The sequence below is a fragment of the Phocoena phocoena genome, chromosome 8, assembly GCF_963924675.1.
Source record: "Phocoena phocoena chromosome 8, mPhoPho1.1, whole genome shotgun sequence".
NCBI lineage: Eukaryota > Metazoa > Chordata > Mammalia > Artiodactyla > Phocoenidae > Phocoena > Phocoena phocoena.
In genome coordinates this window covers 83,650,812-83,722,199 of record NC_089226.1, presented here as the reverse complement: position 1 = coordinate 83,722,199, position 71,388 = coordinate 83,650,812, and the positions used below count along the sequence as shown (strand labels likewise).

General features: G+C 47.0%; 1 protein-coding gene across 9 annotated transcripts; it reads left to right on the top strand.

Annotated features, from left to right (window-relative positions):
- The first annotated feature begins 42,844 nt into the window (after nt 1-42,844).
- On the top strand, nt 42,845-70,949 carry PAX6 (paired box 6). Of its 9 annotated transcripts, none has more exons than XM_065881569.1 (13): nt 42,845-42,984; nt 49,738-49,930; nt 53,825-53,901; nt 54,263-54,323; nt 57,914-58,044; nt 58,977-59,192; nt 59,939-60,104; nt 65,980-66,138; nt 66,612-66,694; nt 66,994-67,144; nt 67,241-67,356; nt 69,993-70,143; nt 70,840-70,949. In XM_065881569.1, exons 4-13 carry the CDS (start codon nt 54,314-54,316, stop codon nt 70,923-70,925), a joined length of 1,269 nt encoding a protein of 422 aa, XP_065737641.1. In that variant the 5' UTR covers nt 42,845-42,984; nt 49,738-49,930; nt 53,825-53,901; nt 54,263-54,313; the 3' UTR covers nt 70,926-70,949. The 9 variants fall into 9 exon arrangements, with proteins under 9 accessions (XP_065737641.1, XP_065737642.1, XP_065737646.1 ...); XM_065881570.1 differs by lacking the exon at nt 42,845-42,984 and adding an exon at nt 49,431-49,540; XM_065881574.1 differs by lacking the exon at nt 42,845-42,984 and adding an exon at nt 49,484-49,638 and having other exon boundaries at nt 58,977-58,991.
- Nucleotides 70,950-71,388: the final 439 nt, after the last annotated feature.

Here is a 71,388-nt window from a genome sequence, read left to right as displayed (position 1 = left end):
AAAAGTCTACAAACAATAAATACTAGAGAGAGTGTGGAGAAAAGGGAACCTGACTACACTGTTGGTGGGAATGTAAATTGGTGCAGCCACTATGGAAAACAGTATGGAAGTTCCTTAAAAAACTAAAAATAGAGTTACCATATAATCCAGCAACCCCACTCCTGGGCATATATCCGGAAAAGATGAAAACTCTAATTCAAAAAGATACATACCCCCAAATGTTCACAGAAGCACTATTTATAATAACCAAGACATGGAAACCACCTAAGTGTCCATCAGACATGGTGTGTGTGTGTGTGTGTGTGTGTGTGTGTGTGTGTGTGTGTGTGTGTGTGTGTAATGGAATATTAGTCAGCCATGAAAAAGAATGAAATAATGCCATTTGCAGCAACATGGATGGACCTAGAGATTATCATTCTAAGTGAAGTAATTCAGACAGAAAAAGACAAATATTATATGATATGATTTATACATAGAATCTAAAAAATAGTACAAATGAACTTATTTACAAAACAGAAACAGATTCACAGACATGGAAAACAAACTTATGGTTACCAAAGTGGAAGCTGGGGAGAGATAAATTAGCAGTATGGGATTAACAGATGTACAATACCATATGTAAAATAGATAAACAACAAGGATTTACCATATAGCACAGGGAACTATATTCAATATCTTGTAATAAACTATAATGGGAAAGAATCAAAAGAAGAGAATATAGATATATACATATATATGCATAACCGAATCATTTTGCTGTTCACCTGAAACTAATACAGTATTGTAAATCAACTATACTTTAATTTTTTTAAAAGTGTAAGTTTTGCAAGACAAACCTGAGTTTAAATAACCCGTCCTCTGGTGATCTTGGGAAATTTCAAATCTATAAAAAAGAGATGGTAACTATTTCACAGTATTATCATGAGAATTAAACGTGTGTAAAGACCCTAGTGCATAGTGCTCAGTAAGTGGTAAACAAATATCACTATTTATTATTGGGATCTTGATTTGTGAGCCACAAGCATATATATATAAATATGGATAGGTTTACATAATATTCAGATATATATAATATACATAATACACAGATATACATAATACACAGATATTTTGTGTAGGCCAGTTGCACTCCCTCTTACCTAAGGGGAACCTGGCGTAGTAGTTTAGCCCAAGAGATGATTCAGGCCCCTGTGTATCACTAATTACAGGACTCAACAATAAACTGTCACCTAATCCAGTGGTGTAGTCACAGGTGTGAATTTCTGCCAATTTAAGATCCACTGTCACCCTTAACAAACTCTCCTCATCTTGAATGTGCCCCAAAGCTCTAAAGGCTTTGCTGGAAATGGAAGGGGTGGGGAGGGAAGTGGGTAGTGATTGCATTTCTCCAGTGCCCAAATGCTGGGTCGTTTCAAAGCAGAGACGCAGAAGCTTTCTATATCCCAACGTCTTCAAAAATCGCTATTTGGAAAGACAGTGATAATCCTGTGCATTGTCCTAGCAGGGGTCACACACTGGACCGGTATCCACCACAGCTATTATGGACTGTCATGGGTCACTGGTTAAATGTGCTGACTCTGGAGTCTGACTCCCAGGCTTCAAATCCTGACTCTGCTACTTGTGTCTTTGGTCTAGTTTCTTGGCTATCCTCAAACTTGGTTTCCCCATCTGTACATGGGTTTGATGATAATATTAATATTTGCCATATTAGTATTATATATATATACACACACATATCTTTGCAAACTTGGTGGTTTAAAACAACAAAATTTTTTTTTTTTTTTGTGGTATGCGGGTCTCTCACTGCTGTGGCCCCTCCCACCGTGGAGCACAGGCTCCAGACGCACAAGCTCAGCGGCCATGGCTCACAGGCCCAGCCGCTCCACGGCATGTGGGATCTTCCCGGACCGGGGCACGAACCCGTGTCCCCTGCATCGGCAGGTGGACTCTCAACCACTGTGCCACCAGGGAAGCCCAACAACAAAAATTTATTCTCACAATTCTGGAGGTAGAAGACCCAAACCATCTCATCAGTCCAAAACTAAGATGTTAACAGGACATCTCCCTCCAGAGACTCTAAGATAAAATCCATTCCTTGCCCCTTTCGGCTTCTGGTGGCTGCTGGCATTCTTTGGCTTTTGGCCTCATCACTCCAATTTCTGCCTCCATGGTCACATCGCCTTCTCCTCTTCTGTATTTCAAAAGTTCCCCTACCTCCCTTTTATAAGAATGCATGTGACTACATTCAGGGCCAGTGATAATTAATTTTATGTGTCAATTGGCCGTTGGGTATCCAGATTAAACATCATTCCTGGGTATTTCTGGATGAGTTTAGCATTTGAATTGGTGGACTCAGGAAAGCAAATTGCCCTCCCAATATAGGTAGGCATCATCAAAGTCACTGAGGGCCTTAATAGAACAAAAGATGAAGGAAGGAAGAAATTTTCCCTTTTTTCCTGCTTCAGTGCTTGAGCTAGGATATCTCTCACACCTTCTCTGGTCCTCAGACTGGGATTTACACAGTTGGTTCCCCTGGTTCTCAGGCTTTCAGACTTGGGCTGTACCATACCACCTACTTTCCTGGGACCCCAGCTGCAGACTGCAGATCATGGAATTTCTCAGCCTCCATAACCTCTGACTAATACAAGGCCGAGCTAGATAATCTTCCTGTCTGCCAAGATCTTTTTATGCCACATAGGGGCATATTCACAGGTTCATTTTTCAGCCTACCGTATTTGCCTTATGGTCTTATTATGGGGATTGAATGACATAAACTGACAAAGTGCAGTCGCTAGAACATGGGAAGTATTCAATAAGCATTACCTACTATCACCAGGTAGATCTTGCCTACTGTAAATTGACCTTGAAGGATCCTAGCCCAAAGAAGCATAGAAGAAGACAGGAAGGGGACTGGTGGTAGTTGACCTTTGCCAATAGCATTTGAACATTCAAAAATGCTTTTTGTTGGTACTCTTAGCATGTGCCTTTCACAAACACCTCTATAGGTCATAACTCCTTATGTGATAGAAAAGTTGGAGCATATGGTAAAGAATCTAGAAACTAATGCAAAAGAGTTTATTCTCTTGTTCTTATTAACCCAATTTTGAAAATGAGTATATTCATAGGAATTTTATTTTTACTCCAATTCTGAAATAATCATCAAATTCTGAATGAAAAAAATTTCCATATTCTGGAAATTTTTTAAATGTTCACATTGGTTTATAATTTCTGTAACATTTAAAATAAGCTGGATATATTGGTCTTTTCAATACTGGCATAAAATTGTTCTTTGTTGCGTCACCTGAAGTCTCTGTTAGTTTCAAAGGCACAGAATAAAGGTCAAGATTTAGTATTTTAACAGCTTCCCATCCTTCCCATAAGCTTGGCAGGTAAGCAGTCCAGACTGGGAATAGATTTCTACTTACAAAGTCCTTATACAGACATTCATTTAATCTTCCTAATAATCTTCTGATATGGACAGGTAGCATGAGTTCCGCCTTATAGACTTGGAAAACGAAATGAGAAATTTAAGGCTCAGAGAGTGAAACAACACTGGTCGAAGGCAGAGCTGGACTGACACTTAATGTCACCACTAATGAGGGAGTAGAAATAAGGATGGAAAAAGGTAACCCTGAAAAAAAGGCAAAATATCACCTTGAAATTCAAACCTGGAAAAGCCTGAAGGAGAAAACGTGGGAGATGCGAAATGAGGAAAGTCAAAAACCCAAATCAACCTCCTCTTACCTCCTGGTTAAAAAAAGGAAAGATCAGATTCCAACAAGCCAGTGATTTGTTGCATGTGCACACATTCCTATGATTCTTCCCTTGGGTTGCTTTCACACGCTATGTAAAAGGAGTAACTTATCCACTAGTTATTTTTCTAAACCACATCCACTCACCTGGGCAGGTATCTGAACAGGTGGGAGGTTTCTCTGCATGACTAAGACAATCAACTGCCCTTTGTTTCCCCCAGAAGTATTTCCTCAAGGAAGTTGAAAGCCAGAGTGCACAGGTGGATCAGGAAGTCTACCTTGACTACATTGAATTAAATACTTATAACACTGTAAGTGGTAGTTTATAGAATAAACGTACCCACGTACATTTATTCTCCTTTTTCATACTATAGTTCCCTCTTCTTCCAGGAGGGTGTCAATTTCCAAAGGGACTGCATTTCCTGCTTTGCAACCTTTGCAACACTATGTGAAGGTTTCATGTAGTGCAGTTGCCAGTCTTTGTAATGACAGGGCCATCAGCACCGCATGCGGACATGGACGGGCCCATTGAAACAACCTGACGCAGAAAGAGAAACGGGGTGTGAAACTACACATTTAGAATTTCAAAATATACTCTAAAGCAGTGGTTCTCAAACATGGCTGCACACCACAACTACCTTAGGGACTTGTTAATTAACAAGTTAATTAATTAATTAACAAACAAGCAAACTGGGTGCCAACCCAGACGATTAAATTGTTATTTCTGTGGGTGGGATTTTGGCATCAGATGATCTATGTATAGTCAGGACTGAGAAGCAGTACTTTAAATAAAGGACTCAATGAAAAGAAAATAATACCAAAACCTCACTCCAAATCCTTTGTAGATAGTTCAAATATATGAATATGTGTGTGTGTGTGTATGTGTGTGTGTGTGTGTGTGTGGTTGTTGAAAATACCATGGGTAGTAAAGACATGAAAACAACCATTCCATCCACCACACTAGTATCAGTAAACAAAGACTAGAAAGGGACTTCACTGGTGGCACATTGGTTAAGAATCCGCCTGTCAATGCAGGGGACACGAGTTCGAGCCCTGGTCCGGAAAGATCCCACATGCTGCGGAGCAGCTAAGCCCGTGCGCCACAACTACTGAGCCTACACTCTAAAGCCTGCAAGCCACAACTACTGAGCCCACATGCCACAACAACTGAAACCCTAACGCCTAGAGCCGATGCTGTGCAACAAGAGAAGCCACTGCCATGAGAAGCCTGTGCACCACGACGAAGAGTAGCCCCCACTCACCGCAACTAGAGAAAGCCCACGTGCAGCAACGAAGACCCAAAGCAACCAAAAATAAAATTAATTAATTTTAAAAAATACTAAAAAAAAAGGGGACATGGACAAAAGAAAAGATCTAGATCTATTAGAATGAAAATTTTGTTATACCTAAACACATTTGAAAAAATATTTTCAGTGTGTTAACATTAGGAGACGTGGGACTTCCCTGGTGGCGCAGTGGTTAAGAATCCACCTACCAATGCAGGGGACATGGGTTCAAGCCCTGGTCCGGGAAGATCCCACATGCCACAGAGTAACTAAGCCCATGTGCCACAACTACTGAGCCTGTGCTATAGAGCCCACGAGCCACAACTACTGAAGCCCGCGAGCCACAACTACTGAAGCCCATGCTCCTAGATCCTGTGCTCTGCAACAAGAGAAGCCACCGCAATGAGAAGCCCGTGCACCGCAACGAAGAGTAACTCCTGCTCGCCACAACTAGAGAAAGCCCGTGCGCAACACTGAAGACCCAATACAGCCAAAAATAAATTAATTAATTAATTAAAACAAAAACAAAAAACATTAGGAGACACTCTTAAAAGGTATATGGGAACTCTCTATACTACCTTGGCAAATTTCCTGTAAATTTAAACTTATTCCAAAATTAAAACTTTATTTTAAAAATATTTTAGTGACTTAACAAAAAGACAAATACCAGGGCTTCCCTGGTGGCGCAATGGTTGAGAATCTGCCTGCTAATGCAGGGGACATGGGTTCGAGCCCTGGTCTGGGAGGATCCCACATGCCGTGGAGGCAACTAGGCCTGTGAGCCACAACTACTGAGCCTGCACGTCTGGAGCCTGTGCTCCACAACAAGAGAGGCCGCGATAGTGAGAGGCCTGTGCACCACGATGAAGAGTGGCCCCCGCTTGCCACAACTAGAGAAAACCCTCGCACAGAAACGAAGACCCAACACAGCAAAAATAAATAAATTAATTAAAAAGACGAATACCATATGATATCACTTACATGTGGAATCTAAAATATGATACAAATCAACATATCTATGAAACAAAAACAGACTCACAGATACATAGAACACACTTGTGGTTGCCAAGGGGGTGGGGGGTAGGGGAGGGAAGGATTGGGAGTTTGGGGTTAGCAGAGGCAAACTATTAAATATAGGACGGATAAACAACAAGGTCCTACTGTATAGCCCAGGGAACTCTATTCAATATCCGGTGACAAACCATAATGGAAAAGAATATGAAAAAAGAATATATATATATAATATATATAACTGAATCACTTTGCTGTACAGAAGAAATTAACACAACATTATAAATCAAATATACTTAAATAAAATCTTAAAATATATTTTAGTGACAAGATTTCTAGCAAAATGTTCCACATCTAATACCACCATTATAGGCTGACCACTGTAGTTTTTAATCCTGTGACTGTAATGAGATTCATAATACCACAATGAGGTAATTTTTTCCATTAGCCTGACTCTGGGTGATACGTAACATTAACAACAATAGTTAATGGCATTTACTGCATGCTAGATTCTGTGCTAAACACATACATGCATTATCTCTTTAAATCCTTACTGAAATTTTATATGTAGGTAACATCATCATCCCCATTTCACAGATGAGGAAACTGAGGAGCAAAGAGGTTAAATTATTTGCCTAACCTCACACAGCTAGTTAATGATAGAGCTGAATCACAAACCTAGATCTAGCTAATTACAGAGTCTGATTTAAACCTCTCTATCACATTGTGTCCCAAATCTGTGGATTGTTTTCTACTACAATGAGTAGATCTGCAAAATAAGAGAATATTTTTTGCCTGTATCCAATGAGCAGCACCGGCTCTGATCAGAATGAGAAAACTAAGGCTGTTCTACACCCGCTCCTTCTCACTCTCCTCCCCTAACTTTCAGCACATTCTTTCTCCCCATGTCTTACCTGCTGTCTGCTCATTTCCTGTTTCTAAATTATCTGAGAGATTATATTAATTGACTCTAAGGTATGAATGATAAATAGTGTCTTCACATGCTGGTCCTTAGAGGAATAAATCCGTCTTTAAAAGAATATCTAAAAGGAATAGTATTTATCCAAAAACATGAAAATGGTGGAATTTACTCAGTGTGGCACCATAATGGGGAAGATATTTGAGAAAGGAGCCCTTTCTCAAAAAAGCACACTATTAATAAAAATCACTCACTGCATGTGAATTGATGTGCACAAGGCATTATAACTGACATCAGGAGAGCTAAGAACCTGACAAAGATTTACTGTACAGCACAGGGAATTATACCCAATATCTTGTAATTACCTATAATCGAATATAATCTGCAAAAACAAAAACAAATCACTATGCTATACACCTGGAACTAACACAATATTTTAAATCAATAATAATTCAATTTTAAAAAATGAAAGCTAAGAGCCAAGAAATAAGATTTGTCATTTCCTTCCTTCAGAAATGTATCATCTGGTCAGAAGTATGAAGCACTCACAAAATCATACAATGACAAAGCACCCCATCACATGGTATTTAGCATTGTCAAAGGAGACATACAGGATTTAAAAGAATAGGCAGGTTCACTGGTCCAAAAAACTGCTTGAAAATAAAGATTTGTACTGAAAACAAGTGGTAGCGGTAGTATACCTCTTATTTACAATTAACTCGAATTTTAATAGCACTGTTTCTTAGCCTTTCTGCCACTCCTGGTGTTGTCTTTGTTGTCATCGTTATGGGAGACCTTATCGTGTGCAAACTGCTTTCCTCACACTATTTCACTTTTTTGGCCAACGTTCCTTTGAAGTAGATATCAGTCACATCTTTTAAGGCTACCAGAAAACTACTAGAGCTAAGCCATGAATTTGGTAAAGTAGCAGGACACAAAATTAATGCACAGAAATCTCTTGCATTCCTATACATTAAGGATGAAAAATCTGAAAGAAATTAAGGAAACACTCCCATTTACCATTGCAACAAAAAGAATAAAATACCTACGAATAAGCCTACCTAAGGAGACAAAAGACCTGTATGCAAAAAACTATAAGACATTGATGAAAGAAAGTAAAAATGATACAAACAGATGGAGAGATATACCATGTTCTTGGATTGGAAGAATCAACATTATGAAAATGACTATACTACCCAAAGCAATCTACAGATTCAATGCAATCCCTATCAAACTACCACTGGCATTTTCCACAGAACTAGAACAAAAAAGTTCACAATTTGTATGGAAACACAAAAGACCCTGAATAGCCAAAGCAATCTTGAGAAAGAAAAATGGAGCTGGAGGAATCAGGCACCCTGACTTCAGATTGTACTACAAAGCTACAGTAATCAAGACAGCATGGTACTGACACAAAAACAGAAATATAGATCAATGGAACAGGATAGAAAGCCCAGGGATAAACTCATGCACATATGGTCACCTTATCTTTGATAAAGTAAGCAAGAATATACAATGGAGAAAATACAGCCTCTTCAATAAGTGGTTAGGAAGTGTTCTAATTTCATAAGAATGAAATTAGAACACTCCCTAACACCATACTCAAAAATAAACTCAAAATGGATTAAAGACCTAAATGCAAGGCTAGACACTATAAAAGTCTTAGAGGAAAACATAGGCAGAACACTCTATGACATAAATCACATCAAAATCCTTTTTGACTCCCTCCTAGAGAAATGGAAATAAAAACAAAAATAAACAAATAGGACCTAATGAAACTTAAAAGCTTTTGCACAGCAAGGGAAACAATAAACAAGACTAAAAGACGACCCTCAGAATGGGAGAAAATATTTGCAAACGAAGCAACTGACAAAGGATTAATCTCCAAAACATGCAAGCAGCTCAATACCAAAAAAACAAACAAACCAATCCAAAAATGGGCAGAAGACCTAAACAGACATTTCTCCAAAGAAGATATACATATTGCCAGCAAACACATGAAAAGCTGCTCAACATCACTAATCATTAGAGAAATGCAAATAAAAACTGCAATGAGGTATCACCTCACACCGGTTAGAATGAGCATCATCCGAAAATCTATAAACAACAATTGCTGGAGAGGGTGTGGAGAAAAGGGAACCCTCTTGCACTATTGGTGGGAATGTAAATTGATAACAGCCACTATGGAGAACAGTATGGAGGTTCCTTAAAAAACTAAAAACAGAATTACCATAGACCCAGCAATCCCACTACTGGGCATATACCCTGAGAAAACCATAATTCAAAAAGAGTCTTGGGCTTCCCTGGTGGCGCAGTGGTTGAGCGTCCGCCTGCCGATGCAGGGGACCCTGGTTCGTGCCCCGGTCCGGGAAGATCCCACATGCCGCGGAGCGGTTGGGCCTGTGAGCCATGGCCGCTGAGCCTGTGCATCCGGAGTGTGCTCCGCAACGGGAGAGGCCACAACAGTGAGAGGCCCGCGTACCGCAAAAAAAAAAAACAAAAAAAAAAAAAACGAGGACTTCCATGGTGGTGCAGTGGTTGGGAGTCCGCCTGCCAATGCAGGCGACGCGGGTTCGTGCCCCGGTCTGGGAGGATCCTGCATGCCACGGAGTGGCTGGGCCCATGAGCCGTGGCCGCTGGGCCTGCGCGTCTGGAGCCTGTGCTCCGCGGCAGGAAAGGCCACGGCAGTGGGAGTCCCGCGTACCGCAAAATAAATAAATAAATAAATAAAAGAAACAAAATTGAGTTTTTTGTAGTAAAGTAGATGGACCTAGAGACTATCATACAGAGTAACGTAAATCAGAAAGAGAAAAACAAATACCATATGCTAACACATATATATGGAATCTAAAAAAAAAAGGTTCTGAAGAACCTAGGGGCGGGACAGGAATAAAGACGGAGACGTAGAGAATGGACTTGAGGACACAGGGAGGGGGAAGGGTAAGCTGGGACGAAGTGAGAGAGTGGCATGGACATATATATACTGCCAAATGTAAAATAGATAGCTAGTGGGAAGCAGCCACATAGCACAGGGAGATCAGCTCAGTGCTTTTTGTCCACCTAGAGGGGTGGGATAGGGAGGGTGGGAGGGAGACATAAGAGGGAGGGGATATGGGGATATATGTATATATATAGCTGCTTCACTTTGTTATAAAGCAGAAACTAACACACCATTGTAAAGCAGTTATACTCCAATAAAGATGTTAAAAAATAAATAAAGATTTTTTAAAGTGCTAAAAAAAGAAAAAGATATATTAGTCACATCTTTCAGATGAAGAAACAGACTGAGAGAGTAAGTGACTTGCCAGAGGTTTTACAGCTAAAAAGCAGTGGCTCCAGCCTTCATACTTTGCCCCCTTAATGCCTCTCATCATCTCTGAGTGCCTATGGGTTGTGTGTCTCTTGGCGTTGATCCAATTGGAGACAGAAACCACACTAGTAATTTGAACAGGGACTATCTAATATAAAAAAAACTATTGACTAGGAACAGGGGATTAAGTACTGAGGCATTTAATTGTAGATGATTGGTCATTGCTCTTTAAGAATTTCTGGTGTATTATCTATCCCAGCCAGACTGTTAACTCAAGGGCAAGAAAAGTGTCTGTGCTTCTCTCATATTCCCCACCAATGCCAAGCACAGGGCTGGGCATAAAATAACTCAAGCATGCAGAGTCAAGTTCAGCTCTTCACTCTGCTACTTACTAGCTGGGTGACCTTGAGAAAATCACATAGCCTTCTGTGAAAGGGTTGTGGAAAGAATAAAGTGAGTTAATAAACGCAAATGACTCAGCTAAATAAGCAGTGGCTACTACTACTGTTACTATTATCATCATCTTTATTAAGATTCCCTAGTTCTTTGTCTTCTGAAATGCCGCCTACTGTATTAATTGGGACAATATTTGAAAATCAGCAAGACATTCTTTGACCTCATCTGCAGGCAGATTTGTCCTTTGCTCTGCCGTAAGGAACTACCATATGATACTCAGCCCTATTTTGAGCATTGACTTGTTTTTTTTAACAGAATGTCAGTGTCAGGTTAACATCCATCCTTCCCCATCAAAAACCTCTCAAGCACAAGCCTACTGAAAGTTGGCCTTCTTTAACCCGAGTGATATTTCTGTGCCTGGTTAACTTTTCCTCAGCTTTCAACATGAGCCAATTGGCTGTAATCACAGGATGTTATCAAAAACGACTGGGCAGATTATGGGTAGCAATAGAGATAATTGCCAAGAAGAAACAAGGAAAAAATAAATGAATCTTCCACCTCAGGGAGAAATAAATGGCTTCATTATGGGGTCAGGAGGGATGATGCTAAAATTCCCTGTCCGAGAGAAAATGCATAATGGTAGTTTGGGAGTTGGAGAATTTGGCTGCAGCAACATCCATGGATGAAAACAGCTTTTAAGGGCCAACCTCAGGGGATTGCTTTTCTATAAAAGGAACGAGATGTTTTCCTTTATGCTGTCCAAAATGCAGAATCAGAGCCGATTGGAAACACGGCTAGCTCTCTGTCATTATCTGCAAAAGACAAGGAAAATGATGCTCTACTATATTAGGGTGACAGGCAAAAATCTCTCCAAGTTTTCTGAAATTCATTTGGGCAAATCTTGGGAAGCAGGAAATAAAAAAGGATTTTAACATAAAACCTTGTTGAAAATGAGTTTTTCTGGAGTTTTCTCCATAATATTGTATTTCATGAGAGCTTTAACATTTGAGCCCCATTTTCCCTCCTTCCAAATGCACCCAGGCCAGCAGTGTGGAATTGTGTTTGCCCTGAATGGCATTTTAAGCTGGTGATGTGAGTGGTCTCACGCCACAGGGCACTGTGCAATTCTGCACAGAACATTCCTGGGGCTACCAGTCAGCAAGCAGACCACAGCCCTCAGTTTTGAGTAGAGGTCCCAAGGCCTAACCTGCACCTCACTTAGGGCTGACCATGAACACTCAATAAACCCTGGTGATGAGGACTCAAAGAGAGGCTCAGAGAGAAACATCACGAATACTATATAGGATGCATTCTCCCTTTACAGGGAAATTATCTTCTCATCCACTGACTTGTTTTAGAACTACTATAATTTCTCAGAAATATTCAATGTTACATTTTCCTCCAATAACTTCTTAAATATTTAAATGCCTGCTTTGTGCAAGAGGAGAAAGCAAGGACTCAGAAGTGAGTTGATTGGTCCCAAGCTCCTTTAGTCTTGGAGCGAGGGGAATCTGAGTACCCCATGAATCCTAACAGAGGGGTTGGCTCCCCTCTGCTGCTCTGCTTCCCAAGGAAGCCCAGTCAGGGAGTTATCCAGCCTGGGATTGGCACTCAGGGATTTTCCTGGCAACCTCCTAGAGAATGGTAACTCCATAATGGGAAGGAATCTAAAACCAGGGGCCATAAGCAAAGGCTATCTAGACACATGGCACAGGGTGAGATACTGACTTTCAGGCCCCAGAATTATTGCCCAGGCCCCTGGGACTCACTTAGCTGACCCCTGAGCCGTAGTTTATTCATTAATGTGGAATATTAAATATTCACATTTTAGTAAGGCACGTACCTTATCTGTATCTTGGATTCATCTTCAATAAAGGTCTTCAAGAAATACAAGTTCTTTTGTACTTTTGGAAATACTTGGAAGACCAGTATTTCAGACACTGAACATGTGAGCATAAAAAAATTACTAGAGTTTGATTCCATCATTCAGTCTATCCACCAAATATTATTTTTCATAAGGGTTGTATCTGATTGGAATTGCTTAAATCTTGTCATTATTTCTCCAACAAGCAACTTCAGACATCAGGATTAATTCGAATGCAGTTGGCGCCTTGATCAAGTATTCTGTCCAACATTAACTTATTGAATATAAGACCTTTAATATACGTGTGTGTGTGTACCCCTAATAGTAGGATTGAAAAATATTGTAGTCCAAGTCACAACATTTAGGTTTTAAAATCCACTACAAGGATGAGAAAATCCATTTATTGTACTGAACTCTGTTTATTGTACTGAAAGCCAATGCCTTTTTAGTAATCAAAGACTGTGCACCCTTGGAGAAGGTAAATTGCAGCCCACTTCCTACTCAGGTAATTACATTCTCTGCTGATTGAAATCTCCTCCCAAGGTTTTGTGCCCCACACAAGGCTCTCCCTGCTCTGGTTTTGAACCTCTGGACTCCACTGGAGCCTCATCCCTACTTTCTCCAAGGAACCCCGTCCCCAGTCCTGGGCAGAATGACTTTTTGATGGGGCTTGACTATTCATGTGTCTAACACCCAGAGCTGAGAGCATCTTCCTGGGGGGCTCTACCTAAGAGCAATCACAGCTTATTACCGGTCTATCTGAGATTCAAGCCTGGATGACTTTTAATTTTTTGATGCTTAATGTAGAGAAAATAGAGTTGCTTTTGATTGATCCTGCTGAACTCTGCAATGCAGGCACTTCTTCTATTGTTCAGTGGGTCATTGGAGGCTAGCTGCGCAAGACTCTATCCAGAGGAGTCAGTGCAGTGGGAAGACTGGGCCAGGGACCACATTCCAGTCTTTGGCTACTAGCTCTGTTATTATCTGGTTAACTTTACCCAAGTTACCTACAGTCTCTGAGTCTCAGTTTCCTCATCTTTCAAAATGTGCTTAAGCATGCGATTGTTATATGTATGTGTGTCACATCACGTATGTATACATATGGAGGTATTATGATTACTTACAAAATGCAGAACTATTCCTTTAAAGCTATATGATAAGTACACCGTGCATCCCACCCACCAACAGAGCACTAATTTACTGACATTTTGGAGAAGATTATAAACTATAAAGGAGAAGTTTGCACCATATTATCTTATAAAAAGTATATCAATAGAACTGCGGTGAAACTTTTAACAACAAGTACAAGGTCTTTAGAAAATGCAAAGCAATGCTCCTTTTTCCAGATTTTGGTCTATGTTAAATTGTCAGTACAGGCTGATCTGGTTTTCTATAGATGTATGTGCCTGAAAGAAGCAAAATTATATTTTCATTGACAAAGAATTCCACTCCCTCTACAAATCAACAGAATTTCCTCTTGGATTCAGCAGCTGTCATAAGGTTGCCAGGTAGAATAATGATTCAGGACCCACAGACCACACTGTCTTATTGAACTGCTCCCAAGTTCACTGGCTCCGGGACCAAGAAATCATTGCTTTACAAGTCATCTGGAATGCAAGTTGCAGCCCAGAGTCAAGAGTCAAGGTTCCACAGTACTGTTACGAGGTATTTGTTATGAAAAGATTTTCTTTAAAAAAATTTTTTTTTACTCACAGAATAAGCTTTCTCCTGATCCTTTGAATCACTTCCTATCTGCATGTTTTTCATCCTCTGAATATTTAATAATTCCAGTTCGGTGTTCGGATACCACTGTGGTTTTCTTCTCTTGATTTTGAAGCTCTTCCAAAGCTCCTGTTGTTTTTTAAAACATAGAACTCAGGATTATTTCTGGTGGGCTTCCACCTCATTCTATCCCACTTCCCACCGAGATTACACACTCAGTAAAGAGTCGGCCTGTTTTCAGTGTCCCTAGCAGATGGAGACAAAGTTATTCCCCACTTTTCTTCCAAGAAACAGGCAATATTGTGTTGCCAAGTTTTTGCTTTTTTGTATTGAGCAGTTAGAATAATAATAATAATACCAATCTCTACTCCCTGAAGGAGCTTTACCATTTATACAGTTTCTGCCCCTCCGTTCTCTCGCCATCCTCGTCTATCTTGGGGGAATTGACTGTGAAATGTGCTTCCTGCTGCCAGAGAGGAAATAGGTGAGGGATAAGGACTTTGTCTTTTAAGCAACATCTAAGATTCCAGAAGTTATAAGATTCGCCGATGAAACTGAAGACTCAAAAATTTCTCTGTGTCTTTCTAATTTTTGCCTGTTTAATCACCCCATTTTGCGGATAGCACCTTTCCTCGTTCTTTTAACTCTCCTGTCTTAATTTTCATAAGAGATATCTGAGCTGAAAATTTGAGACCTATTCTTGTGAATTAAGGACTATGGTTTGACTTCAAAGTTAAGGCTAGAAAAAGGGGGAAAAAACCACAACACCCTCCAAAAAACCCTCATTCTCACTCTGCCCAAACGAATACTCTTTGCCACAGGGACAATGCCTTCGGTTGGTTAGAAAATTAAACATCAAATTTCAAATGAGTTTATGAGCAAGGATTTGCATTCTTTGTGCAAAAAGGAATCCAGGAATACCACAATAATGATTGCTGCAGGGCAGGCAAGAACCTTGATGAATGCTAAAATTAGTGCGTGAAGTTTTTAAAAGAAACTGAATAGTAGCATAGACTCAAATGATCTCCCCCCCCAAATAAATTACTATGGTGGTTTTAATATGTGTCCACAAATTGTTTGATTCTCCTCTCTCCAGGAAGTAGACCTTCCCTCCTCGCCCTTTGAATGTGAGCACAACTTAATGACTTGCCTCTACTGAGTGGAAAGGAAAAAACTGTAAGTTTACATATGCTAACTTTCCAGAGATACCACCTTACCTAAGTGATCAAGGTTAACATTTCTGTAATAAGAAATATCAACATTTTGTGTCCCCCGTGGTATACTTCCCCCAAATCCGTAACTTTAGAAATCATGAAAAAATCTCAGATAAACTCAAACTGAGGGACATTCACAAAATAGCTGACCACTACTTCTCAAAAGTGTCAAAGTCACAAAAGACAAGAAAAAAGAGAAGAGGAAAAAATCTTAGATAGGGGGAGACCAAGAAGACTTGATAATTAAATGTAATATGGTATTCCAGATTGGAGTCCGAAACAGAAAAAGGACATTAATGGAAAAACTGGTGAAACCTGAATGAAGCCTGTAGTTTACTTACGAGTATTGTATCAATGTTAATTTCTGTTTCGATAAATGTGCTATGGCTATGTAAGATGTTAACATTCTACATATGTTTATTGTCAACTTTCTGCACTGTTTTAGGCACTGGAGAAACAGTGCTAAATGAATGAGGTTCGCACACTCACAGAACTTACAGCTTGTGGTATATGTGATACAACAGACAGGCTGCTCTGGGTGCATATAACAGGGTCCCATCCTGTTCTGAGAGCTAGGAAATCTTCCCTAAAGCAGAGAATGTTTTAGCTGAGACTAGAAACATAGTGTTAGATAGGGTGGGAGCTGTTTGGATAGAAAGGAGACCCTTCCAGGCAAAAGGAGCAGCATGACAAGCAAGAAATGAGCGTTCAAAAAGAAAGCCAAGGGCTTCCCTGGTGGCTCAGTGGTTGAGAGTCCGCCTGCCGATGCAGGGGACACGGGTTCGTGCTCCAGTCCGGGAAGATCCCACAGGCCGCGGAGCGGCTGGGCCCGTGAGCCATGGCCGCTGAGCCTGCGCGTCCGGAGCCTGTGCTCCGCAACGGGAGAGGCCACAACAGTGAGAGGCCCGCGTACCTCAAAAAAAAAAAGAAAAAAAAAAAAAAAAAAGAAAGCCAAGAAGTGGAGTTAAAGGGTAGAGTGAGGGATCTGGCTACAAAGGCAGGGGCTAGATTATTCAAAGTCTTATAGGTCAGGGAAAGGATTTTGAACTTCATCTTAAAGTAATAGGTAATCACTGGAGTGTTTTAAGTAAATTATATAATTATATTGCAATCTATTTCTCTTAATTTGTACATTTCCTGCTTCCTTGGTCATGTTTGAGAATGATTTAAACTTCCTAATTATTAGTGACTTTTCATAAGAAACATATCATTTTTCACCCTGAAGATATTTGCCAGTTGGCTCCCCAGCATTCAAATGGCTTTCTGTTTGGGGTACTTTCTCCATTGTGAGAGGCTTGGTAGAAGTCAGGGCCCTACCTCCCGCTACAGATGCCCATGACTTAGGCTCAGCTATCTGGGTCTCCCCATCCAGATCTTTGACTCTTAAGTAGATGAAGCAAAAACACAAGGGCTATCTAGAATTCTTCCCGGTCATGAAGTACTGACAACCAGGACTAGGGGCACTGGTGGCGGCAGTAGCAACAGAGATGTCCAGAAGCCAGACAGGTCCTGTGGCATGACATGGGCTCTGGTTCTGCAGCCAGCCTCCCCTTGGTTCCTCCCCAGTTGTTGATCCTAATTCTCTGTGGGCAATCCAATATCTTCCCAATAGCTTCTTTATTTGCTGGTCTTTTTCTGACATTGAAGATGAAAGACCTTGACTAGTAATAATCAAGAGTTCACATTTATATAGCACTCATTATTTGCCAAGCACTGTGCTAAGTGCTTTGCTATACCCATTATCCCTTTTAACACTAGTAAAATAGAGAAATAGATTTCTCTGCTGACAGAGGGAAGCCATATGGCAGAACCATTTACTTTAATAAGAAGAATAAAATATAGACAGAAACCTTCCTTCAGGCCACGAGATTAAAAGGGTGCTTTTCCCTAATAGCAAGAAATTGGAAAGCAACCTGAAATGTTTGAAAATGGGGGACTAAGGCGAATTACAGTACAACCACTCAAAGGACTAGTATGCAGCCATTTAAAACAATAATTAGCAAAACTGAGATGTTAAATAAGAAAAGCTTGTGATTGCAATGGTGTGAAAATATGAAAGCAAATGGTCAAGGAGTTGGAAGAACTATGTAAATATTCAGAGCTGTTTTGTTAGGGTGGTGATTATAGGTGGTGTTTCCCCTTCTGTTGTTAAACTCTCTCTAACACTGTTATATCGTATCTATAATTTTGAAAGGAAACACACTTCCCTTCACTATGTATTTATCCCGGTGCTCCAGGATGACTCTTCTCCAAGTGTGGGGAAATTCCTATAATCATCCCCTTAGCAAGCATTTAAGATAATGAACTTCAGGGCCACTTTTAAGTCTATGTGGGCAGGGCAGATATTGACTGCAATGTTGAGCTGAAGTTTTCAGTGCCAAATCCCAAAATGGGCCAAAATCTCAATCCCCATCAGCTTCTACTGCGAGGTTAAAATCCTAATCCAGATGCACATATTTAAGGTAGGGATGGGAGCCACTGCTGCCCTGACCCCATCATTCTTTCTGGACTACAGTTTTCTGCTTCATGCAGAGGGACCTGGGACATCCACTGCAGCTCATGAAAGTTTGCAGAAAAGAGACATCGGTCCTTTGAGTCACACTTTTATCTTCTATACAAGCTCATTCCCATGGGTCTCCGACACCCTCTAATTGTGATTTTCTTGTCTACTTTCCTGACCCTGGCTCCTATCTTTCTGCTTCCCAGCCTCCAAAATCCACCTTCCCTGTGAAATCTTCCCCAGTTCCCCAAGGAATTTTCCCTAAGATACCAAAAAATAAACTTAATATTAGTTGAGCTGCTAATGAAATGAAAATGACAGTTGCCATTTTTGTAGATAAAAAATGGTCTAACATCTATAGTTTCATCTGGCTCAGCCTAATCGATAGCAGGCAGCACCACCTACAGTGTGCAACATTGGTAGCCGCCATAAGTCACACTTCTAAGTCCCCAAGGTCACTTACTATCGCCCATCAGTATCTGCAGGGCTCCACAGGTCTACCCTGACATTGCTTTGGACAGGCCCTACTCATACCTTTTTTATACGTTCCAGAAATTTGTAGTTTGCGCCTAACTGAGACATTTCCAGAAAGGAACTTTGAGGTCCCTTCTGACCTAGACACTAATTTATATGTAGCAGGATAATCTTATTAAATAAGAATTACTAAATAGTCCTGCTTAATCACACACTGATTATCTTTCAAACTTAAAAAATGCATGAGTCCTGTGACCCAGCAATTCCATTTCTTGGTAATTTGTCCAACAAATACACCCACACTTGTGCAAAATGATGTATATTTAAGAACTTTCATTGCTACTTCGGTTTATAATAGTAAAAGACTATTTTTAACTGACTAACTATATTTGGTACATGAATACGGTGGATTGAATAATGCATCTCCAAGATATGGCATTAAGTGAAGAAGCAAGATAGTGCTCTGCTATGTTTCCATTTCGGTGAGGAAGTGGTTCAGAGAGAACACGTGTGTGTGCATGAGTAATTGTATGAGTACATAGAAAATCTCTAGATAGATACACAAGACAATGTTGGTTGCCTCTTGGGAGGGAGACTGGGTGGTACAGGAAAGGAGAGGAAACTTATCTTTCAGTATATGCCATTTGGTACATTGTAAATTTTCTACTATGTGTATGGATTACTTATTAAAAAATAAAAGTAATATTTTTAAACTGCTTTTTTTCTTAAATAAATGAGATTAAGAATTAAGAGCACAGGGCTTCCCTGGTGGCACAGTGGTTGAGAGTCCGCCTGCCGATGCAGGGACACGGGTTCGTGCCCCGGTCCGGGAGGATCCCACATGCCGCGGAATGGCTGGGCCCGTGAGTCATGGCCGCTGAGTCTGCGCGTCCGGAGCCTGTGCTTCGCAATGGAAGAGGCCACACAGGAAGAGGCCCGTGTACCGCAAAAAAAAAAAAAAAACCAAAAAGAATTAGGAGCACAATCTTGCTTTGATATTGACTGAAGGAGGAGTCCCTTTCACCGATTCCCATATAGTTGGAGTGATCCATACCTTATATTCTCCTGGTTTGTTCCAACCCTCCTGAGAAGGGGTTGAAATATTTACACAAAGGATAATACCTCTTCTGACATGAAACTCCCAGACCACTCTACAATTTCCTCAGTTTGCCCTTTCAAGCCTGGCACACTGGAAAGAAGGGGAAAATTTCAGGGGGAAGCAAGACATATCAAACATATTAAGCATAGATATAGATATAAAGATATATAGAGTTACCATATGATCCAGCAATCCCACTCCTGGGTACGTATCCAGAAAAGACAAAAACTCTAATTAGAAAAGATACATGCACCTCAATGTTCATAGCAGCACTACAATGACCAAGACATGGAAGCAATATAACTATCCATCAACAGATGAACAGGTAAGAAAGATCATACACACACACACACACACACACACACACACACACACACAATGGAATATTACTCAGTCATAAAAGAGAATGAAATAATGCCATTTGCAGCAACATGGATGGACCTAGAGATTATCATACTAAGTGAAGTAAGTCAGGCAGAGAAAGACAAATATGATATCCCTTATATGTGAAGTCTAAAAAAATGATACTAATGAACTTATTTACAAAACAGAAACAGGCTCACAGACATAGAAAATGAAATTATGGTTACCAAAGGGGAAAGGCAGGGGGAGGGGAAGATTAGCAGTTTGGGATTAGCAAATGCAAACTACTATATATAAAATAGGTAAACAAGAAGGTTCTACTGTATGGCACAGGGAACTATAGTCAATATCTTGTAATAAACTACAATGAAAAAGAATCTGAAAAAGAATATATATATCTGAAGCCCTTTGCTATACACCAGAAAATAATACAATGTTGTAAATCAACTGTACTTCAATTAAAAAAATTTTTTAAGATATATAGATCTAAATTTTCATATAAACCACTAAGAACACTGTCCCATAGTAAATGTCCCCCCAAATTTATACAATTTTTATTTGTTTCTAGAAAATTGAATTGTTAAGATCCTTGAAAGTAGAGCATTCTTTTGAGTAGGCAACATATCTTCTCCATAATTTTGAAAGTAATTTGAGCCCAAAGGAATAAAGATTTCTTATTCAGACCCCACTATCCATTAAACACTGTAAAGCAAGCACATCAAAATCTGAGATAATGTTTTCCAAGGTTGTTTTATTTTTGGTTTGGTTCCTTGTCTTTAATCTCTTATTGTCAAGTAAAGCTAAATCTAGGTCAATTCCTTATACAAAGGACCACACGTTTGATCTTTAGGCAGATTTTAGATATGAAGCCTTCTGAAGGAAAAGGAAAAGAAGAAACCAAATGATAGTAAAAGAGAACCCATCCAATTATGTTTTAGTTTTGGCAGCCCTGGTGCTATAACCACCCAAACTCTTCCTCAAAACAACCCCAGTCTTAAGTGGTCTGAACAATTCATGAAACTTTGGAAAAAGGAATGAAAAATAAGTTTATTATACTTAGATTTTTCCAGCTGGGTTTTCTTTCCTTACTTTTGGAAAATGCATAAGCAAATAGTGTTAGAATATCTTCAAAGCCTCTGGCAGAGTAAGTGCCAAGTGAATCCTTCTGCATCCTCCGTCAAGGATGCCACCTACCCCCACGTTTTCTTCAGTCAAAGCTCTTGGTATCATTATGATATGTGTATCATTTCCCCTTTAAAAGTACATTTTTCACTTTTAAAGCGAAATGCAAATATATAATTAATTAAATGTAATTAAAATAACAAAATTATAAAACAAATGGGAAAATATATGCAACACGTATGTGACATGGTTTCTCTTCTTTTTTTTTTTTTTTGCAGTACGCGGGCCTCTCACTGTTGTGACCTCTCTCGTCGCGGAGCACAGGCTCCAGACGCACAGGCTCAGCGGCCATGGCTCACGGGCCCAGCCACTCCGCAGCACTTGGGATCTTCCCGGACCGGGACACGAACCCGTGTCCCCTGCATCGGCAGGCGGACTCTCAACCACTGTGCCACCAGGGAAGCCCCATGGTTACTATTCTTGATAAATACTCCAATTTTTAATGAGCACAGAATACAAACTGGTCATTAAATATATGAAAAAGTGTCAAACTTCATTAGTAAGGAAATGGAAATTCAACCCAACAACAAAATAACATAAATAACCTGATTTAAAATTGGGCAGAGGATCTGCACAGACATTTTGCCAAAGATGACATTCAGATGGCCAACAGACATATGAAAAGATATTCAACATCACCAATCATCAGGGAAATGCAAATCAAAACCATGAAGAGATATCACCTCACACTTGTTAGAATAGCTATTAACAAAAAGACAAGAAATAACAAGTACTGAAGAGGGTGTGGAGAAAAGGGAACACTTATACACTGCTGGTGGGAGTGTAAATTGATGCAGTCACTATGGAAAACAGTATGGAGATTCCTCAAAAAATAAAAAACAGAACTACCAAATGATCCAGCTATTCCACTTCTAGGTATTTATCCAAAGAATACGAAAACACTAAATGGAAAAGATATGTGCCCCGCTATGTTCATTGCAGCATTGTTTACCATAGCTCAGATATGGGAACAACCTAAGTGTCCATTGATGGGTGAATGGATAAAGAAGGTGTGGTATATATATACAATGGAATACTACACAGACAAAAAAAAAAGAAGAAAATCTTGCCATTTGTGACAACACAAATGGAACTTGAGAGTATTATGCTAAGTGAAATAAGTCAGATGGAGAAAGACAAATACCATATGATTTTATTTATATGCAGAATCTAAAAAACAAAGCAAACAAAACAAAAACAAACTCATAGGTACAGAGAACAGATTGGTGGTTGCCAGAGGAGGAGAAGGGGGTTGATGGGTGGGCGAAATGGGTGAAGGGGGTCAATTGTATGGTGAAGGATGATAACTAGACTTTTGGTGGTGATCACTTTGAAGTGTATTCAAATATCAAATTATAATGTTGTACACCTGAAACATAGAATGTTTTTGCCAATTTTACCTCAATGTTTTAAAAGTAATGCAAATTAAAATCTGTTTCATTTCACCTATCACGTTAGCAAAGGTAAACATTAATGTTACTATTCAATGTCTGCTACCTTGTGGGGAAATAAACACTCATAATTTGCTATGGAATCATTAGAGAACTGACTAAATTGTGATGCATCACAGAATAAAATGTTTATCAATGTCCAAAATCATAAACACAAGAAAATGGCAATGAATACTTTTAAGTGGAAAAAAGCAGTTTACAAGAATAGGGTCCATATAAAATCAGATTGTTTCCAGAAATGTATTTCACTAAAATGTTAAGGTGATTCTTGTTGTGTTGTAGGGTTTCATACGTTATTTTTTAAACTTTGTTCATTGTATTTTTCTGCATTATTTGATTATTTACTATAAATGTGTCGATTTCACAAAACCTAAAAGTTTTTAAAAAAAATATATAAGGAAATAAGTGAATCTCCTCTGAAAATCATCTGCTACGTGTATGGAAAGGTTCATTTTCTTGGGGCCTTTTATTACCCATTAAAATGAACTGCACATTATTTTTACTGCTTGAAGGCCTCTGAATAAATTTGTAGGCATTCTCTTCCAAAGACTCAGTCTGGAAAGATTAATCTGTGGTTTTGTTTTAAGAAATGAAGTCTATTAAGTGGTCTTAAAAACAAAAGTAGGCACCAAAGTTCATGCAAAGTATTGGTGCTTTAAAAGTCCTGAGCTTCAGCAAGCACTGCTTTCTCTTCCTTTGCACTTTATTTTAAATCAGGGGAGAAGGCAATGGGGAGGGAGCCCTGGAACGGAGGCATCCACCTGTCCTACACACTTGGAATGAAGGCCAATAGACCTTCTAAAGTTGGGAGTCTGAGTGAGCCTTTGAGATGACAGCGGGGCTTTGATTTGGTGATTACAATTAAAGATCAAGGTGAGCACCCGGTGCCTGCAGACTTTGCCCAATGGAAATGAATAAACACTTGGCTCTAATACTATACCCAGCAAGAATACAAATAGAGCATATTATCAGCCATCAGAGCGTGTCGTCCCTGAATAGCAGTGGACTGAGGCGCAGACTTTAAATCAAACCGAAGGAGAGTGCCCCAGTGCCCCTCATCAACCATTCCTCAGCTGGGCTCCCCATGGAGCCAAGGGAGAGGGGGGACCCCCCTTAGGCAGCCAGATAAGCAGAACAAGCTCTGAGATTCAACAGGGTGTCAGGTGTATTCACTGTGCACAGATTCTCATTTGCCTCTTCCGCTGTCTGACAGATTGCTTTTTTGCAGACCTCCAGAAGGAAGCAAATTACTGGGTAGGGTGTGGGGAAAGACACACACGCGCGCGCACACACACACACACACACACACACACTGCTGGTGGGAGTGTAGATTGGTCCATGATTTGGGGAGAAGAACAATTTGGCTGTGTCTATTAAATTTTAAAATGCACGTGCAGTGTGGCAACTTTGTTTCTAGGAGTCTAGCTTCCAAACTTCTAGCACAATGATATATATACAGGGAAGCATATTGCAGCATTGCTTACAATGGAAGAAGTTCCAAACAACCTAAATGTCCATCATTGTGGAACCATTTAAATAACACTGTGGAATAGCGTGTGGCCATTAAAAATGAAATACTGTGGCGATGACTTGGAAAGATATCCCTGTTAAATGACCCCCTTGTGGGGGAAAAACACTTTATTTCCACAAATGAGCATAGATATATGTATATGTAAATGTCTGGCTAGCATTGAAAAGAACTTGAAATAGTTAATAAGGATTATTTAACTGTTAATAAGAATTTTTTTTTTTTTTGGCTGTGCCACAAGGCTTGTGAGATCTTAGTTCCCTGACCAGGGATTCAATCCTGGACCTCAGCAGTGAGGGCATGGAGTCCTAACCACTGGACTGCCAGGGAATTCCCAAGAATTCTTTTTAAAAGGATGTGGTTAGGATTGAAATAGAAGAAGAAGAAATTCACTTCTTACTTTATAAATTTCTGTATTGTTTAAATTTGAAATTTTTCCTTATGATGTTTACTCTCATTTCTTTAATGATACATTTTTTAAAGGGGTCAAACCTGTCTGTTCACTTAGTAGTTCATGTTGATATTCTGTTCAAGGTGACACTAACTCTTAGCTCCTCCCAGCCCTGAGGATATGAGTGCTGGGGAGAAGTCAAGCTAGCGCCTCAGGCTCTGACTGTCGTATGACGAGCTTGAGGCAGGGGCTTGGTCACAGCGGGGCAAAGTAAGCAGCCACTTGTTACTGACCCTAGAGATCAGAGCAGGATTGCTGCTGAGCTGTGAACCCTGGATCCCAGTCACATTCTACTTCTTTTGTCTTTGAGCCTAATCAGTCCCCAAGGCTGGTGTTGGCCTGAGCCCGCAGTGGAGGGCCAAGTGGCCTGTGAGACAAGTATGGAAGTACTTGGACCGGAAGGCAGAGGGCATTGCCTCGGGAAACTGGATCTCCATCCAAGTTCCAGCTCTCTCTAGCCACTGGGCTATGAGCAAATTTCTCAGTTTATCTGATTGATTCCTACAGTGTCTTCAGTTTAGGGGAAGCAGCCCGTGATAGGGGAAGGTGGGCTGAATGTGCTGTTAGAAGGCCCCGGAGACAGTCCTCTTATCTACTCTCTGAGTGGCCTCGAGAAAAATCACTGCAACTCTCTCGGTGCTTTCACTCTTGTTTTCCTCAGGGGTAAAAACAATGCCAAAATGACATTGTATCTATTCAAACAATATATTTTCTAAAGATGCTCTCAAAGTCTCTTGTAAATCTACCATTCAGTAATTATAGTCTATATAAACAAAGGCTGATAAGCCCATAAGCCAAAAACTCTCTCCACCTCAGGAATTATGGGTGACCTTTGATAACTCAGTGACTGGCTGGAACAGGGCATTTGGAACAGGTCTTTGAAGTCAGGGGATGATGATGGTGGGAACTGCGCCCTGGTTGGGCAGCGCTGTACACTCCCATGGACTGTTTCTGAAGGCTGCCCTCCTCCTCTATGTTCTTGAGAAGCAGGTGTATACTCTGCATCTTTCGTGTGGCCCCTGGAGCTTCCTACTGTAGCCTTATATAGATGAGGTTGTCTAGTAAGTTCGGAACGTACTGGACCAAACTTGGCCATTGATAGACACTCCTGAGAGACTTTTTCCTCCCTCTTTTGGGCCTGTCAACATGAGGAGAACATAAATGTCTGGGAACACAGAGGCAAAGGAGGAAGGAGTAAAGCCTCTCCCTGGGCATCCTCTTGGGGACACTACACCCTGTGTCTGCCAAGTGCTAACAGCTGATGGAGCCACTTGTCATTTCTTCTTTTTTTCTTTTTTTGCTATTTTACACCCTATGTTCTCTAAGTAAGGAAGGAGAACAAAAGGAGAGGGCAAGAGAGGAAAAAAGAAAGGAAGGAAGGAAGGGAGCTAGGGACGGAGGGAGGGAGGAAAGAAATGGGAAGGTGAATGGAAAACCTGAAAATGAAAGAGAAGCCAGGGAGGATGGGAAGTATTTGGAATGGCCAGAGAGGATGGTCCTGTAGAAACAAGAGAGGAGGATCCTGGAGGGAAGTAGTAAATTAGAAGTCATAAAGTCTCAGCATTTCCAGAGGGACTAGGATGCAGGAGGTTCAGGATTCCATGCAACTTGAGTCCATGTCCTAAGCAGCCCCATCTCCTTCCACTGCGCCCTCAGGTCTGTCCTCGACACAATCACCTGCACCCTCTTTTCTGAAGGACCCCTTCACTTTCTTCTTCTGACTCTTGGCTTGTCCTCTGTAGCTCCCTCAGGTGGTAGCTGCTTCTCTCCATGCCCCTCACACTTCAGGACCTGTTCTCTCTGGTACTTTCACACTAGTCTCTCTCCTCCATGAAATGCCCCGGCTTTGACCCTTCTGCCATCAGACTATAGCACCTACTCTCCTGAACTGGCAGCTGAAGTCTATAGACACCCAGCTCTCTCCCTCTCTGTCCTTGAAGACTTTAGCTCCTATCTCACCATCCTTTTCTCTAGCACTGGTCCTACCCTAATTCTTGAGAATTTCAATACCTATGATCTTTTTGGTGCCCTGGCCTTTCAGTTCCTCGACCTCTTCTGCTCCAACCGCTCACTCTCATAGTCTTGATGTTGACATTGATTTCACCCCTTCATCATTTCTATTTCATCCCACCCTCCAACCACCACCTCCTATCTTTCCATCCCACTCCATCACTTTGACAATTCATTGACCCACAAAGAAAATTCCTTAATCCTACCACCTCTTCACTGGCCTTCACTCCTTTGTGTCTTCATTTCCTTTCCTACCCAGCTTAGTCTCCATGGAATCACCTCCTTGCACACATAAGTAATGCCCTTGCCCCTCTCCCTCCTTTCTTCATACTATCCTTGCAAAAGCCCAACCATGGCCAAATCCAACTCTACCTGCACTGCACCTGAGCTGACTGTGCCTAGAGAAAAATATACACCAGTGAGGCTGACTGGGCCCCCAGAGATGTCCAGAAACCATATACAAGTCTCCAGCCACTTCATGTACCCGTTCTCTAGAATCTAGATGACTTTCACAATTTCCCCCTCGTACCTCAAATCCACAATGCCTCCTCCTCCATCTTTGCTCTAAGATGATGACCTGACTTACTGATTTTCACTGAGAAAATCAGACGAGAAGCTCCACCCCACTGTATCTGAGTCTATCAGCTCTGCTTTCCTCAATTTTTTTGGATTGACCATCCATGCTCTCAACCAGACCAACACCTCCATTTATGCACCATACCCTATTTCTTCTTGCTTTCTCATGGACACTAAGAGAGTTCTCCTCTCTCTCCCCTGCATCATTGATTTTTCCCTCTCTAGTGCAAGATAGGATCATCAGAATGCAAACATGTCGATTGTTTTCTCCCATCTCTAAAGATAGATCGTTTTGGGGGCCTTGAACCCAGGCCTTGGCAGGAAAAGCCCAGAATCTTAACCACTAGGCCACCAGAGAACTCCCTAAACATACATCTTGACCTCTACCTATTGCCTCATTTTCCTCCTCCCTTTTGCAACAAAAATCACTAAAATAGTTGTATGTACTGTACTGCTTCAAATTTCTCTCCTCTCACTATGTTTTGATCTCACTCCAACAAGATTTTTTTCCCACGATCCACGTTACCCAGCCGTTTATGACAAGGCCCTGAGACCTCCACACTGATAAATCTCACAGTCAATTCTCTGTCCTTACCTAACCTGACCCATTCATAGCATTTGACACTGTAATTGAATACCAGCTGATCATTCTCTCTTAACATGTTTCTCTACTTGGCCTCCTGTGTGTCACTCTTTTCGGCTCTCCTCCTGCCTTCCAGGTTGCTCTGCTCAATTTCCTTTGCTGATTTCTCCTCAACTCCCAGAACTCTAAACATTGATATGGCCCAGAGCTTGATCCTTAGACCTCTTCTCTGTCTGCGTTGACTCCCTCTCTAATTTCATTTAATCTCATAGTTTAAAAAATTATCTCTTTCTTAAATATTACCAAATTCACCAGCCTGGACATATGCCCTGAATGCCAGGCTCATAAATCTAACTCTTATGTGACACTTCCACCTGGATGTCTAATAAGCATCTCAAACTCAATATACCTAATATAAAATTAGTTATTTTTCTCCATAACCCCCACCTCACTGCCTCTGTCCCAGTCTTCCTCCTCTCTATGAGTTGCAAATCCATTCTTTCAATTTCTCAGGCTGAAACCTTGACTCCTCTTTCTCTCACAACCCAATCCAATCCATCAGGAAAAAAATTTAAATATATCCAGAATCCAATCACTTCCCACAACCTTCACTGCTACCATCATCAGCTCTTACCTGGATTATTGTCAGAGTTACCTGACTACATTGTGTGCTGTTGTAAATATTGCTGGTTGTTTGCCATAATCCACTATCCTTTCCTTCTTTGCATGTGGGTTGTTACATTTCCCAGTTCTATCTGTAGTTTATTGTGACATGTGACTAAGTTCTGGACAAAGGAATGCAAGAAGAGGGGATGTGTACCACTTCCAAGGTAGACTTACAGACCATGCCCTCTTCCTGCATCCTTTTTTCAGTTCCCATGAGCCAGAACCTGAAGAAACCTGTGAGCCTTGTAAACAAAGGCTATGGCCTAGGGGATAGAGGACCCTAGAAGTCTGAATGATCTTATAAAGCAGAACTGCCTGCTGTCCAGAAACACACACCTCGAACTGTTAGATGAGAGAGGAATAAACTTTTATGCTCTTTAATGCACTGAATTACAGAAGCTTAAACTTATCCTAATTAATACAGACACCTCAAGTATAGAATCTAAAACGTACACGTTTTTCAGGGGTTTGAAAAGATGTTTGAATTTAGCCACCACCTCCAAAAAATTAGTAGCTCCAAAATATGAAAAAACAAACTGTAAAGTCAGCATTAATTTATGTTTACATGACAAACAGTTAACATGCTGCAACTCAACTAATACGTTATATATGAAAACAAAACAAAATGAATAATACATTCCTAACAAAATTCAAGATTCTTTCAGAAAATTTTATATCAAATAATAATAATAAAATGTCGTTATATTTTACTGTTTGATATGACGTGGGGTAGGCTCCCAAAGCAAAAGTGTTTATAGGTCCTGGAATAGCCTGAAGTGATGCTACCTGACTGCTATTTACTAGCTCAGTTACCTTGATCAAGTCACTTAAACCCTGAGAGGCAGTTTTTATCTCCAGTAAAATGGGAAGAGAATAGGAAAATAATACTTACTTCACAGGGTTGCAAGGAGAATCAAAAAGTACACTCGTTTTGAAAATACTTTGCACAGATTATGGAAATATATGGAATGAATACTATTACATTAGAGGTTTCCATAAAATCTCAGTGTTTGAAAGTAGTCTAGAAATCAAGTAAGACCATTGTGCCCAACCCAACAGAATTATCTGGAAAGGTTTTAAAACAGATGGTAATGGGAATTCCTTGGTGGTCCAGTGATTAGGACTTTGTGCTTCCACTGCCAGGGGTTTGGGTTCGATCCCTGGTCAGGAAACTAAGATCCCACAAGCCTCGCTGGTGTGGCAAAACACAAAAAAACCCAACAACAACAACAAAACAGGTGGTAAGCCCCTTCTTTCCAAGTCTCATTAAGTAGGCCCTGGGATTCTCTATTTTTAAGCTCCTCTATATACAAGAAACTGGTAATATTGGTTGCTTCCAACAGTTAAAAATTGGGTGATTGGGTGACAGGGTAAGAGGGAGGGTTTTTTTTTTTTTTTTGGTTGTGTTGGGTCTTCATTGCTGCGCCTGGGCTTTCTCTAGTTGTGGCGAGTGGGAGCTACTCTTTGTTGTGGTGTGCGGGCTTCTCATTGCGGTGGCTTCTCTTGTTGTGGAGCACGGGCTCTAGGCGCGCGGGGTTCAGTAGTTGCTGAGTGTGGGCTCGGTCGTTGTGACTCACGGGCTTAGTTGCTCCGCGGCATGTGGGATCTTCCCGGACCAGGGATCGAACCGCTGTTCCCTGCCTTGGCAGGCAGATTCTTAACCACTGCGCCACCAGAGAAGTCCCAAGAATGAGAATTTGGACAAAATATTTTTTGAACCTTTAGAATTCTAAACCACATGAATGCATAATCATATTCAAAAAGTAATCATATTAGAACTATTTAACGTATTAACCAGTAGATAAATAAATGTTCCTTGAAGGATCCCAACATAGCTGGCCCTGAACAGGAGTCTGGGGAATAGGTCAGTTTTCCCAACCATTGTTCATGCAAATTTAACCTTCACTACAACCCAGATTTTACCTGAACATTCCCAGTTTCTCCACACACCTCACCTTACAAAGCAGACCATTCGGTTGTCGGACAGCTATAATTATTAGCATATTGTTCTGGTCAAGTCTGTGTCAATGTGAGGGATGCTATAAACATCATCATGGAGGTGGGGGCATGATTTGACCCACAGCATAACTGAATTCATTGACAACAGTGAGTACTTGATAACAGAGTTATTGGATATGATTCTTGGTGATTCTCTGCCTGTCACCAAGACAGAAAACTGACATCGATTTTATCTTCAGATTTTTGCTTGACCTACTGATGCGATTGTGGTTTTGGTTATCAGGGAGCTTTCAAAATGGGATATGAGTCCTTGTTTAATCAGCATTGTGTCTATCTTGTCCATGATTCTTGTTATCTAATGCAAATGGGCTTCTTTATTACCTAACAGAGTAGCTTCAAGCAGAGAGAGGCAAGCAAACTGAAGCTACCAAATTGAAGCAACTGAGAATGGTCTTGTCCTAGCAACACTGTAAGATTTCTTGGTAAACGAATGTGTCAATGCCTCAATCCAAATCACTGCAATATTCAAAAGAGAAGAAATCACTCTGAAAGAAATGAGTGGGAAGTGTTTAATTTTGTATACTTGGGTCCATGATTTTGGAATAGAAACCAATCCGTTCAACCCAGAAGACTATACCAATTGCCTCTACTTTATCCCTGCCTCCACAATCAAATTCCTATTATTTGTTTTCATTTGAGTGGCCTGAAACTGTAGGGCAACAGAAAGGTTGTTATCAATACTGCATCAGCCCCAGATGGATTAGAGGGGGAATGATGGTTGTGGCTCTCTTTAATCCCTCCATCGATTCCAGGATTCTGAGCTTCTCCAGGGAATGTGGCAAAGCCACAGGAAGTCCCCAAAGGCAAGATGTTGCAGGCTGCTCTCTGGTTCAGCTGCCAAATACAAAAAAGTAATGCAGGCAAGATGAGAGGAAACTCTTCTTTGCCTGCAACTCGGAGGCAGGTGAGAGCATGTTGTTGTTGTTGTTGTTTTTTGATTCCTCCTGAAGTCCACCATAGCTTGTCAGTCTCTGAGGAACACATATTTCCATGGATGTCTTCTGTTTCCAAAATGAACCCCAAAGCCACCTGCTTCAAGTAGCATCATTTGGAGTCAGAGATGTTTACTGATGTTGCCTCCAGCCCAATTCTGTTTCCAAGTCCCAAAATAGATTTGAGGGAGGCTTTGAACAAAATCTTTGTATTCCCTGTGCTTGAGTTCCACTAAATTGAATGGCATTTGCTGCTTACTTTCATCATGGAATTGAAGGGAAATAGCTGCAATGGGATTTGTAAAAAAAAAAAAAAAAAAAAAAAAAAAGACTTTGGAGCACATTGTAAAGAAAGAACAAGGAGACATAAAGTAACCATTCTTTATTCTTTTAAGCAGTAATTTCTCTTTATTGAAATTCATAGTGCACACATAAGCTATGAGAACACAGCAAGGCAAACAGAGCACAGGCGAGTATTCTTATGGCAATATAGAATGAAACAACAGAATACTATTCACTGAAAAACTCAGATTCCCTATACACACAAAAAAATTAGGACCACAAGGAGTATTATAGGCAGTTTTAACATTATCTTTTTTCTGCTTTCAAGTATTTTTGTCAGCATTGTGTAAGCTTTACTAAATTCTCAGTATTATTCTTTATTTCATTAACATAAATTCACTATAAAAAACAAAAAATTTCAGTTTTATTTGCTACAAATACAGAATATTTGATTTTAAAAAGGACTTAAGGTTGCCCAAAATGTTTTGTGTAAAATATTCATTGAACTATAAGAAAATAAGATAGATAAATAAACACATTATTGGTTGCCCTGCTAGAGCATCCAGGCTCTAAAATGGCCACAACTGACATTAACAGTTTGGGTATTTAAAAATCAAGAATAAGATAACTTTAACAACAACAAAAACAAAGTTGAAATCTATGTTTTTATACCATATCTGTGTTTGGAAATATTTTTAGACTTTAAAATCATAGGTAGATTGATAATGGGGAATGTTAGGTATGTATTTTTTGAAAAACACATGAAAACACATCATGTGAAAAACAGATGATACATTATGCTTCCTGGCAATTTTTGCTTCACTTTGAAAGAAAAGACATTCATTACATTATTTGTATTATATTCAGAGCTAGGGAAATTCCTTAGCACTATTTTCCTCCTCATTTTAGTTTCTCTGAACCTTGCATTCTGTTTCAACATATCTGCTTTGTATCAAATACTAAAATAGGAAAAGAAAGGCATCTCCACTTCAAATACACAGAGGAGCTAAACAGGGTTTTAATGTTTTCAAAAATTACTTCCATATTTGCACACTTCAGGTACATGCGCCACAGCAGGAGAGGTAGAGGGAAGAGGGAAGCAAGGTAAAATATGATCTCGTCACAACTCCATCAAAGTCCTATCAGACTCGAATTTTCTTCCCTGAAAATAACTGGAAAGTAGCAGTGATAAGAAACGTCCTTAAAATTTGGACAAACACTAGGGAATACTTCATTTCATTATACAAATAGGGAGTCGAGAGGTCGCCGCTATTTCTATGGGCTTCCCGGGCAAGGGAGACTCTGACACCCAAGTTTTGAAACTATGAACTACAGTATTCCACAGATAATTGTGCCTAGTGTTCAAAAGGGCCCTGCAGAGATTTAGTCAAAATATTTACATTCCTCTCAGAAACTGTAACGCCAAGGAAAAGAGAAACAAAGTGAGAGGACGAATCAAAAGAAAAACTTTCCTTCCCCCAAGCGAGAAAAAGTGTCAGGCCGCTGGGTCTTCTCCAGGGACAGTCCTGTTCTCTTCGTTTAAATCAGGAGTGGATAACACACCTTTTCAGTGAACGTTCTTCTCTGGCAAGGTGTATTAGTAGAATTTTGCGTCAAAATTAGGGTTGTATCAATTTCTGAAAGCACGTGGGTGATAGAAAGCCGTAAGTGGGCGTGTTTAATTGTCCGTGCGCGTTCCCCTGGGCACTGCACCTGCGCTGTAAATAGATGGGTGAGTGATGGGCACGTATATTTTTTCCATAAAGCGCAGCCACTGGCTCAAAGTGAGTCAGACTCCTGCTTGGAAGCGTGTTCGAGGCTGGGTGGCGGCGGGGATGGGGTGCGAGTGGAGGAAGGAGCAGGCGGGGGCGATGATTAGCAAAGGAAATGACCCAACTCCCTCCCTTCTGTTTTCGCAATCTGCATCACGCTCCAAGCCCGCGGCGGGCGAGCGGGCGGGCGGCCGCGCACGCCAGGTGAGGCCGCGCACCCGCCTGGCGGTCGCCTTCCCGGTCCACTGTCCTCCTGCCCCGACGCCGCCTGCAGGAAGCCCCCAAGAGAGGCCGAGATGGGGACCTGGCCTGGCACCTCCGGGCCAAGCCCGGGTGCCGCGGAACTTCTCCCATCCCGGCGCCCCTCGACGTGGGCGCGGAGCTGGGAGTCCAGAAGCGGAGTCTGAAGCCGCCGTGGAGCCCGGCCTAGGCTCACCCGCCGCAGGGCTGCGGCTGGCCGGCGAGGATGGGGCGCGGAGACACCCCGGCATGCCCGGCCCCGGCCGCGGCACTCCTGCCCCCCACACCCCCGTTTCTAGACAGAAAAGCACCTTCTGACCAAACATTAGTAGTAATTCTCCATTATTCCTGTTAGAACAAGTTAATGTAAGGGTTGGGCCAGGAAGCCCCGGGCGGGGTCACGTGCGCCGCCGTCACTCCGGCTCCCCTCGCCTCTCCAGTTCGAGTTATGCCATCAAGCTAATATATTGTGACTGCTCTTCTCTCCTGTGACAAAAGCTTGCAGCTGCCTCCAAATCAATAGACGTCAAAGAAATATGAAAACAATCATGACACAAAACTTAAATCCTGGCTGGAGCCTACATAATCAGAACTGTGCTTCTGTTCTCCAAGCCGCCGATTAATTTATCCCAAAGTTTAGTCAAATTTTTATTCCGGTACCTTTCTCCCAGCAGATCCCGCTACATCTGTCGGGTTTGTAATGTAATTTGTAATTACTGCCCTTCATGTGGTCCGGTGCCTTGAACCATCTTTAATTAAAAGCATAATTAAGGGAAGATCTAAAGAAAGACAATTACCAGATGGTCTTTTTTTTTAGAGGCGGTAGTTTCGCGGAGAGGGGAGTAGAATGTGTCCCCAGGACCCTGCGCCTGGGGAGGGGGTGGCGGGCCCGAGCGACGCTTGCGCACTGCGTAGGCCTCGGCCCGGAGCCCACCCCCTCTCCCCGGCTCTAGCCCAGAGGCTCGGCGAAGGCCGCGCCCCAAGGTGAGAGCCAGCGTCCCTGTGGTGCAAAGAGACCCTGCCTTCCTTCGCTCTTTCCCTGGGGTCGTGAAGTGTGGGTGGCTGCGGGGGAAGCTGTGGCAAGTTCAAGGCCGAAGCAACTTCCAAATCTGCGAGGGAGCCCCTGGAGCCGACCCCGCCCGGCTCCACGCGCGAGCCTGGGAACTTAGAAGCTGAAAGAAGGAAAGGACACGAGGGCTGGAAAGAAGGGGAAAGGAAGAGGAAAAGGCGGCAGCCCCCGAGAGGGAAGCCTGGAGAGAGGGTCCCAGTTTAGGCCCTCCCTAGATCCGGTGGGTTTAGGGTGAGAAATGGGGGCCCTGTCCCGTGCGGGTCCTAGAACTCCTGGGGACAACAAACCCTGCCATCGCCCGCAGCCCCTTCGGGCAAAGGTGGGCCCTTGACGGCGATTGTCTCAGCTGTCGGCTTCTCAGTGTCCACCGGTCCCTGGGATTTTCAGAACAAGATTCGGGGGGAGGAGAGAACAAACCCATTCTCCACCCCTATCCCACCCTCACGTCCCCGAAATGAATGATGCAGGCAGCAGCCAAGATTTCTGAATTTAGAGCCGCGTTGCCCCGGCGGCTGGCGCTAGGATCCTGAGGTCGGATAATGGAAATTAAATTGTTGTTGTACAGCGGGGATGTCGTTATGTGACTGTTTATATTCAAAGTCAGGCAGCAATGAATTGTAATCATTTCAATTATCTTCAGTACACTTTCTTTAGGACACAAGTTGTCAACGGTTTAAAAAAAAAAAAAAAGATTCTTGCGGCTCTGTGGGTCCATTTTCCAGACGGTTTGTTGCTCTTGCTGCCTGATTTGGTTTCGGCTTTTATTCCCCAACCTCAGATTCTCTTACAGAGACTCCGGAGGAGTGAGCGAGCCCGGGCGGCCCTCGCCGCTTCTCCGGCGCTGCGGGCCGGCTACGGCGCAGTCCGGAATTGGCCTCAGTGAGCCTGGCGCGTGCATTTTGGTTGCTTTCAGGTTTAATTAACTTTGAACAACAAATATGCCTGGAGCTCTAGACCTGGTGTTGCTTTGGGGAAGGGAGCCACCGTAGTATATTCTGTGTCCTCCCCAGCCTAGAAGGGTGGGATGGCTGCAGCAGCCTGCGCCCCCGGAGGCCCGCACTGTGCATCAGAAAGGCACGTGCCCGCGCCTCGGAGATCCCCGAATGAGCCCGGTACCGTCTTCTAACAACCCGGAGAAGGCAGGGAAGAGGCAGGACCCGCGAAGCCTACTCTCCTTTGTTGAAACTACCCTGAGCGCGTCCTCGCTCTCTCTTGTCCCTGAACGTGAGGCACTGGCGAGTTGGATGTGGTGTCCTCGGGGGATGGCAAAGCGCCCTCCGCCCCCAGTCCGGGAATAGAGAGTAGGGGTCGCCTTTGAAGCCCACGTCCATCGCGCCCATTAGGACTAATCCCGATCTTTACACTAATATCGCCTCTCGGGTTTTTATTATACTCATTTGGGAGGAAATGAGCTCTTACCAGGCAAATAGCACTCCGCACCCCACTTTTCATAGCTGCGCAGGGCTGGGGCCTGAACAACCCCGCGGGCAATCCCTGAGCTGCCGATATTATATTTGTGAAATGTCCTTTTGTTGAAGCTTTTAACACCTTCTTATAACGAATCATTTGTTCTTTTCTCTTTAATTTTGATAGACAATTAGCCATCAGAGATACACCAGTTGACTGTAACCGAGCATTAAACTCGCCTTTATGTAACGCTAATTTAGCATAGCTGCTTTGTTTAACTTTGCTATATAAGAACCAGGTTTTGTAGCAAAAAAAAAAAAAAAAAAGGTGTAATTTTATGTGTGCCTTCATTTCTTTTGGCCTTGTACGCAGCAAGCCTTCTCCTCTTTGTGAAGCGCTTCTGCTGGGGCCTGACGCCATTTCCCGTGCCTAGCACCTGCAGGCTGGGGGGAAGAGAGGGAATTAGCATTGATATAGATTTAGTTGAAATGTAATCTCTTAAATCTGTCCAAGATTCGGAGAGATAATTACACTTTCACTGAATTGCCAGGGGTCAGCGTCTCAGAGGACCCGAGGAGTTGATTTACTAACAATAGTGTTACATAAAAAATGGCGTTTGAGATTATAATGTTAATGGCTGCAGTCGCTGGGGAATGAGGCGGCTTCCAGCTAATTCCGTGTAACTTGTTTTTTGCCTTCCTTTTCCTCCCTCCCCTTCTTCTCGGTCTCCTTCTTTGGAAAGATTCAGGGCTTCGTGGTGTTTCACTCGGTGGCGGGCGCCGGAGGTTAGGACGCTGGAGCTTGGGTTGGACGCGCTTTTTCCTAAAGTGTTTGTGGTGACAGGTAGTGGCCTCGACAGCAAGGCTGGGCTCTTCGCCACGAGGACCAGAACAAGGGCGAGGGCTCCGGGCACCACGCTGCGAGACTCTGGCTGGAGCGGAGCGCAGGAAGTGGAGGCGGACCACGGCCTTGGGTAGAAGCTCGGCGCCCTCCCGGACCGGGCCTCTCCGGCCCTCCTGGAACTGGACCTGACCCGCTTCCGGTGGCCTCGAGCTCCTGGGCTGGGCAAGGATGAGGCCCTGTTCTGTAGCCTAGTCTCCCGCCCAGGCCCCACTTCTGCCTCTGAGGATGCTCACTTCCTGCCGCTAACATTCCAAAGTTCCAGCTGGAGTTTGGCATGGGGCCGGGACATAGGTGCAGAGAATACCGGGAATACCGATAGACACCTAAAGTCCAGATTCTAGCTTAGGTGAGACTAATCTTTAAAACTAAGAAGTCAGCCTCCTTTGGGGTGGAGACAATTAAGGAGTTTACATTCCCCTACACACTTGTCAAACTCACCTCAAACTTTACCCACATTCGTCTCCAACCACAGACCCTAGATTCCATCAGAAATCCCAAGGCCACCCCTAACTGGGTGCCCTGCCCGGTACCTGAGATTTACTCCTCCTAAGCTTCACTAACACTTCTTGAATGGCCTCAGGCCCCCCAGGGTCCTGCCCCCAGGCTCCTCCCCCATCCATGGGCCAACAAGGAGCTCCTGAAACTGTACCAAAGCCGAGGGATGAATAGGGGAAAGCAGCCCCTCATCCTGGATAGGACTAAAAGAGCTGGGTTTGTGGCCTCCACCCGGGTGACTCTGGACTGGACAATTAAAGCAAGAGTCTAGAGCATGGGAGCAGCCTCAGGCCACACCAGGGTTCAGGGGCCTAGACCTGGCCCCAAGACTTGACCATTGCTGATACCTCAAGACCAGGAGCTCAGATACTCTCCGGAAGGCAAGGCCATGGAGTGCTAAAGGGAGGAAGGCATCTCTGCCCTCTGTCTCATACTTTCTACATGGCAACTAAGTAAGGCAGAGAGTGGGGCTCTTCCTGCCAGACCTAGGCGCAGGCCTTGCCTGGGCTCTCCCCTGGACCGGGTGCTCTACTGCAGTGAAGAAAAGGTACTGGAGTCACAATTTGCGGGTCCGAGCAAAAGAAGAAGCCACCCCTCAGCCTAACACAGCTTCAGCCACCTTAAAAAGCCTGGCGGTGCCCTCGGACAGGCTGGGCACCGAGGCCCGAGGGTGCCCTCCAGGGCTCACTTGCGATCACAGTTGGAGAGACCTGGACGCCCAAGCCCTTGGCGCTGGGGGGGGGGGGTGTCCCTGAGCATCACGCGTGTTTACGTCGGTACCCCCTTATCTTACATGTAACAGCAATATATATGTTAATTGAAAACTTCTGAATTTAAAAAGGTTGTGACAAGTTATAATTTGTCCTGTCAATGCCTGGAATCCTTATTTATCTCTTTAGCTTGCCTCCCGCTCACGCCTGTCAGCTAACAGCTTGCCTAACTCGTTGACTTCCTCACTCATGGCACGGAAATGACAAATGTGCTGTTTTATCCGTACAATTTATTTCATTATTGTTGCCAGCACGAAGCATCACAATCAATCATAAGGAAGTCCAGTTGGCAGGTGTCAATCTTAGTGTGTTTTTGTATGTCTCAGTCTATATTTAATCCAATTATAAGGGTCACGGAGTAAGTGCCAATCCTCTTGTTACAACTCACATCTTATTTAAGATTTAAAGTTAAAAAAAAAGTCAACTCGATCACATGGACCTTTTGGGGGAAGGGAGGGGATGCCTTTGAAACCCCCATCTCTCTCTCTCTCTCTGGATTCTCACCTCCAGTTTAAATTACACAGCCATCCCTTTTTATTAAAGAGTTGCAGGGAATCTGAGTTTTATGAGCATTTGTGTGCAAATGAAGGCTCTCGTTATTTTGCTAAAGTAGAAGCAGGCTTAATGATGAGAGATCTTTCCGCTCATTGCCCATTCAAATACAATTGTAGATCGAAGGCAGCCTTGTCACGTTGAGAAAAAGTGAATTTCTAACATCCAGGACGTGCCTGTCTACTTTCAGCGAATTGCATCCAATCACCCCCAGGGAATTCAGCTAATGTCTCAGTCTCCACCCGGACAAGGGAGAGAAAGAAATCAAACATGGTGCCACAGACTGACTTAACATAAAAATATTTAAAAGGAAAAGAAAAGCAGAGTTTTCTTGAATTGGTTGTAATAGAGATTTTCTTAGTGGGAAAGCAAACTGGAAGGATCGGGAGATTTTTCTCAAATGTCCAAGAAAACATTATGGTGGGGTAGAACTGACGGAAGAGAGAAGAAACTAAGTATTTCTTTGAATAAGAGCAGGAAAATAATTGAATAGCAGAGAAACCACAGTATTGCACATAACTGTGCCTTTATGCAGTCTTTTAGAGCTGGGTAAAGAGAGAGCAAATATTATCTATGCTAACTATTTCCCTTTTTGACACTCAGATCCACAAACATTCCTCCAGGTTTTATTTACAATGAAAATCTTGTTTAAAAAGCTTTGCATTTAAAGGGGAGGAAGTGGAAGGGAGGGAAGCAAGAGCCACATGCACTACCCAGTAAATTTAATTTCTGAGATAATATGTGGACTCCTGGCTTGTACAGCTATTTGAAATGACACACACTATACACAGTATTTTTCCTCGATTAGTCAGGTTTTTCCTTCTCCCTCTATTAATTGTCATACAGAAAAGCTTTAGTAAACCTCTTTATGAACTAGCACCCACCCAGGAATAATAAGTAAAAACAGAAGTTAACAGAATGCATTATCGTCCAGACATAGTAAAATGAAATTAAAATACTAAAGTGGAAAAATCCATTTCTACTCTTCAATTGTTTAGGAGACTCAGTGCCCATTCTCAGTGAAAAGACAATCAATTCCCACACACCCTGTATCACAGGTCCGGCGGGAGGGCCTCTGCCAATCTGGAAGCCTCTTCATTTGCATAAAGTAGTTAAGGGGGGTGGGAGAGAGAAACGTACCTTGGGCAAGAAAAACAGATCTCAGCTACCGTTCAAGCCAAGAACGGGCTCTCTATCTTCTCCCCCAGTCTCCTTCCAAGCAAGCCTCGCTCTGTAATCGTTCCTCTCTCTCCCTTCCTCCACTCCTACCCGTTATCTCAGGCCCCTTAACTCCATCCTCCTCCCCGCCTTGGCTTGAAGGGAAGCTCTGGGCTTCCCCGCAGTCACAGGCCAGGGGTGACCAGGGAACTTCCCCCCACCGCACCCCCCGCGGACCCGGCGGCTGCAAAGCTCGCTCGCTGCTGCCGTGGAGAATCAGAGCCTGAGACTGCCCAGAATTTCAGTCTGGGCTAGCCTGAGCTGGGGGGAAGCCTGGAAGGAAAGGGGTTCCTTTTCCGTTTCTGGCCATTTGCACCTCACGTGCAGCCCGCCTCAGGTCTCACTCCGCATCCCCGGACTGCAAGTCATCAATGACGCCCCCAGGCCGCCCGCGGTGCCCTGCTGCCGGCGCTGCCGGCCGGTGCGGCCTACAGAGTCCACCTCTGCCTAGGTTGGGCAAGGCCGGGCCTCGCGGACTGGGCACCACGAGGAGCTGCGCCCGGACGAGCTGCCCACAAGGCCGGTGACGGGCTTGAAGGGGAGCCCCGGCTCCCGGGTTCTGGGAGGATCTCCAGAGGGCTCCCGGGTCACAAGCCAGCCGGGGTACCGAGCTGCGGCAGCGGCTCAACTTGCATCCTCCCCGGTGGCTATCTCAGCGCCAGCCTCCTCCCGCCCTGCCGTCTGTGCCCGGGGCAAATGGAGAGCGGCTTGTGCGTTGGCCGGGAGCGCGGAAGGACCGAGTCCGGCCTCGCCTCCACCGCCCCGTGCTCCTGCGCGGCCGGAGCGCGCCCTTTATTGACAGGCAGATAAGAAGGCGGAGGCCTTGGCGTTTCCAGCGTCGCTCTCGAGCACCCTGCTGGGTTGCAGGGATCCGCGCACACTTAATGGCCCGGACTCCAAACAAGCCCGGAGCAGCCTTCCAGGCGGCCTCCGGTCGGCACAGAGGGGGCCGGTGGGGAGCGAGCCGCTGACAGAAACTAGGGAGGTCCGAAGGCCTTCTCAGGCCCGGGGCCTACCCGCAGCAGCCCAAACTCCAAGGCAGACCATGGGGCGGGGGAGACCTCAGGACATCTGGGGCCGGGGTCTGGACCAGATCCTGGAGGTGAGCTAGGAGCTTGCCTAGAAACTAGGTCACGGGAGGTGGCCGAGGGCAGCGGAGAAACCGAAGCAAACTCCTCCCTGAGCGCCACTCCCAGGCCCAGGCGGGCTTGGGAGACCGGCCCACAGTTGGGTTCTGGCCCAGATTAGAGTGGCCGATGGGGGGATGGACGGGGGGTTGGGATGGCGAGGAAGTGTGGGAAACGTTGGTAAATAAGTAAAACACCACGCTTAGACCTCTCCGCCACAAGCTCCCATTTCCCTTTTCCATTGCCACCCTTCCCTCGACGGGTTGAGCAAGAAAAAAAGAAGAAGAAATCAAATCCGGAGAGGGGGCCAGATCTAGAGGAGGCTTCAGGCGGGCTGCCTGGAGCCGCCTCCCGGCCGGTTGCGAAGTCACACACCTATCCAGATGTGCCGGGGGCGGGAGCGGGAACCGCTCGACCTCTCACGCCTCGGCACCATCTGTGCTCCGCTCTCCCTTTGTCGCCCGCACCCAAGCAAGGTGCGCAGGAACTGGCCCTGGGGTCATCCTCCGGCCTAGGCGTCCCCCTTCTAGCCTCAACACACACACGCCCGGGTCTACCAGGGCTAGGCCTCCCACCAGCTGCCTAACGGTGAATCCAAGCCCCACCACTTCCCCTGCTGCCACCTCCTCAAGCGCCCACTGCCCCTCCGGGCCGGACCTCTGTCACTTCCAAGTTCGAGACCCGGAAGGAAGCAGAGAAGGAAGGGATTGGACACTGAGAAACCCCCTCCCCTGTTTGGGAGGAGGGAGGGAGACACGAGAATGACAATGAGGGTCTAAGTCCGCGTCACAAGATAGTCAGGCCCAGCTCGACTAAGCCGTCTCCCATTCCACAGCGGGTGAAGGGAAAACAAGCACAGACCACCAGGTCGGTATTCTGCCAACCCCGCCTCAACTTCTGTTGTTTCCTCGGCTCTGAGAAGGGGAATCTTGACTTCATAATCTGGGACTTTCCTATTTTACTCCTCTAGGCCACAAAGGCAACAGTTAACCCCCAAGTCAAAGATTAATAAAATCACCTACATTTTCTACGTGACTGGAACCCAAGAGGGTGAGGGGATCTCGGGCAGGCTCCGTTCCTGGCTCTCCTCCTGAGAACCCAGCTGGCCTGGCGAGGACTTTGGCTTAGCCTGAGGGAAGGGATTGTCCGTCCTCTTCCCGAGACCCCGTCTATACCCAGCTGGTGACATGTAGGCGCGATGGCCAGATTGGGGTACCCATCGCTCCTCGAACTCCTCCTGAGAACGATTCTTGCCAAGTCTCCCTCTCAACCCAGCGCCACCTCCGGTCTCTCTGATGAAGTGACTTCCTCGGAGGATCTGAAGAGGGGATCAGGTGGGCACCCGGAAAGGTAGCTGCCCAGCCTGGGGAAAGGGACTCGCGCGCCAGGCGGGAAAGAAGAGCGAGCTCAGGAGGACTAGTTTCCTTGGGGTTGACTCTACGGCCTAAAGGAGGGCGGGGCGGGTCAGGACAGGTTGCCCGTGGGCAGCCAAGGGCTGGGCCCAGGAAGGCCGTGGCAGGGCACGGAGCGGGCAGGACTCGGGATGGGGAGGGAGGCTCCCGCCCGGCAAGAGCTCTAGTCTGAACGGAGCTGAGCCCAACTCTGGCCGCCATGACGTCACGCGGGTCGGGCAGCCAATGGGGATCTCCCTGGCATGGATATTAAGGAAAGTTAGCGCCTGCCTGAGCACCCTCTTTTCTTATCATTGACATTTAAACTCTGGGGCAGGTCCTCGCGTAGAACGCGGCTGTCAGATCTGCCACTTCTCCTGCCGAGCGGCGGTGAGAAGTGTGGGAACCGGCGCCGCCAAGCTCACCTGCCTCCCCGCCCTCTGCTCCCAGGTAACCGCCCGGGCTCCGGCCCGGGCCCGGCTCGGGACCCGCGCCGCCTCTCCGCTGCCCACGTCGGGTGTCCCCAAACCAAGCCCCCCCCCCAAGTAGCCCAGGGGCTTGAATTTTGCTTTTAAAAGGAGACAAAGATGGAGGGGAGTTACTGAGGGCAGGATAAGATTGGGGAGCGGGGGGGGGGTTGTCTTGTCTTTGCCGGGCGTGCTTTTCTGCAAAAGTGGCAAAATGTTCCAGTCTCCTGAGTGGACTTCCAGTGGGTGCTGAGCTGGGGGAGGTGAGCGGGAAATGGGGAAGAGAGACAGGGATCTGCTGCTACTGTCTGCAGAAGCTTATTGCGATCGTGAGAAATGCTGGGGGGGGGGGGAGGCAATTTGCTCCAGGAACTCCCCCGAATAGCAGTTCGCGACATTCACGCATGCAGAGGTCCCCACCCGAGCCTGGAGCGCGGAGAAACGCCCCGCCGCAGGTCGGGCGAAGTGCAGCAAAAGTTTCCCGCGGTTGCAAAGTGTAGATGGTTGCACTGAAACAGTCTTAGCGATAGGAGTTCGTTTCTCAGAAAGGAGAGGACGAAAGAATGCTGCCCGCAGAGCTGGGCAGCGCGTAAAGCACCCAGCGTGTGATTTGAGCTTCACTTCGGAAGACCTAATAATTAACGATTCTCACTGAACTAGAACGCGGGCTCGTGTTACCGCGGGCGCTGCGCTCGCTGCCTCCGTGTGAAGCTTGTGGGCGCCAGGGTAGTCGGGCCTCTGAGTGCCGGGGAGAGCAGCGCCCAGCTACTCTCATGCCCCCGGGACGACCCAATCGGGGCGCCAGAAGTTTCTCCAAAGTGGGTCAGGGAAGAGACTACCCCCAACTACCTCGTGGTTCCACTGGGCGAAAGTTCCGGGAGTCCAGCCCCAAGCAGCCGGAGATGCCAGGAAGGCTTACGCAGGGCACGGGAGCACCTGCCTGAGAGGTTGGGGAGACCTCTCGGTCAGGCCCGGGCTCGCCCCACACTCCCACTCGTGCTCCTGGCGCCCCCTCTCTAAACCTTCAGGGGGCACCTTCGGAGGACATCTGTATCTCAGGCACCTGTGACAGGTGCTCAGGACCACCGCCTAACTCCGAGCAGTGGCCGCCCCCTACCCACCTTGTCCGGGAAACAGGGGAAGGAGAGAAGTGGCCACGCGACCACGCGCCTTACCTGGGCGTGGGTCCTCTCCTTCGCGGGTTCCTTTCTTCAGAGCTGGGCGGCGAGCAGGTTGCCCGCTTCGCAGTGGGAAGCGGACCTTCTCCTCCAGTCATAAATCAAACCCAGCCATGCTCGGGCCTCCTCCCTCATTAGAGATGTTTATTGGAGATTGTGTTTATTCGGCTGTCACGGCGAGAAAACGCAGTGACATAATTACCTCTGACCAGAGTCCTCGCCCCGCGCCCAGGGCGAGCCGGTGACCTCCTCTGTCTCCTTCTCAATCCCACGCTTTCCTTGATCGGAGGGCGTATGCGGTTGGCTTGTTTTTTGTTTTTGTTTGTTTTTTCTTAGGCCCTCTCATATAATTTGGATTATTGAATGAGTTACTATTCAAATTTCCCCAGGGTCTGGACGTTTGTTATTTATTTTAGAATTTGAAAGGAAAACCGAAGGGAACCTAACGCCCCTCCGGGGCAGAAGGGGGCAGCGCGGGAGAGATGGAAGAGAGTCCCTCTAGCTGTGCAAACTTTCCGGCACGCCCCGCTGCCGCGCGCAGGGGCCAGACGCCACCCGGCTCAGGAGCCCGGCCAGAGCAGTGGGGAGTTGACCCGGAGGGATGGATGTCGATATCGGTAGTGATATTTATTTATCATTCTCTCTGCTCTCGGGAGGAATGACTCTGAGGCTTCAGGGCCCCAGGCTGAGGATTCCTAAACTCACGCGGGCCGAACTCGGCAGAGCCAATCCGCAGCTCCTCCCCTGCCTCTCGCCGCTGGCTGCTCCCGGGCTTCGGTTTTCCCCGCTAGTCAGGTTTGTAAGTCACCATCTGTGAGACTGAGTTAGGAAGTGATGAAAAGCATCGAACTGTTTTCTAATTGATAATACTTTTTTTTTTTTTTTTTGGTGACCGGGCTGACAAATATCTGGGATCCCGGCTTTTGATCCTTCGCTGCTGCCTCTGTTCTCCAATCGCTAATAAAATTCGCATTGAGCCCCTTAGTGCCTTGATTAACAGGCAGATTAACTCTTACTGGGGTGGGGAACAGCTTGTCCCAATCAATGTCATTTTAAAAGCCCGTCAGGATATGCTTAGCTCCTGTTCCCTGGCTGCTCGAATGAGCCAGCCATGACATTTGCTCCCTCCTCCTTCCCTGGCCTCAAATCCCCCAGCAAAGCCCCCAGTTCCCAGCCCGCGTGTTCCCTGCTCCAATCCAGGATAAATTGCAGGACTCGGTCCCTGGCCTTTAAAACAGGCAACTGTTTAGAGAGGGGATCTCCAGGGAGAAGGGACTGAGGTGGTCTTGGCTTGCTTTTCATTTGAAGCTGAACTCTTGCCTCTTGAGAGCGGAGGTTACAGGGAAATGAGAGATGGAGAACTGTCCTGGGTGATGAAACGGAAAGCAAACTTTCCTCGGAATCATATTTGCAAAACTCGGAGAGTGCCGTTACTTGCAAGTGTCCTACAAAACAAGAGTTTTAAACCTGGTCCCTATCTGGACAACAGCATGTAGGGTCCGGGAAGCAAAGGCTTGAGAGTCCGACCTGCTGGGCTGCAGGGACCTCTTTGCTGGGAGACACAGTTGGACAATTTTTTTTTTTTAAGTATTTTGTGGGGGGGGCGAAGAGGGAAGAGAAAGAGACGCTTGCCGCCCAACATGAATGGAAGAGAATCGAACCCAGAGAGCGCCGTGACACACTTGACATTTGGCAGGAGGCAAGGAAGGGCGAGGGCACCGCGTCTTTCCCCAGCCTAGCGTGGCCACAGTCTGGAGGCGCCACCTGGCCGGCTCCCGACTCCCCTCGGCTTCCCTGAGCTCTGGGCTCGGCGAGGCTGCCGGGTGAGCTGGGAACCCGCAGATTGCTGGAGAAAAGAGAGCGAGAAAGGCCCCCAGTGGAGGAGGCACCTGGAACTGGGCAACAGGGGTGGGCGCCTTTGCCTTTGGTGCTCGTCTGACCCGTTTCGTCAGCTCCGCTATCCAGGGAACCCACCTTCCCAGGGCCTGGGGGAGAGAGAGCCGTTTGAGGCTATGCAAAGTGACGCAGGTGTCTGCGGAGATTTTCCTCCTTGAAAGAAATGCTCGTCTCCACCATTCCCAGCACACCAGCACCGCTCCTCTGCTTCGCGGTGTAAAGCTGCAGTTCAGAGGTGTCACAACACCGGGTGGAAGACTCTTGGTTCCGAAGCCGGGAACCGAACGTACATCCCCCAAGAGCTGGGCACATCTTTGCCTCGCCAGAGGCCGCCTTCGCGCGGGAAATCTGCAGAGCGGGCACGGGCGAATGCCAGGGATCGCTGGGGGTGAGATGCTGCCCGACCTCACACTTACGCACCAGTATTGGCCAGAGGCTCCGGGCACTCTTGGGCGAGCGGCGATGCCCCAGCGTGACTCCTTAGGCAAAGACAGCCTCCCCCTACCGGGTGGGATGACCCGGGCAGCCCCTGAGGGAACAGGCCGGAGAGAAGTCCTCCTAGGGAGCCAAGGAGGGGGGTGGGACGGGGGGTAGGAACCTGGGGAGAGACGGGAAAAGGCGAGAAAGAAAACGAAAGGCGCGACCCCCCTCCTTCCCCCTCCCGGAGGGCAGCAAGTGGGCCTCGGTGGTGTGGGAAGCCGCAATTAAAATGGCGACCTGTCTCAAATTTGCGCACACCTCTGGCCCTCGCGCGCTGCATCTCCGTCCCAGTCTCCCAATCGGCCGCGTCGCCCCCAGAACAGGTACTTGGCAGAGGGCGCGAGGCGACCCACGAGGTGGAACGGCACCCCCATCCTCCTTGAGACTAGCCCAGAGAGAACAGGAAATCTTCCTCTCCAGCCGGCTCTCCTTAAACTTTGAAAACTCTGCCTCCCTCCGGGCTGAGATTCCCCCCCCTCCAAATATTGACACATTGGAAGCTGCCAAGTCCTTTTTGTTTCTTGTTTGTGCAGAGGGGTTTCCAAGAGTCCTTTTCTGAGCTCCCACCTTCACTCAGTGACGTCAGTGGCATTCACTCCCGCTCCTCGCCTCTTACGATTTTTTGTTGTTAAAACTTTTCTCCGAGGTGAGGTGGGATTGGGGGTGGGGTGGGGTGGGAGAAGGAGCTGATTCAAAGAGCCAGGGCCCTGGGGGGAAATAGCAACAAGATTACGGCTGCTTCTCTCCGAGGCAAAGCTTAAGAAGGTGCTAATCCACTCGGTCGCTAATTGAGAGGTTGTAAAAATGATATTCGCCTCCAGTTCGGACAGTCTCTGGGATTCCTCCATCCCCGCCCCCCCCCCCCCCCCCCCCCGCCGCTTATGCTCAGTAGACTTGAGTTCGAGCTTCTTTAATGATTGTTGAGAAGTAAAAGGGGAGAGAAAAAGGATGCAGGCTCTCGCTGGTCTGGGATGGGCCCGCTGCCTCACTGAAAGTCGCGGTCCTACGAAGTCTCGCTCAGGAGGCGCCACCTCCTTAGCCTCTTTAGTCTGGGTTTTTCTCCCGGCGCTGAGTACTCCTGGACCGCGGAAAGGGCCTTCCTCAGGCCGAGATGGTAATCGGGTTGTGCTACCGCAAACCTGACCCGGACTGGGGAGGCCTCCGCTCACCCCGGAGCTCTGCCCGGCTCCTTGGCGGCAGCGTTAGTGGGTCTGGGTTGGGGAGGAGAGCATGAGACCCACACTAGGCCCTGCAGCGGCCCAACACAGCCTGCAGCGTCCTCACGGTCCCAGGTCCCAGGGGCAGCCGCCGCGCCGCGGGTCATCTGTGAGTTCAGGTTGCACAGACTTTACTGATGAGCTCTGACTTTTAGCACTTTTCACAAGTCAAGAGGAGTCAGGTATACCCGGCGGTGGCTTCCTCTCAGCCTCCCTGCTTCAGCTTTTCCAATCCCATTCTCCTTTGCCAGGTCCAGGGGTGTGTGCCCCATCCCAAACCTTCCCCCTTCCTTGCCTCACGGCCTGCAAGCTTCGAGAGAGCTCGGCATTTTGCAGGACTAGGCAGCCGCTCCCTCCCCGTCACCTTAACTGCGGGCACCGAGGGGAGCCTTTGGAGTGTACTGAGGTGTGTCCTAATCGTCCGGCATTCAACAAATGGACTTCTGGTGTGTGGTCAGAAGAGAAAAGCCATTTACTTACTTTCCTCCCCGGTTTTCTGGCAACAGCTGAAGGGGAGTTACCTCCGTGGACTGAGCAGACCCAGGACAGGGAATCTTGGTGCGGAGAGACTCACACCACACAAGATAACGGGTGGCACACACGGATACATGCTGACACACCAACATCAATGGCGAACGCTCTCTCTCTCTCTCTCTCTCTCTCAGCATTGGTAGTCTCCCTCCACTCCAGGCATCCACCCCCGCCTCCCTTCTTATCTCCCCCTCGCGTCCCCTCCTCTCGGGCGGGCGCCTGGAAAAGCAGCCGCACTTAGTCAACAAATGGCACGTGGGAGAAGTTGGTGAGTGTTTGGTGAGGACTCTTCAGGCTTTTCACAAGAACCCTCTGTACACAAAGTAAGTGGCGTGTTTGCTCGGGCCTCTCCAGCCCCGGCTGTGCCTCCGCTCCACTGCGCACCGCGCCTTCCGAAAGAAGAAAGAACAGAAGAAAGGGCCGGGGGAGAGAGGGTGGGGGAATGGGCAGGCCCGGGAGGCCTGGACTGGGAAGGCCGCCCGGCCTCGCCAGGTTCCCAAACGGGCGGCCTCCTCTCGGCCTAAGCTTCGCCTCGGCCTCCGCGGGAGTGTGTCTGCCAGGACCCAGTGATGCTCATGCCCCTTTTCTTCTTCTCGGCGGCCAGGTGGGCTAGGGCGCGGCCACTGCTGTGTTCCGCGTCCCAGCGCCCAGGCGGAGATGGGGTAGGGGTAGGGGTAGGGGCGGGAGAGGAGGGCGGGCGGAGGCGGGGCAGCAGGCCAAGCTGCGCTGGAGTTGGCAAAAAAGGGACGCGCAGAACTACAGAAACTTGCTCCATCCATGAGCTGAGAGTCCCGCGCCCAGCTTAATGGTGTGGGGGACGCGCCCCCCAGCTCAGCGGCCTTCACTCGACCCCTCAAGTTCGCGGCCACAGTGCTGCCCGCGCTGATTCCCGGAGCGCTCCGAGCCTAGAGATGTCTAGAGCGCCAGCCCCAGAGCCCAGGCGCGGGGGCCCAGCGCCGGGGAGAGCAGCCCGGACACACCGGCGGGGCCGAAAACAAGTGTATTCATATTCAAACAAACGGACCAATTGCACCAGGCGGGGAGAGGGAGCATCCAATCGGCTGGCGCGAGGCCCCGGCGCTGCTTTGCATAAAGCAATATTTTGTGTGGGAGCGATCCGTACATTTGCATGTTGCGGAGTGATTAGTGGGTTTGAAAAGCGAACCGTGGCTCGGCCTCATTTCCCGCTCTGGTTCAGGCGCAGGAGGAAGTGTTTTGCTGGAGGATGATGACAGAGGTCAGGCTTCGCTAATGGGCCAGTGAGGAGCGGTGGATGCGAGGCCGGGCGCCGGCACACACACATTAACACACTTGAGCCATCACCAATCAGCATAGGTGTGCTGGCTGCAGCCACTTCCCTCACCCACACTCTTTATCTCTCACTCTCCAGCCGCTGACAGCCCATTTTATTGTCAATCTCTGTCTCCTTCCCAGGGATCTGAGAATTGCTCTCACATACCAAACCAGCAGCGTCCTTGGAGTAAACTCTCGCCAGCAACTCCTTTAAAATACCGTCATTTCAAACCGTTGTGGTCTTTAAGCAACAAGAGAAAACAAACAAACAAACAAAACCCAACCAAACAAAACTCTTGACAGGAGCTTTGACGAGAGAGGATGCCTCAGAAAGGTGAGTCCGCTTCTTTCTTCTGGCTTCATTTTTATTGCAATATTCAGGCAGGTCTCCCCCTTCCTCCCCCCCCCTTCCTTCCTCCCTCTCGCCGGTCCCCTCCCCCACTGCTACGCCGGGAGAGTTGGACTGGAGAAGTTTCCACGCAGGAGCCCAAACTTTCTACTTCCAGCGAAAGCCCGCGTCGGAGGGCGACGGCCGGCGAGCGGGAGCGGCGCAGGGCTCGCGGCGGCCGGCCGGCTCAACCCCAGCGCCAGCGCCAACGCCAGCGCCAGCGCGGGTTGAGCTCGCAGGAAGAACCGAGGCTCCGGGCGACGCAGCCGCCGCGGCTCCCGGCCACAACGTCGCCAAATGCTCCCGGCCGGCGGCAGAGGACGAAAAGGCTTTGCGGTGCCGCAGGCCTGGGAACGACTGCAGAGACTGGCCGCCGCCGGCCGCTTTGTCCAGCCGCGGGCCCAGCGATCGCGCCGAGGGCCGCGCGCCGAGGGAGCGCCGAAGGAGCCGGCTCGCCGCGCCGCCGCCCGCCTTCCGGCTTTGTGCGGCGCTCTCCCGGGCACCGAGGAATCCGCGGGCGCTCGAGCGCCCAGGGCCACCGCGCCCGCCGCCAGCCCGAGCAGTCAGTCGGCACGGCAACCCCACGCCGGATGCGGAGAGAAAGAGCGAGAGAGCGGGAGCCGGGAAGGAAGCTGCCAGGCCGAGGCGGTCGAACGCGCGCTCCGAGGGAGCTCCGAGCCGAGCGGGAGGAGTGTCAGCTTCCATCAGGACCCCAGGCTCTGGCCCCCAACTTGAGCGCAGAGCTCGGAACTTGAAAACTCTCTGCTCCCCAGGCTTCCCCCAACCTTCGCCCTCGCCCTGCGAAAGCTGGGGTCCTCCCTGTCCTCCGGCCCCCAGCGCTCGGTGGGTATTTTTCCTTGTCTTCCTCTGACAAAGCTGCACCGGGTGTTGCCATTTCAACAAGTTTCGAGGTGGAAAGGTGGATTTTTTTTTTTAAATTCAAAGCTCCTGAAATTTTTCCTTTGCGAGGCCTTTAAGAAAAATCAATATGAAAGCATTGGCTTTCCCCTTCGTCTGATCACGTCCTCTCCCAGCTAATTAGTCTGAGTAATTTGAGAGCTTTTCGATTCTAAGACCTCAGGAGGAAAAGTGTCTTTTCAAAGTTCATAAAGTTGTTGCCTCTTTCCTTGTGCAGATTTTCTCAGTCTCCCTGCACCATAATAGCCCTGAATTTTAGCAAGTGTAATTGGGGGGAAATGGAGTTGAATTTCAAGTGGAAATGCTTTCTTTTTTGAGTGCTAAAACCCGGCCCTCCAGTCATGAGTGATTTCTAGAAAGTTTAAAAACAAAGTGAACGGTGGTTTCTTTTTTCACATATGATCCGAAGCTCCCTAAGCCATATTGGACGTTTAACTCGAACTTGGGAAGGTTTGAAGAGGGGAGTGGGAGCAGAAAATGAGATGAAAAGCAAAGAGCTTGAAAGCCTGGCGAGTTTACGGAGGAGAAATAATAGTTGTTGCTGCTGACATTACATTTTTTATAGCCGGTGACCTTTGCAAATGTCTGAAGGCAATTTGATTAGTCGTTATTTGGCCCTAGAGAGTAAAACTTTGTCATCTTAATTGGTAATTACTCTTTGGCTGGGGGTCAGGGGGGCGGTGGGCGAAAGTGAGCTCTCCTCTCCCCTTCACCCTAGCTAAGAAGTTTGGAGATGAATTTTGAGCATTAAGTAATTAAAACAACAACAGCATTAAAAGCTGAGGTTGGGTCAGGGGTAGGGAGGCAGTGGCTCAGTGGCCTAGTGGACCAAGGCAGGGCGACTCTGAGGTGTTTGGAGACTCCTTCCTTTCCGAGTGGGTCTCTGACCCAGCTGGGGCCATAGGAAGCCCTGGGCTGAGCTGGGGGGGCTTTGGCTGCGGCTGAGGTGGAGGGAGTCTAGTCTCTCCGCAGGCACTGCTTCCGGGTGTCGAACGCCCTGCTTCCCCGGTTGCTTTTGCACTAAGTGTTAACGATTACTTAAGTAATGAGATAGCTTCTTAGTTGAGAGGGGTGTGGGAAAGGAGCAGAACCGGGATTTGAAATGCTTCCACCTTCCCAGCTGCTTGGAAAATTAATCGGCTAGGCCTCTCTGGAATCAGCTAGTGATTTTTAAAAAATGGCTCCGAGAATGTACCGGCTGGGCTGGGGGCATTCGGTTGTGGTTGAGTACAGTGTGGGTTACAGTATGGCTTTAGGAAGTTTTACCCTTCTGGGGGAATTCCAGTGCACCTCTCCCCACCAGCTACTATGTGCAGTTTCAGAATCCCACTTTGGGGAGGGGGGTTGGGCATTCTGTGCAAAGTTGGGTTTTCTGCCTGTCCTTGGCTTGACTTGGTCTTGGGGACTGAGAAACAGGAGGAAGGCTTTGGGAGCCAACCCAGCTAGGGCTAACTAGTTAGCCCTCTGCCTTCTCCAATATTTACCAAGCTGCTTTGGGAAGGTGGGGGAAAGTCTAAGTTTTAAGTTTATTTTTATGGATTTAAGCTGCCTCCCAGGTAGTTAATAAATTAGACCATGAATGGCCTTTAAGAGAAAAAAATGTGTTTCTTGGGATTCTTTGCTTGCAGGCAGGCAAAATTAATAATCATAATAGGCAAAACAAGAATAAAACTTTTAGTTTTGTCTTTAAACAGGGAAAATGATGCTGTGACTATTTAATGATTTTACTTTTTTTTTTTGGCAAACCTTTTGAATGGGTTCTTTATTGTAACTCTCTCTTCCCAATTGAGCTCCCCACGGTGCCGTTGTATCTTTTTACAGCCCCTAACAACTCACACCAGTAACACAATTACCTCCAGATATTTATAACAAGAAATTACTTTTCTATTCCAACCCCACCCCCAGAACCTTCTTCTTAAGGGAAGGCAGGGAGGGAGGTGATGGAGGAGGTCGTAACCTTGGGGGACAGCACTGGGTCAGGAATTACAAAGCAAGAAGTGTCCCTCTGCTCCCTTTGTGAGTTGGTGGGTTGTTGGTACCTTTGGTTGGAAGCTGTGTTGCTGGTTAGGGAGACTCGGTTTTGCTCTTTGGGTTTGGGGAGGGCTGGAGAATAGAAGCCATTGTTCACTCTCTGTAGGCTTTGTCGACCGCGCTCACCCCCTCCTGTTCATACTTTTTAAAGCAGTGAGGCGAGGTAGACAGCGTGTGCCACAGTACAGTAAAAGGGGGGAAGATCTAAACACCAAAAGATAAGTTAATCACAATAAGTGAGGTTTGGGGGAAAAAGTTAGGCTTGCCACTTTCAAAGTCCCAGAAAGGCTGAGAAGTGAGTAGAGAGGGGGTCTGACTGGGAAGCTTTGAGGGAGAGAGTGAAGGATAAAGGGGTAACCAAAGAGTTGGGTTCTGGGGGCCTTGGGGCAACTGGGGTGGTGAAATTCTTGAAGGAAGGAGTAATGGCTCCGAAGCCCTCCCAGTAGGCCCCAGCCTGCACCCTCAGGCACCCTGAAGTTCCAAGGTCCCCTTTGCCTCACATCTAAACTTCAGGTATAAGTCTTCTCCCCCTCCCCCCCCACCCTACCCCCCAGCTCTTGGCCTCTACTCCTAACCCAGCTGTTTCTCTTGTTCTCCCCTCTTCCTTTCCCTGGTCTTTGATATTTTTGCAAAATGGGGCCCCAACTTGTCAGATCCTTTCTCCATATCTCCCAAGCCAGGCCAGGGCAGCCACTAGCAAACCGTGGGGACTTCTGCAGGATAGGCTGCTGGAAATATGGGTGTAAGTCTGGGATTTAGGGTTTTATGGCAGTTTGAGACCTAGATGCGTTTTTTTTTTTTTCTTTCTGCGAGTGTGGATCAGAGAGCCCATGGGCCTATGCTTTTGAGCCACAGTTTGACATACCTTTCTCTCCCTCTGGTTTGTCTTAGGGTGAAGACTTTAACTAGGGGTGTGCAGATGTGTGAGACCTTTTATTGTGAGAGTGGACAGACATCCCAGATTTCAGGCAAGTTCTACGTTGGCTGCTTTGGGTTCCAGAACCTGAAAGAGTCAGAATGCTTGCTCATTGTTGTTCAGATGGAAGAACAAATTCAAAATCAGGTCATCGATTCTCCTGATTAAAGGGTTAACTACTAAGAGATTTGGGGGGAACAGATTGGGAATATTGGAGTATTTGTAGCCCAAAGGGTAGATTTTGCATGCACTGGAGGGCAGAGCTGGATGACTCTTCCCTCGATGCAACCGACTGAGTGGATCATTTCCTTAAAGAGGGGGCTTTCTCCTGTCCTGGCTCCAGGACATCCTCTGTAGGGAGGTAGGGCTACCTGGTGCTGGCCCATGATTAATGCCTATATTCTTGCTAACAGAGCCCCATATTCGAGCCCCGTGGGATACCGCGGCCCCCAGCCTGCGCCAGCATGCAGAACAGTAAGTGCCTCTGGTCTTCTTGGACTTGGGGCTGGGGAGGTGCAGACCCGCGCGCGGGTCGGGGGAGGGCATGGAGCCTCACGGAGTCCATGCTGGCCAGACCGCGGGCGCGAGGCCGAGGGACCCGAGGCAGCTGCGCCCCTCTCCTAGCCCGGCAACCCGAGAGGGGAGGCCGTTTGCTCTGTTCTCCCTCCTGGAAGAACAGGGTCTGGGCCCCTCAGAACAGCCCGCAAGAGTTTGCGAAGCTGCGGTAGAGAAACCCCATCCCCCCAAATCCTGTAACTCACACCCCCTCCCCGCCCCTGCCCGGGCTCTGACCCCAGAGAGGGGGGCTGGGCTGAGCAGGGCGGGGCGGAGGCTTCCAGTCGCAGCGAGAGAAGGAGGCCCCTTGGGTTTAGCGAAGACTGAATGTCTCCGCCGTCCGGGCGGGGTGGGGGCTCCCCTCCCCCAGTCACTCTAAGGGCAGCTCCTCCCCTCCCCACCCTGGCTAGGGCCCTGGAAGGCCAGCGGAGCGGGGCACCCAGGCCTGCGGTGGGGTGGAGGTGGTACACTGGCCCCATGGGACTGTTACAGGGAGCCGGCGAGAGCAGGTTTGATATGTCTGGGAAGAGAGTGAGGATGGAGCCCAGGAGGTGGAGAAGCCCTGCCCCGATAGCTGCTGTGTGTGTCCTGGTCATTCCGGCCCGCTGTGCCTTTGATTCCCAGGCTCTTGCACTTCCCATTCTCACTCTGCCTAGGCCCTTTGGGCCCCCAGCCCACTTTCCTGCTCGGTCCGTGAGTGCTGGTGTGTGGCAGGACGAATCTGGAGACCGGGCCTGGGAGCGTGGAGGCCCAGCGAAACTAGGCCAGGGTTGAGGTGCGGAGTCTGGACGCGGTTTAAGGGCCCAGCTGTATGGAGTGCCCGAAGGCCTAAGCCTTCTAGAAACCTTCCCTTGCCGAACTGCAGACTGAGGAGGGTCCCCAGCGCCTGATCCATCTGTCCTGGAACCGCTAGTCGTCCCCTGGTGCTTCCGCGGCTGGTGGGCGTAAAGCGCAGGAGTGGGCGCAAAGGTGGCGAGGTTTAAGGCGGATTAGTTGTGCAGAAACCTGCCAGGCCCTGGGACTTGGCCTGGTAGGAACCCTCCTTGGCGAGGCTTAGGCTTCTGTCCACCCTTCCTGGCTGCTGGGTTCTCCCCCTACAGCACAGGGTCCCCAGCCGCAGGCTCTCGGGAGGGCCGGCCCCCGGCGCCCGGTGCTGTGGGTTTGCCGCTGCGGCCTGGCTGGCGGGCCCCGAGGGGCGCGCGGGGTCGCGGGCCGGCCTGCAGGGCTTTGTGCCGCTCGCTCCCGGGTGTGCGCGAGGCGCAGAGCATCCAAATTGACACCATATGTTTTCCTATTAGATGCTTCGCGGTCGAATTCTAGGCGCATAATCATCGCCACTGGGCGAGAGAGCCAGCCGTCCCTAGGGAAGGGACACAATGATTGAGGCTTAACCTCTGAAGGGGAACTTATAGCTGCGCTTCCTCGCTGCCATTTCGATGCTGGCAGAGGCGACCTGGCCCTGGGCGAGCACCCGCCGGCGGTCGCTGTGGAGGTGGCGGGCAGGTTGTTTTTTGCGATGCGGCGAGAAGGAGGGAGGTCTATGGTTAGGCGGCCTCACACGACTTGGCATTCCTAGGTTGGGACCTGCTCAGGCAGCGCGTGAAGTTTAGAAAGTCTTTCTCGATCTTTCTCTGGGACAGCCTTTCTTTTTCCTGGAAGGCTCCCTTTGCCCAAAGGGGAGGCTCCGTATCTGGAGGAGTAGAAGCTCTTTCGAGGCAAAGGAAGGCAATAAAGGGAGTTTAGGAGAAAACGGTAAGCGCGATCTAGGGCTTGCTCTGTTGGAGAAGCGGTGTCCCTGCGATGGCCCTGCTCACGCTGGGCCCGGCCGGAGCCTAGATACCCCAAAAGCCTGTCACTTCTCATCGAGTTGAGGCTCCAGCACCCCCCTCAGTGAGGGCCCCCCCCCGCCCCAAGCCTTCGGCTACCCTGAAAACGCGGCTCCCCTCGAAGGGGAAACGAGTGCAGTTCAACCTCGTCTGAGTGATCTACAAATAGGGACGGAAAGGGTCGTTTTATCACGGTCCCGTTTGTCGTGACGATGCAATTTCCCGGAGCGGAGCACTGTCACAAAGTGACAAGGCTGCCACAAGCGCCCCGACTGATCTTTTCAATTAGCCTTCCATGCATGATCCGGAGCGACTTCCGCCTATTTCCAGAAATTAAGCTCAAACTTGACGTGCAGCTAGTTTTATTTTAAAGACAAATGTCAGAGAGGCTCATCATATTTTCCCCCCTCTTCTATATTTGGAGCTTATTTATTGCTAAGAAGCTCAGCTTTCTGGAGTCAATTTATCAGAGGCTCCAAGGAGAAGAGAGGAGAGGAGAGCTGAGCGGGGAGCCACATCTTCTCCTGGAAGGGCTGCTCTCTAGAGTCGGGGCTGCAGGTTGGAGATTTTTAAGGAAGTGGGAATTGGCAATTGGCTTTATTTGTGTGTCTGTGGTTTCTGAGGAGGGGCTACAGAGGTGCTAACTCCCTATTCCCTATGATTAGACAATGGGGTGAGGTTGTGAGATAACCAGATAAAGGAGGGATGGGGGACACTGCGGTGTGGTCTTTTCCTTTTCTTTTCACTTTTTGATTTTTGCTAATATCTGTCCTTGGCTGTGGGGAGGGCCGAGTTTAGCAGCGGAGCTGTGGCCAGTGCGAACAGACTCCCAGATCTCCGCCCCACTGCAGCAGCCAGCCTACTTTGTGGTTGGAACCGATCTGGGGCTCTGAGGCTTGAGGAAGCCTTCAGTGGAGGTGCTGAACCCAGGTTGTGATTCCCTAGCCACGGATTTGCTCTTCTGGTTCTTCTCTACTCCCTCCCCTTTTCTTCTCCTTTTTTTTTTTTTTTTTTTTTTTTTTTTTAAATCCCAGTGCTTGTGTGTTGCCTTCACCAGAGTTTGGAGTGTGACAACAAACGTTTCTGGACTCTAGTGTCTGAGGGAGCATTGAAGAGCTATAGGACTTGCTATCACAGTTCTAACAATGCAGAGACCTTGGAGATTCAGTGTGGGTTCTGTAGGACTCGTGGTTTTTCTTGACACTCAGAGGGGATCTTTGGGGGGATATTTTTTGAGCTGATGATTTGCACCTTGCGGGTTCAGAGACTGGCTGGGGTGTTTATGGAGGGCAGCAGTGGGCTGGGGGCTCTGCTGGAGTGAAGGCGGTAGTGAGGTGTGTGTGCTCTTGCTGGTCGGTGTGTGTCTGCATGGTGCTTCTGCAGTCTGGTGGGCAGGAGCTCGGCTGTGTTTGGGCTGGGCCGCCCGATGCCAGGAATGGCTGCGAGGTCCTGTTGTCATTTCTGATCGATAGCAGGGACCTGATCGCTGAGGTTGGCCAGGCTTGGCAGGGAGCTGAGGATGCATTGTGGTTGTCTTTTCTTTCTTCTTCCTTTTCTTCTCTTTCTCCCTCTTCTTCTCTTCCTCCTTCTCTTCTTCCTCCACCTCCTCCCTCCTCTTTCTCTTTATTCTTCTTCCTCTCCTCTCCTCTCCGCTCTGCTCTGCTCTCCTCTCCCTTTCCTCAGGTCACAGCGGAGTGAATCAGCTCGGTGGTGTCTTTGTCAACGGGCGGCCACTGCCGGACTCCACCCGGCAGAAGATCGTAGAGCTAGCTCACAGCGGGGCCCGGCCGTGCGACATTTCCCGAATTCTGCAGGTGATCCTCCCGGCGCCGCCCCACTCGCCGCGCCCCCCGCGGCCCTCCACTCTCAACGCCCTCTCTCCATTTCTTACTGTAAAGGCTGCTAATTATGGACCCACCTACCCTCACCCCCACTCCACTCCCCACCCCACTCCCCTGCCTTCCGCTTTCCCCTTTCCTTCCACCATCCTTCCCGATCTCTTCCAACCTGGGTCAGTCACATAAGACAATTCATCTGCTTAAGAAAATAATTGGGTGTGAATCCGAAAAAAAAACAAAACCTTTCTTTTTTCATTTGGCAAAAACATTCATTGTGGTAACAGTTTATGAACTATAATAAAATGAGTTATGTAAATTCACATAATCTCATTCCCCTTTCCCTCATCCCATGCTTACCTCAGGGTTTGAGATACTTGTGTGATTTCTTCGTATTTATGAAAAAAATATATATTGATTTTAAAAGACGAATGCTATTTACCTCCCTCCCTAACTCACATTTACTCAATTGGGCATATTTTTAAAGGAAAGATAACTAAAAATTCAGTCTATATTTCCCCTTCACTCATTACAGCTTAACACCACTTTAAGCAAGGTCAGCACAGAACAATCTGACTTCGTTTTGATGCATCTTCAAGCAGCATTTATTTACAAAAACAGTTTTTAAAACTTTGAAATTAGTTTTTTTTTTTTAGTTCAAACGGTTTGAAAGTATCATCCTATTTGTAGTTTTTAGGGCTACAAATGTAATTTTAAGAAAAAAGCTCTCTACAGTAAGTTCTCATACCATTGAAGGTATATTTTTGTGTTATAGACCCATGCAGATGCAAAAGTCCAAGTGCTGGACAATCAAAACGTAAGCTTGTCATTGTTTAATGCATACTTAAACAATTTTATTTTTGTCTTGAAATTATTAATAATGTGGTTTTCTGTCCACTTCCCCTATGCAGGTGTCCAACGGATGTGTGAGTAAAATTCTGGGCAGGTATTACGAGACTGGCTCCATCAGACCCAGGGCAATCGGTGGTAGTAAACCGAGAGTAGCGACTCCAGAAGTTGTAAGCAAAATAGCCCAGTATAAGCGGGAGTGCCCGTCCATCTTTGCTTGGGAAATCCGAGACAGATTACTGTCCGAGGGGGTCTGTACCAACGATAACATACCAAGTGTAAGTTAACTGAGAACATTCCCTCTCCCTGCCCTAAGCTCACACTCTTCCCTCTTTACCATCACTTTCTTGACCTCCCCCTGCTCCTCTCCCTGCCAGTGTCTTTCTCTCTTTCTCTCCTCCGTGCTCCACAATTTGTCTCCTCTGTACCTGGGGGTCTTGAGAGGAGCACCCTGACCTTTTTTTTGACCTTCTGGAAAATGGAAGTCAAGTGTGGGGGGTTATGCACCTCACTTGCATGTGGCAAAGTAGAGAGCGGAGGCACCTGGAGAAAGGCACTGGAATCTAGAAGGAAAATGCAAATGGAAACCAGATTTGAGCTTCCGCCAAATCTACCTGTTTGAACCTTCTTTCAGGCATCAAACGTCCATTTCTGCCCTAATATAAAACAAATAAAAGTGAAAGAAAGCTCTAGGCCAAGTCTCAATATTTTGGGGGGGAAGTCTTTAACAACAAAAAAGCAGCCATGTGAGTGAGGTCACCAGAGACACTGCGCAACAGTGAAGGACCCCTCCCTAGTCTTCCAACTCTCTACACAACTGAGTTTCCATGCCCAAAGTGATGGCTGGCATTCTTTCCACAATGTCTCTGCAAATCCACCCACTGTCCTAGGATGGCTGGGAATTTTTTTTTTTTAATGTATTAAGGGTCGTTCTTTAAGCGGTGGGAGTGCTGAGATGGGGACTTAGGGCAACTGTGTCTTCAGGAGACTCTACCATTTGGTTTGATCTTGATTTGATTTGCAGGTGTCATCAATAAACAGAGTTCTTCGCAACCTGGCTAGCGAAAAGCAACAGATGGGTGCAGACGGCATGTATGATAAACTAAGGATGTTGAACGGGCAGACCGGAAGCTGGGGCACCCGCCCGGGTTGGTATCCGGGGACATCGGTGCCAGGGCAACCTACTCAAGGTAAAAACCCAGACACCCATCCTCAAATTCTCCATATATGCAGCCCCTTGCCCATCCTCTTCTCCAACTTTTTCCCCTCTCCGGGCTTTTGTGCCTAGAGAATGTAGTGGAGAAACTCTTCAAAGGCTTGGGACATATCGACTTGCGCTATATCTAGGTGGTGTTTGTTGAACTATCTGGTTGGCCTGGGAGTTCGAGGGTTGTGTATGTTAGGTAGTATGAATGTGGCTGGTGTGTGTGTGTGTGTGTGTGTGTGTGTGCATGTTCGCTCGAGTGTGTGTTATGGGCAGGAGTATGTGCGTGTGTGTATGAGCTAGCTGCGTGGTGCCCTATTCAAATGTGCCATTAAAATGCACGGAGAGCCCCCTTGCTGTAGAAGTGTGACAAGTTAACACACTGACAGACTGCAAGATAAACATAATTGTATCGTTTTGCTTCTTGCCGTAATTGACAAATTATGTGACTAGGAGTAGGGTGTGTATGAGAGGGTGAGCACTGAGATGCAGGGCCAAGTTGAGGATGGGGCATTGGAAGTGGTGGCTTTCCCCACTAAACAACCCTACCCTCTCTGCTCTGACCCCTTCCACCCTTTGGGCCCCCAGTTCTCACTCTTTGTGGGTGGCGACTGCGTAGAAGGGTGGGGTGAGGATACTGTGAACCGGACTTTGGTGTGCCGGGAGCGACTCTGGGGCTGGGAGGAAAGATAGGATCTGGACCGTCCTTGGATCTGTGAGAAGGGATGGAAGAAGAGGAGCAGATGGGGGTGGGGTCTGGTCTGTTGGCTCTCCCCCTCCCCTACACACACCGGAGGTAGCTTGGTCAGGAATAGGAAACAGTTTACTCCGAAGATTAATCGGTATTTGTTGTCCTCGTGACAAGGAGATAATATGCGGGATAATGGGACGTGGCGTCTCACTCCCCGGAGCACGACGAAGCCTGGGGGCTCCCGGCCTGGGAGGCGGCGAGGGGAAGCTGACTGGGCTGCCCTCGCATCCGTGCGCTCTCGGACCCGCTCTAGGTGCCCCGCGCCTCCACCGAGCCGGGCTAGAGAAGGGAAAATCGGTAACAGTATGCGAAATATCTGGTACAAAGGATGCTTCTGTCACTCGCAAGAATTTGTTATGGGAACAATCCTGTCGCTCTGTAATTGCTCATTAGAGAACGTTTTGTTTCTCATTAAGGCGACATGAATAAGCGTCTAGTTGAAGGAGACAGCTGTAGAAATGTTCCACAAGAGACCTCTGGACACGATTCGGCACCGATTGCCAATTAGACATGTCAGTTTTAAGAGCAGAAAACAATATAGGACGGACACTGGGAAGATAGGGAGCAAAGCGCTGGCTCGGTGTTTCCCAGCGCGGCCGCTCGGCCGGCCGAGGCCTCCCGACGCGCAGGGCCCCGGCTCCCTCGGGCGACCCGCCCGCCCGCTCCCTCGCCGGATCGGGCCGAACCGCGGCCTCCCGGGGTGCGAGGCTGCACCCAAGGAGGCGCTGCCTCCGCCCTGACCGCAGGCCCCGGCCCCCTCCGGCTTCTGGTGAGGACGAGGGAGTGACCACCACACCCTCACCTGACCCTTGAAACCGTAGGCTTCCCACGTGCGCACACCGGGCACACCGAAGTGACGCGCTCCCGTTGCCTTCCCCGGCCCCCCCGCAATCTGCGGTCCCGGTGACCCCATCCCGCCGAGTCTGGCCGGCGGGTGCGAGAGGTCTCGGGAAGGGCATGGGACACAGTGGCCGGGCCTGGGAGGGCTGAGCCCTGGGCGCGAGGGCTCACGTTTGCCCGGGGCCTGGAACAAGGACACCCCTTCCTCCTCCCCGGAGCCCGGACCGGACCGAAGCCGAGAGCAGCAGCTTCGCTCGCCCCTCTGCTCCCACCAGAGGTGGCGCCCGATTGGGGCGGCTTTTCGTCGCGGGGAGCGTGAGGGCGGGAAGCGAGAGCCTAACCGCAAGGACCTGGTGGTGACCGTTGGGGCGGGAGGTGGCGCTAGTTCAGGAGCTTTGAACTTTCAGGCGCCGTGTTGCTAGAGCCTTCTGGCTCCCCAACTGCCAGTTCCTCCCTTCACTCCACAGAAAACCCACGCCAGTGCCTGGTCCCCACCGCGTGGCGAGGACGGTCGCGCCAGGCGAGCGCAGAGTCCCGGGCGTGGGGACCACCGGGCGCCCGGCGGCCGCGGCTGACGTGCCGGGAATCCTCGGTTCTCTTGGCGCTAAGAAGGCCCCCCTCCCTCCCTCGCCCCCTTTGCCGGCCCAGGAATCCGGTTTGCGGTTTTAAAGAGCCCATTACTCCGAAAGCATAAGGCGAGGTTAGGTCTCAGAGGGAGACAAATCTGGTTTCCATCTGATCAACGCCATGCGGCGGTGAATAGAATTGTGCCGACTTGGGCTGACAACAACAAGAGACAACTCTATCCAGCCCCGATTCTCCAGCGCTTTGGTGGTTTTAGGGATCACAGAGACACTTTTTCTTATCTCCTCCCGCCCCCCCCGCCCCCGCCACCAGCCCCGTAATACCCAGGCCCTCTATAGGATTTAGTCAGTCTCTTTTTCAACAGATGCTACAATGTTTTGATCCGCGCTCCAGAGCTGAAAAGGTGCCGCAACCGGGTTGCTATCTTTTCTTGCTTGTTTTCCGCATCACTGATTAAGACACTAAGAAACTAAGGAATGATTTTATTTCCCAGCGTCTTTTTTTTTTTTTTCTTTTTCTCCTCTCCTTCTTCCAGGAAACAAATCCTATCCTGAGCGTCAGATGGTCCTGGGGCTGGGATAATGGGAGGCGCTTTCACTCGCCTTCTCGCGGATTAGGCTGGAAGGTGGACGGCGCCCATTGAAGGCCCCTTCTTTGCGCTCAGAGGGGGCGCCTTTTAAAGAAGATATCTTAATTGTCTGCCACTTAGGTTTATCATCTGGGGAATTCGAGATCCAACTTCCAGTTCTATTTTGCTAAAAGCTTTAAGAGTGGAAGGTAAATCCACTAAAGAAAAAAAGGGGGGCACCCAGTCTAAGAGTGACCTCTCCGGCACTGCCTGGCTGCGAGCAGTTGCTATTTTTAAAGGAGCAAACAAACTTTCAATGGAGCACGCTCGCTCTTCAGGGTCTTGGAGGGATCCTGCAGCCACGGGTTTCTCCTGAACCGCCTCTAATTCCACGGCTGTTTTTATTTTCCCCCTCAAAGAGGTTTAAAATCGAGCTCTCCTCATCCTCGTTGACTTTCCTCCTCTTAAATGTCAGTTCAAGTCAGCGCTGCGCCTCCGTTGCTGAGAGAGAGAGAGAGAGAAAGGGAGAGAGAGTGTGTGTGCGGGGGGGGGGGGGGGGAGGAAGAAAGGGAGAGGGAGAGCGTGCGCAAATGTCCATGTTTTAAAATTAGGAAAACGTCAGTGAAGCAAACGGGAGCAGAGAATGCTATCTGCGGGGGTCTTCTGAGGCAGACCCGGGTAGCTTTGTTTGGCGAGATCGAATGTGCCAGAAAAAGGACTGGGGTGGGGCCTCCTAGAAGGCGTGAGTGACCACCCCCGCGAGATGGGATTGTGTTCTCAGCGCTCCCTTCCCTAAACCTCTGATGATCGCCGGTTTTTGTTTGTGCTTTCGCAAAGCAATAACTGATGGGCCTCTCTAGTTGGCCCAAAAAAGTCTACCTCATTGACCGAATCCGAAAATAAAAGGGGCTCTTCATTTCATTCCCTGAAAAACACTTTGAAAAGTCACCCGGAAACTCGGGGCAGTAAATTAGCACAGACACTGGTGCCGGCACACGTGAGTGAGCGCCTCTCCCTCAGCTAAGTAGCCCTCCCCGACCCCCCAGCTTTCTGATGTAGCGCAAGACGACCCAAAGCAGAGCCACAGCCCATTTACTAATAGTCTCTCCCTTATCTCCCTTTTTCTCTTTCTCTCCCTGTCTCCTTCGACCCTCCTGTCTCTTTTTCCTCTCAGCACTCTTTTCTGTCCTTCTTATACCTTTCTGGCCTCTGTCTCTGTGGAGCCCTCTTTCTTCCTCCACCTTTCCATGCCCCTCCTCTCTCCTACTCCCCCAAACCCCTCCACCAGGCCTCCGCCCCCTCCTCTCCTGTCTCCCTCCCCCGTGGTCTCCATCCTCCCTGCCTCCCCGGCTCACTTCCCCCCCGTGCCCCGGACCTCATCCACCGGCCCTGCCTCCCCCCGACCCCCTGCCCTGGCCTCCCATCCACCCTCCAACCCCCAGCTAAGCGCCCTAAATAGCATGGAGGCGCCTGCTCTTGGGACAGTGATTAATGATAGCAGAGCAGAGGGGTTAACACACTTCACTGAAAAGTCTGTTGACTGGGCTTCTTGTAACACAATGTGGCCCGCTGCACGCCTCAAGAGAATCCTTTTGTTGTCCGCACTCATTGTGGCCTCAAAATTCTGCCCACGAAAGTTTGCCAACGCTCCTGCCCCAGGAGTTTAATAGTTTCCCTTACTCGCGGGGCATTGTGCGGCGCTGAAAAGCAGCCCCTCGCTATTCAAGTGTTGGTGGTCATCTCAATAGATCTCCAAGGGCCCATATGGTGGCCAGTACTGATGAATCCGCCTGTTTAAATGGGGGAGAAAGTTGGGGTTTTAAAACATTTCAAAGTTCCTGAAAAGATCCCACTAGATCCTGTCACAATTCCCTGAACTCTTTGAAGGCACTGCCTATTGTCTCCTGGTTATAAATGATATTCCTGGCCAAGTCTATTCCCACCAAGGCGCCCCTAGAGGCCCCTCCCCCACGGGCCAAGTTTCTGGGATGGGGGGGCCCAGCCCCTGTGGTATCCCTTGGGGGCCTCAGGACCCAAGACCAAGGACCCAGCCAGCAGGCAGCGGCCCTAGAGGCCCAGCCGAGGCTGAGTCCTTCCCTTGCCAGGCCGTGGCTTCTCCAGCAAGGCGCACGAGGAGACAGCTAGCCTACGTGCACATCTTGCCCTCCAGGCAGCGAAGGAAAATAAAACTTTCCCCTGTTTAATGATAGAAATTCCATTAAAAGTGGTGGAAATGCCCTAATTAAAAATGTACCACTTAAATGATATGCCAAGGATTCAGCTGTAGCAAAGCATGTTCAGCTAGTTAGTGAACTCTCTACTATTTCTTTTTTAAAATTACATGTTAAAAATTTAAAAGAAATCTTACTTTTCTCTGGTGCAACACATTACAAAGAATGGACAGTCCTTTTATCTAAATATAAAATTCCATTTTCAGCAATTATAGCCTGTTCTTGGTGATGATATAATTACAGCTGTGCTCGTAATAGGTGTCAAGGCAAAGCGCACTCATACAATAGTTGAATAAAACTGCAGGAACAATGCAAGCACTTCTAAATTCACAACCTTTAAAATGAAATTGACTGTGCAGAATTCAAATAAAAACGAGATAAATATTTTTTTAAAGATTACAAGCTTGGTTTGGTTTCTTAATAGCATTTTCTACAAACCTATCAACATCTAATTGATTAGATAGGGATTACTGATTATAGATCAGCTGAAATCTTGAACATCACTCTTCTATTTTCCCAACACAGCCATAGGTAAATAAATTCTCTAAGGAAAGGGAACTGGGCGAGGCATTTGGAGGGTCAAGGTTAGTTATAAAAGATCATTTTAATTGGAAACTTCAGCGCTTGTTTTGTCATTCAAAGAAATGCCATTCCCAAAGTATCTAAATTGTGCCATCTCATCTTGATAAAAACAGAAAGAAAATGGTGGTCAGGTAACATATGTCACTAATGTCTTTTATTAAAAGAAGGCTGACAGTTACCTTGGGAACGTTTTGGTGAGACTTTCAGATGAGACTGCTTTTGGAGTTTATGGCTGTAGGACGCCCCTTTTGGAGACTGCAGGTTATTCCAAATTTCTCTTACTGTCCTATTCTTTTTGTTCCAGATGGCTGCCAGCAACAGGAAGGAGGGGGAGAGAATACCAACTCCATCAGTTCCAATGGAGAAGATTCAGATGAGGCCCAAATGCGACTTCAGCTGAAGCGGAAGCTGCAAAGAAATAGAACATCCTTTACCCAAGAGCAAATTGAGGCCCTGGAGAAAGGTGATGGAGTTTTTCAAAGTAGAGAAGCAGTAAATCAAAGTAAATGCCACATCTTCAGTACAAAGAGCTAAATTTAGCCAAGGCCCTTGCACAGAGGCCTGAAAAGGTTTCTTTTTTCTTTCTGTCCTTTTTTTTTCTTTTCCTGGGCATCTTTTCAGTGTGTGTGTGTATTTTCTTTCTTCTTTTCATGTACCAGTGATTCACAGATGAAAAGTCTGACTTCTCATGAAGAAACAATGATGATTTGGCTAATTCAGGCCACAGAAGAATGAATGTCATTTCAAAGAGAATAGAACTTGGTTCTGATGGGATAGTTCTTCCAAGTACAATCAATCTAATAGTAGTAGCATTTTAAAGGGAATTGGTTGGAGGTGATAGAAGTCGGGAGGTGGACACCAGATTGATCCAGGGTTTGGTTGACACATTTTGTATAGTTCTGGCACAACACAGAAAAATGCAACTTACTCTTTCAGAGTTTGAGAGAACCCATTATCCAGATGTGTTTGCCCGAGAAAGACTAGCGGCCAAAATAGATCTACCTGAAGCGAGAATACAGGTACCCAGGGACCGTGTGTTCATGTTTTGTGATTCATACCATTTGCCTTTTCTAGAGACACAGGTGCGTCTAAGGAACACCATTTGTTTGTATAAACAGTAACAGATTCAGTTTGCTAAATGCTTTGCGCCACTCTGCTCTCGGGGCTGGGGGGAGGAGGACAGTGGACGCCTCTCGGGGCTGGGGGGAGGGGGACAGTGGACGCCTCTCGGGGCTGGGGGAGGGGGACAGTGGACGTGTCTGGGATGGGGTGGAGCTGGGAGCAGGCTCAGGGCTAACCTGTTCCATCTGATTTCCAGGTCTGGTTTTCTAATCGAAGAGCCAAATGGAGAAGAGAAGAAAAGCTGAGGAATCAGAGAAGACAGGCCAGCAACACACCTAGTCATATTCCGATCAGCAGTAGTTTCAGCACCAGTGTCTACCAACCAATCCCACAACCCACCACGCCTGGTAACTTGAAATATTAGTACTAACAAATGCGTTTCAACCTGTTTGCCCTTGGCTCTGACTCTCACAGTGACTGTCTGTTGTGTCCTCTCCCTGCAGTTTCCTCCTTCACGTCTGGCTCCATGTTGGGCCGAACAGACACAGCCCTCACAAACACATACAGTGCTTTGCCGCCCATGCCCAGCTTCACCATGGCAAATAACCTGCCTATGCAAGTAAGTGAGGCTGGCGGCTGCCTGCTTAGCGGGTCCCTGGGAGAAGAAGTGAGGAATGGGTTGGGGCCTGCAGACCTCACTGGCCCTACGTGTACCCTTGGGAGCCTTTCTCAATATAGTGATTGGCTTGATCAGTCAAGTCTGAGATGAAAACAGTCAATCGAGTCTTTTAGCTGATTGATTAATTGATTCATGCCTTTAATAAAATAAAAACCTGATGTGCCGTCAAGTTAATTTTTGCTCATAGGGAATGTTGGTTTGATAATGTTGGGTGAGAATGGGGCATGTTTTGGGGACCAGAAACTTGTACCAGAAAATGAAAATAATGTTGGCAAATTATTAGATAGTAAGAGGTTAGTATATATAACACTTGGGTGTTCATATTCATGTGTTCATATTAATAAGTGTATAGTCTTTATGTGCCCTGTGGTTGTTATTTAGGATGTTTCTGATAAACTAGTGAGGACAAAAAAAAAGGACCAGAATTGGGATTCATATTTGCATAGTGCGATACACTTAACATAGAGGAAAGCTAGTTTTCTTTCTGTATCTTAGAATAAAAACAGGAATAGAAGGCATCTGCTAGAAATTTAGTGTGTCTTTGCTGTGAATGGTGTGACGGGGTGGTGGCATTCCCAGCTGCCTGGAAAGGCTGGTGCTGTTCACTTCGTATAACAACCTGCTCCTAACCTCAATTCCGTCCCAAATACTTATCAGCCCCTACGTGTGCTGGGCCCTGTACCAGTTAACCCTTTATGATGGAAGTTGTCTAAGGCAGGTGGGGTGTACTAGAACTTTGGAACTAGAGGGATTCTTGATGGGGAAAAATCATTGGTCTTCTGGTGGGCCTTCTGCAGTGACTTCCCCAGGACTCCTGTCCTATTTGTGCAGCAATTAAAGATGCCAGATAGTGTGAGCATGAGCCCCTGATGGAAACAAATTTGAGGTCGCACACATCGTTTATTCCCCACTGAACATCTGCTGGATTTCTAACCCAAATCACACCAAAATAAGTGTTTCCCAGTCTTTAGACTAATACAGCAGCAGCTAGATAAGCAACTTCAGAGGAATTATTCACACGTCTATTTTTATTGCATCTTGATATTATTGGCCGTAGAGCAATTAATGTAAATTAAGGGATTAACAGCCCATTAGTTGTGGTTGCTACGACTGCCTTGGAATTTTCTAGAAGTCAGAGTTGCCTGGAGGAAGTCATTTTGGGAATTAGAAGCAAATGCAAGCTGAAATTCTGGCAGGCCCTGAAGGCCTGCTTGCCTCTTTGAACCCGATGTTAGATGTTAGCAGTCATCCTCAGACTCTAATAAGGCCACAGAGTCTTGTTCAGTTTTGTAAATTGTAGCAACATCTAGGTTTCTATGAAGATAAAAAAATGTGTATATGAGAAGACATTTAGAAACAATGGAATAGATGCTGCTATTCTGTTAGAGTTGTTTCCACTCAGACTGGTGTGGGTCAATTTATTTCAAATGCTGACTTTTAAAAATTATACAACTTATAATTCAAACCATATATATATATTCATAAAGCATAAATAAAATTAAAATATCAACAATTCTACCATTCAGAGAAAATTACTCTTTGAATTTTGGAGGCGGGTGAGGGCTGGCCTGTCTGTCCATCAGTTTATCCTGTTGACCAAAACCTTCAACCATTTTACAAAGGGTGGGTGTCCTCCTCCGAACCTTCTCTAATGTATCACCCTCTCTGAGGATGTGGATCTTGGAATGTTAAACATTTCTATAGTTTGCAGATCAGAGCAGTACTATCATCTCCCCTGTTCCTGACAGTATGCTACTATTAATTCATCTCAAGCCTGCCGCCCCAGCATAGCCCCATGAGAGCTCATGAGGTGTTTTGTCTCAGCCTTGTGTATTTATTTAGTCAAGATAAAGGTTTATCTTTTCAGTACCATGATTCTAAACACTTCGAGGGTAGCAGCACAATTTTGTGGATAAAACCTAATCTCAGTTATGGTGTCTGTAAGAAAGTCACAGCTAATTCTCCGGATGGGGCTAGGTATTTACTGACACTTCTGACTACTTTAACCTGAGATCATCACTGATCTGCCTCTTCAAGAGTCTTTAAATCTGTAAGTCCAACCATGAAAGGCTTTCAAGGTCCCTAAACTAAACTTTACAGAGAGTTCCTGCCACTGTCCTCTGCCTCACAGCTGGAGGGAGATACAGGGTTTGAGGTGTGGAGGTGTCGCTGGATTCCCAAATGGATTGAATTTGCAAGAGAGGGGGTGTGTCTTTATGGAAGTCCTCCTGTTATAGTTTGTCTAAAGGTGCCAGCGGAGGTCCAAGATGAAAATGGACCAAAATCCTATTAATGTTATGGATAGTGCCAACCGTCTAGCTGGACAATGAATGGTCTGAATTTTTGGTGCTTCAGAAAGTTTGGTGTGTAGGCAACTTTGCTCCAGCAGTGGACAACGGAAGGACCGGTTGGAAGCCCGATCTTAGTGTTACCACGTGGAATTCAGGCGCTTTACTTGCGGATATCTAAGGATCAGACTTGTTGGCAGAGTTCCTGGGGGGGGGCGGGGAGGGAGCTGGGGGTGTGGCTATGCAAAGTGTCTCTCACTAACCACAGGTTTGCCTTTCTCCTCCCAGCCCCCAGTTCCCAGCCAGACCTCTGCGTACTCCTGCATGCTGCCCACCAGCCCTTCCGTGAACGGGCGGAGTTATGACACCTACACCCCCCCACATATGCAGACACACATGAACAGTCAGCCAATGGGCACCTCGGGCACCACTTCCACAGGTGAGCCGCTGCTCTCCGCAGGCTGCACAGAGGTGGCCTTTGCAGCTTCTTTTGCCAGGTGATCTCTCTTCACTCAAAGTTTACCTAAAAAGAACCGCCTGGCCTTGTGTGATGGTGTATTTAACTCTCTGTTGCTCGCTTCCTTGGGGAAGACTGATTAAAAGGGGAATTCAGTCAAGCTAGTTAGTAACTTGATGCCATACTGACAAAAAAAGAAGTTGTTTTTCCTGAATTTGATTGCAGAAGCTGTATATGAAGACAAGGCCTGAAAACGTAGCTTTTCCAAGGAGAAATTATTATATTAGCCAAAGTTTAACAGTGAAGGCCTCCTGAGTTTATTGGAAGACTTCTCACTTCCCTCCTAGTTCCTCTATGCCTTTCATTGCAACTGAAGAAGTACCACTCTGGTTTTCCAGGATGGTTTTGTTGCTAAAGTTCCAAACATACAAACAAATGGAGTTGTTTTTTTGGTGGGGGGAGCGTGGGGGCCTTTGGGATTCAGTAGATGTGTGTAAACATGCTTTCTGGTTTCTGAAGGTGCTACTTTTGTTTATAGGACTTGAAAAGTTTTTTCTTTTTTAGATTCGGTTAAATGTTAGAAAGTAGTAGAGATTTTTTTTTAACCTATAAATTCGTACTCCATGCCTGTCTCTTGAAGGGAATATCTACATGGCTATTTCTTTCACCCAATTCTAGGACTCATTTCCCCTGGTGTGTCAGTTCCAGTTCAAGTTCCTGGAAGTGAACCTGATATGTCTCAATACTGGCCAAGATTACAGTAAAAAAAAAAACAAACAATCAAAAAACAAACAAACAAAAGGAAAGGATATATTGTGTTAATTCAGTCAATGACTATGTGGACACAGCAGTTGGACGTTCAGGAAGGAAAGAAAAATGGCTGTTAGAAGCACTTCAGTACTGCAATTGTGTCCTGTGTTGAACCACTGGGGAATGGACTTGAAACAAGGACCTTTGTATACAGAAGGCACGATATCAGTTGGAACAAATCTTCATTTTGGTATCCAAACTTTTATTCATTTTGGTGTATTATTTGTAAATGGGCATTTGTATGTTATAATGAAAAAAAGAACAACGTAGACTGGATGGATGTTTGATCTCTGTTGGTCATGAAGTTGTTTTAAAAAAAAAGGAAATCATGATCAACAAGCTTTGCCACGAATTTGAGTTTTATCAAGATATATCGAATACTTCTACCCATCTGTTCATAGTTTATGGACTGATGTT

What these genes read in the sequence shown, in the direction of transcription:
- PAX6 (XM_065881565.1), top strand. An exon ending in AATTGAGGCCCTGGAGAAAG is followed by an intron (nt 66,139 to 66,611) that starts GTGATGGAGTTT and finishes TTACTCTTTCAG; the next exon opens with AGTTTGAGAGAACCCATTAT. An exon ending in CTCGGGCACCACTTCCACAG is followed by an intron (nt 70,144 to 70,839) that starts GTGAGCCGCTGC and finishes ACCCAATTCTAG; the next exon opens with GACTCATTTCCCCTGGTGTG.